At 47.8% G+C, this 58116-nt stretch overlaps 4 long non-coding RNA genes across 5 annotated transcripts; 2 read left to right on the top strand and 2 right to left on the bottom strand.

The window, feature by feature from the left end:
• Positions 1 to 1662: 1662 nt before the first annotated feature.
• On the top strand, positions 1663 to 41265 carry LOC144339567 (uncharacterized). The gene is made up of 3 exons (XR_013414738.1): positions 1663 to 1709; positions 12296 to 12330; positions 41195 to 41265. It is a non-coding gene; the product is annotated as an uncharacterized LOC144339567 (long non-coding RNA).
• On the bottom strand, positions 3529 to 11534 carry LOC144339566 (uncharacterized). Of its 2 annotated transcripts, none has more exons than XR_013414737.1 (2): positions 11323 to 11534; positions 3529 to 6099 (listed from the first exon to the last, which is right to left on the bottom strand). It is a non-coding gene; the product is annotated as an uncharacterized LOC144339566 (long non-coding RNA). The 2 variants fall into 2 exon arrangements; XR_013414736.1 differs by having other exon boundaries at positions 3529 to 6270; positions 11323 to 11445.
• Positions 15871 to 22852, bottom strand: LOC144339575 (uncharacterized). The gene is made up of 3 exons (XR_013414747.1): positions 22708 to 22852; positions 17285 to 19164; positions 15871 to 16617 (listed from the first exon to the last, which is right to left on the bottom strand). It is a non-coding gene; the product is annotated as an uncharacterized LOC144339575 (long non-coding RNA).
• A 10097-nt stretch (positions 41266 to 51362) lies between the features above and the next one.
• Positions 51363 to 56109, top strand: LOC144339572 (uncharacterized). Its single transcript, XR_013414743.1, has 2 exons — positions 51363 to 51823; positions 54477 to 56109. It is a non-coding gene; the product is annotated as an uncharacterized LOC144339572 (long non-coding RNA).
• The last annotated feature ends 2007 nt before the right edge of the window (positions 56110 to 58116 follow it).

The following is a 58116-nucleotide window of genomic DNA, read 5'->3' as shown; positions in this document are numbered from 1 at the left end:
TGGGGGACCCTCCACAGGCACAATTGCTGAACAAGGACCCCTCCCAAGGGTGTCAGCCCTAGGCCCTGAGCTCTGAAGAGGAGGAAGGCATTCCTGGGGCCATCTCCCCTTCTGGATACTGAGCTCTGCACAGAGAGAAACTCTTCCACATTCACTGCAGTGAAGTTCATACTTTAGAGACTGGGGCCTGCATTCCCCAGAATTTCCATGGCCACAGGTGGTGGCTGCACCATGCGACTGGTGTCTATGTTCCCTGGAATTTCCGTGGCCATAGATGGTGGCTGTACCATGTGACTGGGGTCTGCATTCCCTGGAATTTCCGTGACTGCAGGTGGTGGCTGCACCATGCGACTGGAGTCTGTGTTCCCCAGGATTTCTGAGACCACAGGTGGTAGCTGCACCATGCGACTGGAGTCTGTGTTCCCCAGGATTTCTGTGACCACAGGTGGTAGCTGTACCATGTGACTGAGGGTCTGCGTTCCCCTGAATTTCCGTGGCCATAGGTGGTGGCTGTACCATGGGAATGAGGGTCTCTGTTCTCTGGAATTTCCATGGCCATAGGTAGTGGCTGTACCATGCGACTGGGGTCTGCGTTCTCCAGAATTTCTGTGGCTGCAGGCTGTGGCTGCACCATGCGACTGGGGTATGCATTCCTCGGAATTTCCGTGGCCATATATGGTGGCTGTACCATGTGACTGAGGGTCTGCATTCCTTGGAATTTCCATGGCCATAGATAGTGGCTGTACCATGTGTCTGAGGGTCTGCGTTTTCTGGAATTTCTGTGGCTGCAGATAGTGGCTGTACCATGTGACTGAGGGTCTGCATTCCTGGAATTTCTGTGGTCGCACATGGTGGCTGTACCATACAACTGGGGTCTACATTCCCTGGAATTTCCTTGGCCACAGGCGGTAGCTGCACCATGCATCAGGTCCTCTGTCTCAGGAGTTGGTGCCATTGTCTCTGTTACTCCCTCGCCTGACACACAGAGGCAGTTCCTGACTTTATCACTCCCAGGAAACACACAGGCATCTGTTTTGGATCCTTGTTTTATTTCCCCATCACCTTTCTCATCAAAGGGAAATTCACATCCCTCTAAAGCTGAAAATGGTGTGGGGCCCCCTGGTGGTCTTTCCAAGGCATTATCAGCAGGTAAATTAGATCATGTGGGCCAGTGTACCTGAAATGAAAACAGAAAGGTAAGTCGTGTCACTAAGCTTTGGTGGGAGATTCAGGGTCTTTGTTAGTGGCAGAATCATCCAAAGTAAGTTGTTTGTTCACTGCAGATCTAGATGGTTGGCTGTGTCAGGATTAAATTAGCCAGTGTCGACAGAGTGTCGCTTAATCCCTCACGGAAGCGTGTCAAGTACATTGAAGAATAGCTGCCAAGTCTGCTATTGTCGGGAGAGAGGCAGGTACGTCTCTCGCTTAGCCCAGTGCTGCAGGAGGCCAGGCTCACGTCAGGCTGTGCGTGTGAGTGGGTTGGATTTTTAGCACTCTGGGACGGTAAAGCACAAACATCTATTTTTAACTTGTGGGTGACCTTCTTCTGTGCTGCTTGAGTCTCTGTGGGCCTTTCTGTTTCCTTCCTGAGGAGTCTGTGCCAGGGTCCCAAGCGTTCTCTGGGCTGCACCTCCGCGCCTGCCCAGTGAGGAGCCTCCTCCTGGTGGCTGTGGGACTGGGCTGGGCCCACACTGTCAGCATCGTCTGGGGTAAGCAAGCCCGTCCTTCCACACCTCAGTGTCCCCAGCTGTTGAACAGGGCTAATCAACTGACCGTCAGGATTAATGGGGATCAGATGCGCTCATCTCATAGCCCTGCTTGGTAAATAGCCACTTCCACTCTGTCCTCCAATGTGCTACTCTAGACTTTTTCTTTACCTCCATTTAGCCAGGTGATTCGAGGTGACAGTGACTATCAAGAGGGATGTACAGAGGAAACCAGTGGAAGAGAGCTCGAGGAGCAGACATGGGCGCAGGGAGCACAGTGCGGGGAGCACGGCTGCAGGGAGCATAGGCAAGGGGAGCACAGATAGGTGTAGGGAGCATGGGCGTGGAGAGGACGGGTGCGGGGAGAACGGGTGTGGGGAGCACGGGCGTGTGAAGCATGGGTGCGGGGAGCACGGGTGCTGGGAGCACAGGGCATGGAGAGCATGTGTGTACTTGCTCTGCTCTGACAGAGGCTGCCGAGCATGTACTCTGTGCTCAGATGGGTCAGAGCCTCAGTGCCTCTTTAAAAAAAAAAAAAAAAATCTTTTTTTAAAGATAGGACTTCTGTCTTCCTGGTGGCCCCTTTTAGTCGATACTCTTTTAAGCCTGCTTTTCCAGAGAAAAGCTAGGAAGGATGGCCTATATAGGTTCCAGTCTGGGCATATCTGGAAGAATGGGTCTTTTTTAGGTTTGAGTCTGGCGTACCTGGGGACATCTTTGAACCTCCACTCAGAGTCCCAGAACCACGTGTAGAGGCTCCCCAAATGTCTGCTGGGACTTTCCCCTCTGCTCGCGGATGATGAAGAGCAGAACCTCACCCTGCCACGACCTCTGGGGTCCTCCTTCCTGGAGGGTAGTGCTTTGGTGACCAGCATGTGTAGGAGTCTGAGCTGGCACCTTCGGGCTATGCTGTGCAGCGGGGGCTCATGCCATGGGGCATTCTTGTGTTCTGCACCGGGACTGGTGACGTTGGGCATCCTCGTGCACTGTGGACCACATGAGGTGCACATGAGCCAGACAGCTCCCGGAATTCGGAGCCTGGCTCTGTCTCAGGCCACCCACCTGTCTGTGGCATTTCTGAGGGATTGTGGGGACCGTATGAGTCTGTGTCCCCACCCTCACTGGCTGGACACCTGTGCCAGGCTGGAGCTTTATGTTTCACCATCCCCTGTTCCGAGTTGTGTGAATATTTATTTTCATTACCTACTCTCATGAGCTTTCCTTTTTTAAAAAAAAAAAATCGGAGACAGACTTTGAAGTCCCCTGGCCCCACCGTTCGTGGACCTAATGGTATTGCAGAAATTATGACTTCAATTATGTATAATAACTGGGGCTACTTTAAAAGTCATGTAAAGGAACAAGGTGGAGTAGCCATTTCAAGCTGTATATCATGCTGGATTCTTAAGTGAACATTATCAGGCTTTCAACACGTTTTCTCTTTTTATTTACTTTGGAGAATATAATGGATGCTCAGAAGCTGTTGGGATTTAGTAAGAGGAAGTTATCCTTAAGAAGCTATTTAAGCAAGGGGACAGTTGGAGTAAACGTAAATTATGAACACACACCTATTCCAAACCAGAGAAATAAAAGCATCAACTGTACTGGGGTTGAAACTTGGGTGCTAGTGTGTCTTTCCTGCCCACAGTGACTGTGGCAGTGCTGTGGGCAGGAAATTCTGGAAAGAAGACTTGGTGCCAGTGGTAATTTTTGTGACGATTCATTTGCTTTCAGCTCAAGTGACTATAGTCTTACTTGCAAATGGCTAGGTCTCCACCAATGGACCACAACACTGACAAAGGACACATGAGAAATGACCCTTGGATTTTTAACAATTATTATTTTTAATGGACACATTATAGTACATATCCATGGGATACAGTATGATATTTCAATACATGTTTTTCGTGTGTAATTAGCAACCCAGGGTAATTAGTATGTCCATCATCTCAAACATTTGTCATTTCTTAATGCTGGGAATATTTAAAATCCTCTCTTCTAGCTGCTTGAAAATATACAATAAATTGTAAACTATAGTCACCCTACAAGGCTATAGCACACTAACCCTTATTTTTACTATCTAGATGTAATTTTGTATCCATTAGACAACCTCTCCCTTTCTGCCTTCCCGCCGCCCTTTCCTGTCTCTAGAAGCCACTGTTCTACCTTCAGAGGGTAGAATATCGTTTTCCTCATAGAGATCTTTAACCTTCTTGGTTAGATTTCTCCATGCGTCTGTGGTGTTTCTTCCATCCGTGCGTCAGTGGCATTTCTTTCGTCCCTGCGTCTGTGGCACTTTTCCTCCCTCCATGCGTCTGTGGCGCTTTTCTTCCCTCCGTGCGTCTGTGGTGTTTCCTCCGTCCGTGCGTCTGTGGTGTTTTCTCCGTCTGTGGATCTGTGGCGTTTCCTCTGTGAGTCTGTGGCCTGTTTTCTCCGTCCACGCTGAAGGCCGTCACTTCTCTCTAGTCACCACTTACTGATCGCTCCCTGTTGGGGTCCGTGCCGGGGGTGGTGGAGAATGAAAGAACACACAAAAGACAAAGACACACAGAGAACATGGCGGCCGCGCTCAGAGCCTCCGCCTCACTTTATTTATACTCCATAAACCCCACGTCAGCAGAAAGAATGCAATGCAAAACAAACTTTCTTTTCCCAGATGTAACCTTCTACTCAGTTCTTTGTTTCTATGCTCTTCCTTATCTGCCCGCCTTCTTGGCGCCTACGGGAGTTCATTAAAAGTTCAATTGGAGATACTGTCCTTGAGCCCTATCTATTCTCAGCATACTGTTCTCAAAGGTCCCTGCATTTCCCCCCCTTTTTTTTTGTTTTGCCTCAATCCTAAAAAGGTAGCCCATATTTGTTCTTGTGTTTTCTTTTGTTTTTGGAGGCGACAGAGGGAGCATCGAATCACCAAAAGAAGTAGACCCAATCCAAGTGCCCAAAGCAATATACTTCCAGAGATTGTAGAAATCCATATCTTCATCTGGGTCCATGGGTTAAAGCAAGGCACTGACCCAGCTCCTGAAGGGTTACAGTTCCGGACAACACATGTAATTGTTGTCGAAATGCTTTGGAAATGTTCTGAGTGAGCTCTTGGATGTCCAAACTAATATTTTTATGGCCTACTAATAATTTTCGGATTACAGTCCAATTTTGAGAGATGTTAAAAGGCACAGGCGTTACACAAAATTGAGTGGAGTTCCAATCACATTGTAATGTCATCCGAGTACTGAGTACAGTGAGCTGATCTCCAAGCCATGTCAATGCTTGCTCCATGTTGTCCAATCTTTCAGCAAGTTGAGAATCAATGTTTCGTTGTTGAAGCCATAACCGGTGAGATTGTTTGTGCCATTGCTGCATAAATTCAGCATTTTGTATGCTTTGACGAAGAGCGAGTCCTGCTATGGCTGCAGTGGAGACGATGGCGACAAGGCTCATCACCGAGGCAATTATAAGTCCAAGGGCACGGAGGGTTCGCTGGAGAGAAGTCCAAATATAAGTCTCAAGAGGTGATGCCCCCCATGGTCGCGTAAGGTTAACAGGTAGCCAAATTTCCTTACGAGCCCTGAGGATATAAATATCCTCAGTAAAATTGTGCCACCAGGAATGATTGAGGCAAGACAAAAATGTACACGTATCTGTACAATTAACAATCCCCGTAAGATTATCCCATGTCAAATTTCCTGCTAATAATAGGTGGGGCTTACGGACACAAGCAATAATATATCAGGAGGTATTCCGATATAACTGAATATGAAAGGAGTTATTCGGGTTAGAAAGATTAAGGGGCATATTCCCCACAAAAGTGCTAATGGCATCGCCTGCAACTAACAACTTCCAAAAATAACTCTGTACTTCAGGCCTCCTTCACGCCATACCAAGGTTTCATTACTGTTAGCAGCAATACTTTTATTTACCTAGTGTCATTTCAAAGGTATGTGACTAAATTTTGTTTGAAAATCACCGTGCACACTTCAATCAGTTATTTGCATCCCGTTGTATTCTAATAAAATCCGGGGTTTAGTTCCCCGACATTATTGTCACTCCAGCACCTCAATATTAGGAGAAACCTCTAGAATAGGACAAAAAAGTAAAGAACTAGGAATAGTTTCATTACTATATACAGTATGATTATATTAAAAACTTCTAGTTACAATAATAACAGTATTAGCAGCCACATGACTATGATTATAACGAACAGCCCAAGCTTCATGCAATTTTCGGAGACAATGAGGACTATTTCCCATACATATTGGAAGTCCTTCCACTCCAAATTGGTATGTGCTGATTATAATTGCTGTTTCCCGTTCTATGTTGTCCTTGTCCATATGGGGGATGGCATCCAAGTAATGTTATTGGTGAAAACCTTAATTTCCGCCTCCTCTCAGGCGACTCCCTGATACAAGGGTGGAAAGGGAATATAAGTCCAATATTCATACAAAGCCTCACTAAGAGAAATAAGTCTCCCGCCGAGGCACATCTAACAAAGGAAGAAATGCATGCTGAATCCAGTTTTCTTTTCAACAGGGTTTCAATCATCTTGTAGGAAACCACTCAGGTCCACTCCCTGTAAGGACAAGAGCATAGCCCCGTCCCTGTTTTAGAACTTGCCCTTGAACATGCTTACCTTCTTCATTAGGATACCAAACCTTTAAACTGTGAGCAGGGACTATCACCGAGGGAGTTGAGGAAAGATGGGTTACGACAGCAGAGTCTTGCAATTGTCTCCATTGATTCAAAAAAATTAAGGTAAAAAGAACCTTCAAAATCTGGTTTCAAAATCTGGTTTCTGGGGGGCTCATTTCCCCCTTTTTGTTTTGTTTTAATAGTTAAGTTTTTAAAGTTAAATTTGTGCGCTCAATGATGGCTTGACCTTGACTGTTGCCCGGGATACTGGTGATATGTTGAATATTGTATTGCTGTAAGAAAACTTGTAATTTACGAGAGACATAGGCAGGGGCATTATTAGTTTTAAGTATGAGGAATGCCCATGATGGCGAAATAAGCTAAGAGATGAGTAATAACAGAAATGAGAAAAGGTATCAATGGTATGATGAACATACTTTAATCGTCTAAAAGAAGGGACACCTCGTGGATTAACCCCAGGATGGAAGGATGGAATGCTCAAAGGAGCACAGGAAGGACAAGCTCGAATAAGAGAACGAGCTTGTTTGTGAGTTAAATGAAACCATCGTTGAAGGCCAGAACTATTAGTGTGATGTAGAGTATATTTTTGTTCTGCAGCATGTAGGTGGCCGATTAAAAGCAAATCAATCTGAGTATTACCATGAACAAATGGTCCAGAAAGTTGAGAATGAGAACGAAGATGAGTGATGAATAAAGGAGCTCGACGTTGGCTCAAAGTAAAGGATAACAAAGAAAAGAATTTCTGAAGAGAAGAAGTAGTACAAAGAGGTAAAGTGGCCTGAGAAATATAAGAAGTAACATAAACGGCGTATTGAGAATCACTAACAATGTTACAACCAGTAGTAGGGAAATCAAGTAAGACCATGAGAATAGCAAACAATTCTCCCTATTGCACCGAGGGATAAGGATAAACTGTAACTCAAGATTGATGAAGCTTCTTGCCAAGAATCAGAAGTTGCAAGAAGATAAGTGATCTGACTATGAGTGAATTGAGAGATATTAAGGAAGGATCTCCTCCCCAAAGTTGTCGACAGTGATGCCGTCCTTTGATGATCAGTTCAGCTAAACGATCGATATAAGTAGCCAAGCGTTTAGATATTTTATTGGACAAAAAGATCCATTTTAGTGGTCGACTAGTTTGATGAATCATTCCTGTGGGAGAAGGTAAAGTATGAAATAAACAAAAGGAAGGGCCTTTTGAAGTTGCTCTTCAACAGGCTGGAGTTCCTGTAAAGCCAAAGGAGTTAAATGCCGTGAGTTGTCCAAGTGACTATCTCCTTCTAGAATAGAAAAAAGATGTTATAACTGATATGTTGGTATTCCTAAAACAGGACGCATCCAATTAATGTCTCCTAGAAGCTTTTGAAAATCATTTAATGTTTTTAAATGATCACGTCGAATTTGAATTTTTTGGGGTCGAATATTTTGTGCCCCCAAGGTATAACCTAAATATTGATAAGAAAATCCAGTTAAATTTTTTCTGTGGCAATATTAAGTGAGTTGAAAGAAAGCTGAGTTTGTAATGATACAAAAGCATCTTGCTGCTTTTCTCTGGTTTTAACTTTGTGGGATAAGGGCAGGATTAGGAAGACCAGGCTGTAAACTTTCCCTAGGTTTAATGTAAACATTTATAATTTTAAGACAAGACAAAGACAGGAATTCCATGCAGAAATACGTGGCATTATATTCCTCTCGGCCATTTGTTTTTTGACTTACTCTTTTAGAGTCCTAAGTATTTCTTTAAATAATAGTCACTGTTTCACCTAAATAGGAGTGGTGGCTATGAGTTTAAAGGATTGTAGCCCATTTTGAACATCTTATTTTTGGCAGCTGAGGAAATATGAGGAATGTTTAAAAAAGCAGCAAATTGTTGTGAAAGATCTTGTTCCCAAAAATTAATATTGATAGGAACAATATAAAAATTAAAAAAAACACTTGACCTTGTTGACCTTTAGGACCGACACAGGTTAAAGGTTCTACGTCTTGATAAATCACAGAAGCAGCACCCAAGCCAGTGAGTATAACTGAAACTTGTCTTTTTTCCCATTGTATAGGCCACTAATTTAAACAAATAATAGACATATTCACCCCCGTATCAATTAACTCTTTTAAAACTATCCCATTAATGTGCAATGAACATAAGGGCTTTTGATTAGAAACTAAAGTTTCCCAAAAAACAGTTTTTTCTGTGCTACGAAACCCTCTCTATTGAGAATACGTTCCCCTGCCTCTAGGCGTATAAATTGTGAAACTTGTACCAAAATAAAAATTTTATTAGTAATATCATGTCCTTTTGGCAAAGGGCCACACACTCTAATAACTAATTTATATACTCCTCTATTAGTAGACAAAGTATAAGGCTGAGTAATAGCTAAGTCAGCAGCGGCGCTCTGCTTAGTTGCCGCATAAAGCTGAGAAACTGGGGTAAGGTGTGGGATCCTTAAGGAGGACTTGAATTTATTCCTTAATGTTGTAGGCCATTGCTCACTGAATATTGTAGTAGACTTCTATTGTAATTGTTGGGGCCCCAAGCCTGTGGGCCCCGGCTCCCGTTTCCCAGGAGAGGAGACAGTAAATTTCCACTTTTATCAGTTTTGGAACGACATTTATTTGTCCAATGTCGACCTTTACCACAATATTTGTACACCTCTGAAGGCAGCTTTCTGCCTTGAGGGATAAAAGTGTTCAATTTTTATGACATTCTTTTTTTTGAAATGTCTAGGTTTACCACACTGCAAACAAACACCTTGTCTGTTATTTCCTTTTAAGGCTTTAGACAAAGCTCCAGCAAATAATTGAGCATCATAAATAGCCCCTCCAACACTAACACAAGTTTTAATATATTTATCTAAATTGGCCCCATTGGCCTTTAACGATTTTAACAATTTTTAACAGTCAGCATAAGCATTTTTAAAAGACAATGTTTATAACACAATTTTTGAAGCAAGGCCAGCACCCACAATTTTGAAGACAGCATCCTGAAGACGGGCTACGAAATCTGAATATAGTTCATTTGTGCCCTGTAAAATCTTCACAGAGGAAAGGGAACATTTTCCTGTTATCTCTACCTTATTTCAGGCCCTTAAAAACAAAGTCTTGATTTGAGTAAAGGCAACATCATCTAAACCAGCCTGAGCATTAAGAGTAGCATATTGGTCCGTGCCTGTGAGTTGTTCCTCATTGGGTCCAGAGAATGGTTACAGGTGGTAAAAACTCTGCTTAGAGCTCTCCAGTTAGGGGATATTATGCCTCTAAAATTGTGGACCTTGTGTGACTCTATCACTCAGACATTAGAGTTACTTGAGACTGATTCAGAGTGTGGTAATGTAGCCACAGGAGGAAAGGTATCTGAGGATTTGGAAAAAATAAAAATAAAATAAATCTGAAATGGAGCCCATTTGTGCCAGGATAACAGAGGATGGGGGGGTAGCAAAAGGGTTCTAGCCTATACATGTGCCTTGTTCATTTACCAGCTGTGCAATTGTAACCACTGAGAACGATCAAGAAAAGCCTTCCCCAAAGTCTTCCAGTCTATAGGAATTATCAAATTTTCTGATGAAAAATATCAAGAAGACCAAGAATAAAAGGAGATTGAGGTCCATAGTTAGAAATGGCAGCTTTCATTTCTTTTTAAAAATTTAATTTGTAAGGCATTAAATTGGACATTATTGCCACCATTTGAAAACTGAGCATTAGGAGCGAAAGAAGCACAAATAATTGGAAACAGATCCAGCTCCTTAAATTTTTTTTTTAATTAAAAGTATATATAATATATAATAATACTCATATCCCCAAATATAAAGAATCTCAACATATTAATAAGAAAAGGCAAATAACCCAACCAAAAGTAGCAGAACAAAGAAATGACAATAAACCTATATGTCTAACATCATTACTCACTAGGAAATATGTATATTAATACCAAATTGAGAATCATTACATACACAATACAATGGTTAAAATTTAAAAACACAGAAAATATCAAGAGGTAGTTAATGTATTAAGCAGCTCGAATATTCAACTTCTGTTTGGAGTGTAAATTGGTGGAACCTATGCACCCCTATAACATAACAATTTCCTAGCTGGGGTTATTAATACTATATTAATATTAATAGTTAATATTAATGTGTTTATTTATTGACTATTGAAATACTCATAATATTTTAACAAACAATAAGATATACATATACACTGGTTTTAACATATTAAACAGGTGTTTAGTATAAATTTAAAGTATGTCTGATGTGAACAGGGCTTCAACTTTGCCAAACAAAGGTAAAGATAAGGAAGCTGGGGGGTTGGAGGCACTGGAAAATCCTCTTTTAACAGGGCAGAAGGAAAAGAAACAGGGAAAGCTCGCAAAGGTGAATTAGAAGAATATATCTGTAATATTTGTTGAAGCATTTCCATAATACACTGCATGTCAGAATTTCCCTTAGAAGAAGGAAGAGCTGGCTTTTTCTCTTCTCCCCCTTTTGCTACCCCCCCATCCTCTGTTATCCTGGCACAAATGGGCTCCATTTCAGATTTATTTTATTTTTATTTTTTCCAAATCCTCAGATACCTTTCCTCCTGTGGCTACATTACCACACTCTGAATCAGTCTCAAGTAACTCTAATGTCTGAGTGATAGAGTCACACAAGGTCCACAATTTTAGAGGCATAATATCCCCTAACTGGAGAGCTCTAAGCAGAGTTTTTACCACCTGTAACCATTCTCTGCGATTCAGCTGCACTTTAGTCTGATACTGAAACCAGTAACAATGTTGTTCAACATGGGCAAACAATCACTTCAAAGTCTTTTTCTTTCACTTTTACTCCTATAGACAGCAACAGTCCTTGAAACAGCCGTAAATATTCTGAGGCCAGAGAGATGGAATTCCCCATAATGAAAGCTTAAGAAGGTTCCCCTTAACAATATCCGGGCCTTACCCGCCCCTAGGGGGTTCCCCTTCTTGTTCTCCCCTACTCACCCGTGCTGACCCTGCTCGCTGCGCCACTTGTTGGGGTCCGTGCCGGGGGTGGTGGAGAATGAAAGAACACACAAAAGACAAAGACACACAGAGAACATGGCGGCCGCGCTCAGAGCCTCTGCCTCACTTTATTTATACTCCATAAACCCCACGTCAGCAGAAAGAATGCAATGCAAAACAAACTTTCTTTTCCCAGATGTAACCTTCTACTCAGTTCTTTGTTTCTATGCTCTTCCTTATCTGCCCGCCTTCTTGGCACCTACGGGAGTTCATTAAAAGTTCAATTGGAGATACTGTCCTTGAGCCCTATCTATTCTCAGCATACTGTTTTCAAAGGCCCCTGCAGCTCCCTGTGTGCTGAGCCTGTGTCAGGCGTGTGGCGTGTGTCACCTGTGTGGCAGGGGTTTGCGTGACACACAGGGACACACGCTTGGGGAGCTGCAGTGATGGGGTCATAGCCACGCAGCTCAGCCCTCGGTCTGAGGGTCTTGGTGCCCACCCAGCTCTTCCCGAAGCAGCCTCAGGGCAGATCCCAGCTCTGCTTTCTCTCCTCGAGATACCTCATGAAGTAAACTAAGCAAATCGAAAGTAGGAAACAGTTGTGAAATGAGGCCTGGTTTCAGGTGTGTGTGGTCATTTCTCTTTACATGTTTACTTCACATACCCCAAATGATATACTTTCCAGCTGGTATAACAATTAATTACCAGCCATTACTGCTACAAAATTCCAGGAAGGATATTTGAGGAGGGCATAGTCTCAAAAACATGCTTAATTTTCACAGTTGTGATTTGCATGATAAAGCTGTCAGGACTGTGACCTTCTTTTGTTATCTTATTTTTATTTTTAGACCCTTGGGAGGAAGTTATTTAGTGATTACTTATAATTGTGAAAATAATGTAATGATTACAGAATCTCATTAGAATAAATATTATATTTTCTGTTCCTTATGTCAATGAAATCATCTTAATCCAGGCCGATGTTGGCAGGAATTGTCACGTTTAAAATGGGTAAGATATTTATGTGATGTGACGACCTCCCGTATTGTCTCTGGAACATATCAGAACTTTCATCTCAATTCTCACTTGTTGACACCCTACCCTGTTTTTTAATTATTCTTGTTTGCATCAGAATTTTGAATCCACGTACCTGAGATGATACTTACGTATGCATGTACGCATGCATGTGTGTGCATGTGTGTATGCGTGTGTATGTGCGTGTCCACGTGTCCATGTGCACGTGTATATGCATGTATGTGTGTGCATGTGTACGTGTGTATATGTATGTGTGTATATGAGTGTACGTGTATGTGCATATGCGTGTGTATGCATGTATGTGCGTATGTGTGCATGCATGTGCGCTCATGCACACACGTGTACATGTGCATGCACGTGTGCACGTGCATACACGTGTATGTGTGTATGTGTATGCACATATGTACACACGTGTGTACATGTATAGGTACGTGTATGCATGTGTATGCATCTGTGTGCACACAGATATACCTTTTCCTTTCATACAGGCTGTTTTGAGTATTGCTGTTAGGCAGTGACAATTTTCTGTTTCCTCAGTCAGAAAATGGGTAGCTCATCATTAATAAAGATGAGCATTCAACATCAGGAATAACTAAATACAAATGAAATTGTCATATTAAATAAATAAATTCCAAAACAAAGGCAATGTTCTGTACTATGTGTTCACATTGAACTTTCTTATAAAAATTGGTGTGAATGTTTCCCACTTATTGGAAATCACATGACTAGTTTAAGCCAAAACGTGGAATATTAATTAATTCTGTTTTCAGATCACTTTTGCATATTTATGATTGATCTGTTCTGCTGTTCTGGAAGCTCTGAAAACCACTCTGTCTTACTCTAGCTGATGCCACGGTTGTGAGAATTCAGGGAAACAAGGTATTTGCCAGTTTAAGTATTTTAGATCTCAAACTGCCTCTTTTCTGCATCATAAACCAGTCTTAAAGAAAGACATAGTGTGACTTGTAGTGGATTATGTCAGTTTTATTTTCTGTGGCTGAATCATCACTCTACATTGTGAATTAATGTTATTTTTCAGATCGTCTTCATAACACAGGGAGGTTCTCCAGTGTTGAGTGCAGGTTCAGTGAAAGTACTAACACTGTTACTACGGACTTAAACAGACTTGTTTTCTGAGGTGATAACCTTGGAGTCAGGCATTCAGTGTCCGCCCATCTCTTGGTTCCGAGTTCTCGGTCCCCTCCCGCTCTCCTCCCCCTGTACCCTTACTACTGTCTTACCTTCTTTTTGACTCCTAGGCCCTCGGAAGATGGTGTGTTGGGGGCAGGTGCCTGCTGTGAAACTTTGATAACTTTGGGAGAGAACTTTTTCTTTGGAGCAAGACCCCTCTCAATAAACTTTCAGTAGCCTGAGTATCATCTGTTGTGTGAACTATTTGTGGAAAATGTTCAGCATTTTTCCTTGGATTTTGACTGATCTTTCTCCACCTGCCAGTTTCTTCTCAGTTTGCTATGTCTGTACCCTCACCAACCCGTTCCAGCCCTGGTTACGTGTAAAGTATTTGAAGCAGAGCTCTGCAGATGAGAGAGTGTGTGTCACCCCCCGAGTTCCCTTCCTGGCCTCTGAGTGTCGGTTGTGTTTTGTTCCGAGGGACGACTCTGAGGCTCCTGGCCCCTGTTTTGGAGTACCCCACACTAAAGTGGGTGTAAAATGAAAAATGGGTTTATGCTGTATTATTATAATTCATAGAGTAGATGATAAAAATGCTTGAATCTGAACAGCAACTGAAAATGAGGACATGGTACCAGTTTGAATGTTGGACGACTTTCTTGAAAAAAGTTTTCATCAAATTTAGAAACTGTGCGTGTGCTGTTTTCTATTTCATACTTAGAATCTGTATAGTGTGTGTTGTATGAATGTGTTGTATGAGTGTGTTGTGTTGTATGTGAGTTGCATGGGTTGTATGTGTGTTGTATGTGCATATTGTGTTGAGTTGCACTTATTGTATGTTTGAGTGTTGTGTGTTGTATGAGTGTGTTATGCATGTATTTGTGAGTTGCATGCTTTGTATGTTGTATGAGTGTTGTGTGTTGTATGTGTGTATGTGTATGTCGTATATGAGTTGCATGTATTGTGTGTGATGTATGAGTGTTGTGTGTTGTATCAGTGTGTTGTACATGTGTTTATGTGTTGCATGTGTTGTGTGTTGTGAGTGAATTGTACATGTATTTGTGTTGAGTTGCGTGTGTTGTGTGTATGTTGTATGTGTTATATGTTGTATGAGTGTGTTGTACGTGCATGCTGTGTTGTGCGTGAGTTGCATGTGTTGTATGTGTTGTATGAGTGTATTGTATGTGTATGTTGTGTTGTGAGTTGCATGTATTGTGTGTACATTGTATGAGTGTTGTGTTGTACAAGTGTGTTGTACGTGCATGTTGTGTTGTACGTGAGTTGCATGTGTTGTACGTGAGCTGTATGAGTGTGTTGTATGTGTATGTTGTGAGTTGCATGTATTGTATGTATGTTGTATGAGTGTTGTGTGTGCATGTTGTGTTGTGAGTTACGTGTGTTGTGTGTTGTATGAGTGTTGTGTGTTGTATGAGTGTGTTGCATGTGCATGTTGTATGTGAGTTGTGTGTTGTGTGTGCTGTATGAGTGCATTGTTCATGCGTGTTGTGTTGTATGTAACTTACGTGTGCTGTATGTGTGTATGAGTGTGTTGTACGCACATGTTGTGTTGTGAGTTGCATGTATTGGTTATGTGTCGTATGAGTGTGTTATAAATGCACATTGTGTTGTGAGTTGCATGTATTGGGTATGTGTTGTATAGGTTGTGTGTGTTTGTGTGCAGTGTGTGTTGTCAGTGTTGTATAAGCACATTGTACATGCGTGTTGTGTTGTGTTGCATGTGAGTTGCATGTTGTCAGTGTGTGCCATGTGAGAGGCGTGGCATCCACATGACTGCTCCTCAGTGAGTCCTGCCTTGCAGCCCCTTCGAGCTTGTATCTTCCAGAGCAGCCTAGAAGCAGCAGCCTGTTTGCCTCTGCCCCTCCCCAGGAGACCTCAGCCAGGTCCTGTGCTCAGCCCCCCGCTGGGCAGTCTGCCTCTCTTGTCTCTCTCTCTTCTCTCTCGTCGTCCTCCTGCGCCTCCTCCTTCTTGGGACCTGCATCCTTCCTCTGTGCTTCCTGGCAAGCCACACCTGGGACGTTGGAGTTCAGGCTGTCCTCGAAACCGTTTGCTCCTCTCTGAAGAGCGCCCCCCTTGACTGGCCGTGAGCAGCTGGAGTGGATTGCAGGGAAGGGAGGTGGGTGTTCCTGTAGAGACGCCAGGGTCTTACCTGGGGAGAAGGGAGCCTGCACTGGGCAGGCCGCCCTCCTGAGGAAGGGGATGGGGTGGGAGGAGGCTCTCGTGGACAAGGGGCCCACCTCCTGCCCTCCTTCCCTCTATCCCAGTCTGTTGTGAGGGAGGGCGGGACCCTAGGTGATTTCTATGCAGATCTTCAATTATCCACGCTGTGAAACAAATACTTCTGTTTTTAAGATCAGAGGAAATCTCCTTTGTTTGTCTGTCTTTTATTTTATTTTACGTTATGTTTTTTTGAGAAGGAGTTGCCCAGGCTAGAGTGCGGTGGTGTGATCTTGGCTCACTGCAACCTCCACCTCCCAGGTTCAAGCAATTCTCCTGCTTCAGCCTCCTAGGTAGCTGGGATTACAGGTGCCCGCCACCACATCCGGGTAATTTTTGCATTTTTAGTAGAGATGGGGTTTCACCATGTTGACCAGGCTGGTCTCGAACTCGTGACCTCAAGTGATCCACCCGCCTTGGCCTTCCAAGGGGTTGGGATTACAGGCGTGAGCCACCGTGCCCGGTCTGTCTGCCTCTTAGTTAGAACCTGTGCATTTTATGTTTTACATTTCACTTTTCTGGGTCAGAACAGTAGTGTTTCTTTTTCGTAGTGTTGCTATGAATGTCCTTTACGATTAGGAGACTGGGTTGGCTGCCCACTGGAGAGTGGTATCACTGGGTCAAGGTCACCATCTGCCCCAGCAGCGTCCAGAGTGTTTAGAGTCTTTCCTGGACGTAGACACCCTTTTGTCTGACGTTCAGATAAAACCAATCACTGCATTCAGTTAATCAAAGAGGTCAGAGCTGGGAACCGTTAGTGCACATCCACCTCTCCCGAGGGTGTTCACGCCTCTTCCACGCGGGGCTAGGCTGCTGCTGAGCATGGTTCTGCTGGCTGTGGCTGTGGCCTCTTTCCTCAACCACAGCCATCGCAGGCCTGCCACAGTTTTTATTCTTCTAGAAGAGAATAGGCAACACAAGAGAAGCAAGGTATGTTAGATATGAAACCGTTAAAAATTATTTCCTCAAACATTGTATATATTTTTTGCTCACACCTAATTTGATAGCAATTTTAAAAAGATTAAAATGAAAAAAAAAATTCCCCTATATTAAGTCTTTGAAAGGCATCCAACTTAGTTTTCATACAATTATTCACTCTTTGGAGTCATACTTTATTGGTTTCAGTAATGTGTAACAAATGCACCAGCATAAACAGATTTAGGAGCAAACAGCAGCTTCGTAATTATAGTTCAGCTCGTGGGGCCCAGCTGTGGGGGTGCAGCCTGTGCCTGCCTGTGCACCAGTAGGTCTGGTCACCTTGAGCATCTGGGAGTGTCTGGGTAAGTGAGGTCTGGGCAAGGCAGCATCCACACACCTGCGTAGTTCTCACTTTGTCCACGTTATCCGACAATGCCACAAAATTATCAAGTAAGTGTTCTCCAAGCGCATATTCAGTTAGTGTTTGGAAAGTGCATAGGTACCTCATACAGCACCTTTAAGAGGAGCTAGGAGCCCAGGAATGAGAGCGGGTGTGAGGCCTGTACTCTCTTTGCATAGATAAAATATGCATGTGCATATCTGAGGCCAGAAAGTTAGATTGGGGCCAGAATGTGGAAGTCCTTACCTGTGGGATACTAGGGAACCACTGAGGGTTTCGGAGAGAATCGTGTCTCTGATGTGCAGCATGCCGTAGAGCCGGGGGGTGACAGGGCAGGCTCATGCAGGGCACTCGCCGTGGCTGGAGGAGGAGAGAAGGCAGCCAGTGAGCTGAGCAATTCGGTGCCTGGGTCAGGAGGGGAAGAGGGAGTACAGGAAGGCGGATGAAGCTGCGAGTCTGCACCCCGAGGTCGCCGTTGCGCTTTGCCGGAAATCAGGAGAAGCAAGTGTGGACCTGACTCAGAGATACTTAGAGACACCACTGCAAGCTGCAAGTTTGGAAATACAGGAGGAGGCTTGGGGAAAATCTGGAGCAGGGAGCATTTGGGAGCCTCTTAGGTAGAAGTGCAGGTCAAGTAGCCAGAGTGTGAGGCGTGCATGTCTGGAGAGAGGAGGCCAAAGGAAAGCCCACATTTGGAAATGGAGGAAGGGTTGGAAGACCCAGAGAAGGCCCTGCTTAGAGTCCAGAGAAGAGCTGGATGGCGCAGTTCACGAAAGCCCAGAGCCGAGAGTTTCCAGGAGAAAGTCCCAAGTGTTGCTGAAAACCAGGGGGCAGGACTCCAGTTGGAGCCTATGAGGGGAGCCTGGCGGCCCTGATCCCTGAGAGCAGCCAGAGCCTGGGTGTCATGGTGGAAGTGGGTGGGAAGTGAGTGCAGGAAGCAGGTGGAGATGGTCCTTCAAGGCCTGGTGCTTCACACAGGTAGCCAGCTGTGGACCGAGACACAACTGGAGAGGGGCCTGAACCCAGAGCATCTCCAGGTGGAGGAGGGAGCCAGGAAGGGCAAAGGTATCCGGAAGAAAGGTGGCAGGCATGGAGCCAGGTCCCCAGGGAGGCTGCAGTCTTCTTTCCCTGTTCATGGACTGGTTGTTGGTTATTTTGAGTTCTCAAAGTCGTCCACTCGGTGCGGTCCAGAGAAAGTTCCCAGGGTCTCAAGCCGGAGCAGGCCTTGTGCTTTTCCGAACACTGTGCGTGTTGACTCAGGGTTACCGTCAATGGCTAATTCTAGCGTGTCTTTTGTTGAAGTCTGCAGAAGAGCCTCAACCAGCACCGGCTTTTGAAGAACTCAGAAAACTTGTGTTCTTCTGATTCTGGGATTTTTGCCTGAAATGCCTCGTATATTTTTGGCTAGGTGTTGTTAGCACTTGTGTTACAGCATTTGGAGCTCTGTAGTTTTGTGATGTGCTAGCTGTGAGGATGTTTAAAATTAGATTCCTAGAAATCAGGTTATAGGAGCTCTCGGCCATGCTTCATGGGTTATGTTTTGACCCCTCATAGTGGACCCCGTTGCAGTGGCTATTCTTAGTATTTGTGGAACACCTGACTGGTGATGCTAGGAGAATGTGATTTGTTTTCTTTGTAAGTCTAAAGTCTAATGACCTTGTAGAGTCTTTATACCCATCTCTTATAAATCAGCTTTAATATACTTGAAAATGTCCTCATTGTGCCCTTGAAAAGCAGGCTCACATTTTAAAAGTCATCCTTTTAAAATCCTTTTCTGCAGCCTGTGCCCTTTGTCTGTTTTGTTACCTTCACTGCAACATCATGAAACAGGGACAAGGGCTAGAATCTGTTTCATACACAGAACTTGAAACAGGGACAAGGACTAGAATCTCTGTTTCATACACAGAGCTGAACTGTGCTGAGCGACCTGCTATGCTGACGTCTGTTTCTGTCATGAGAGGGAACCCAGGCCTCTTGACTTTTCCTTTTGTACATTTTCAAAAAGAATATTTTTTCCTCTCTTGGGTCCATTCCATTGTGGGATTCTCTCCTAAGGCTGTTTCTTTGCGTTCCATTTTGACAAGTATGATTTAGTTTCCGAGATGATGAAAGGGCAGTGAAAAGGCCTGGGAAAGAGAAAGCAGGAAGAGAAGGAATTATCTCATGATTTCAGTCAGAAGGAAGTCACTCAGACAGAAACGCTATTCCAAGTGGGTCAGATCCCAGGAAGTGGGATTGAATAAGTGACATGGTATCGCACAACTCTGTTTTACATTCTTGCTGTTGCCAGGGGTAACGAAAAGAACGAGTATATTCATTCCGAGGTCAAATATATATCTTTGCTGACTCTGACTATAATTAGCAGAATTCGTTCAGTTCAAGTTTGAGAATACCTTTACAGAAGAGGGTCTTCGTGCCCATGTGCCTATTTCTATTTATATGTTCACACGTATTGGAGTATAAATGTGTGTGTGCTGTGTGTGAGACCTCATTATTTGAAACAAGAAATGTGCAGTAGAGCTTATTAATTACGGGAAGGTACATTTGGGGGATAAACCACTTTGTTTAGAATTGAATAATGGGGTCTTTGAGGGATGTATATAAGTATGTGTGTTTGCATTTATGTGTATGAAAGTGTATATTGCATGTATATGTGTTGTGCATGTATGTGTGCCTTTGCGTGTAATGTACATGTGCATGCATGTGTATATGTGTGCATGTGTATTTGTGTTACATGTATGTGTGTGCATGTGTTACATGTTTAGGCACGACTGCACATATGTGCAAGTAGGCATGCATGGATGCTCATGTGTATATAGTTATACATGTATATTTGTGCATGTTATGTCTACGCATTTACATATGTATGTGTGTCAGAATGTGTACGTATATGCATGTGTGTTTGAGTGTTGTGTGTATGCTTGCGCGTGTGTGTTTGAGTGTTGTATGTTTGTGCATGTGTGTTTGAGTGTTGTGTGTATGTGTATGCATGTGTTATGTGGTGGTATTATGTGATTATGTGAATGTGTGTGCATGTGTGAATGTATGTATTGCATGTAGGTGTGCGTGTCCATGTGTATGGTGTGATATGTGTGTGTTATGTGTCTGTGCATGCATGCATGTGCACATTTGATTTGTGAATCCTCTCTGGGAGGGGCATGTTCCTGGAGACAGTGCATGGGATCCTCCGCTGTCCTCTCAGGGAGAGAGACATTATGAAAGTTCGAGCCATTAGGTAAACATGCCTGATGTTCTATAAAATATATATTTAAATATACCACTGGGGTTAAATATATGTTAAATGGGTGCAAAGCTGTTATATTGCATTAAAAGTCATGTTAGTACTTCCTGGTTAAAGGCTTTGTGAATGATTTCCTGTACATGGGACATAATACACCACACAGAATTACAGCGGGTCAATGGTATTTGCCAGGAGGTCTGGCTTATGATTGGTATTTCTAGTTGCAAACATGCAGGTTGAGCTTTGCTGGACTTAGAGGAGGGTCATTGACTCTGCCCACTGAATGATACCAGCGTCTCTGCTGCTTCCTTTTTCTGCCGGCTTCCCAGAGCTGGGACAGCTGCTCTCAGACGCATTGTACTTTTCTCTCCATAAAAATCTGCAGCATTTGTTAGCAGTCCAATAGCAGACCGAGTGGCAGGTCCAAGGGCAGGTCCAGCGTCAGGTCCAGCATCAGGTCCAGCGGTAGGTCCAGCATCAGGTCCAGGAAGAGGTCCAGCGGCAGGTCCAGGGGCAGGTCCTGGGGCAGGTCCAGCGGCAGGTTCAGCCAACTTTCCACATGGCCCATGTGAAAATGTACTCTCTCCCTTCCATTTTTTAAAGCAGTAGTTATTAGTAGAGCCTACTGCCATTTCTCCTTGAGCTCCTCACAGTGGATGGTAAGCATTTGCTTTATTAAAGCAAAGTTCCGTGCTCTTTGTGCTAAGTCTCCTCTGCCTTTCTGTGAGAGGCTAGAATTGGGATCGACCCTCAGCTGTGCCAGAGCCTTGGTACCTGTCTCAGTTCTGGAATCTACTCTGTGCTTGTTGCCTTCCATCCACCGACAGCCGTCTGTCTTCCTGTCACTCCTTCAACACGGAGTCCAGCAGAGTGCACACAGGTGAGCCTGTGTGAATGCTGGTTTTGTAGGATCTTATCGGGACCTTAGTCATCTTTTCACTAGGAAACCAGACACTGCAAAGGACTTAAAGAAAAGCCCAAAGAAGCCGTATCAGTAGAATCATAGAGACAGAATCCTACAACCATAGGAAACGGCATTGATTATCATGAAGTGTGCATTTATGTGAGGCATAGTAAAACATCACATTTCTTACTGGGTAAGAGCTTGGAAAAGAGATTATGAAAGTATAACTGACTCTACTCTTGTATCGTGGAACATGGTAAAATGATGCAAGGTATTGTATAGAATGGAACAAACAGAATATAATTATATAGAGTAGCGCAGAATACAACAAATAGCATAATGTTATATAGGGTAGCATAGAATAGAAGAAACAGTGTAACATTATGTAGTATAGTATACAATAGGAAAAATCGTATTACATGGTCTAGAATAGAACAAGTGGGATAGTATTGTAGAGTATTCAGTTGAACTAATGACGTAGTATTGCATAGCATAATACAATCTAGATTAGAACACACAGCATAGTATTAATATTACGTAGTGTGGTGTGGAATAGTAGAGTCGCATGGCACAGAACAGAGAGGATAGTGTTCTGTAGCACTGATGCAGGAGTTTTGCTCTTTAGCTCAGCTGGGTCCAGGTTCTTGTCTCATGACCAGGAAGAAACAGGCACGGGGACATCGAAGAGTGAGTGCAGTGGAACTCGTTAAGCTAAAAGTTAAGCTCTCAGCGAAAAGAGGGGTCCTGAGAGCAGATTGTTGGTCGCCCCCTTCCCAGTTGACTACAAGGGCTTTTATATAGAAGCTGATGGGGCTGGGGTCGCTGTCTAAGGAGCAAATATTCACCCCATTCCCTCGTGTGCATGCGGACCCTTAGTCTGCTGTGAGCATGTTTAGGCGAGCCCCCCGTGCAAGTCCCCCTATCTGCACAAAACATGGACTGGAGGCTCTCTGGGACCCTTCCCTTACTGTCTGCCTAAAGCAAGCTGGCTAACTCCTTTCTGTATAGAAGAAAATAGAATAGAATAGAACAGATAGTACAGTATTTTATAGTATGGAATGAAGCTGTAGTATTCTATCATAGAGAATGGAATAGTATAGAATAGAACAAACAGATGGTACTAGTGTAGTATAGAATAGTAGCCTCATGCAGCACGGAGCAGTGTTGTGCTCCCTATGTACAGAGTGTAACCACCAGGAGAGCGTTCTTCAGTGGGGCGTCACTGGCCCTTCATATTTCTTTGGTTCTGCAGAAATGTGGAGAGGGAGTTAAGAGAGGGGGAGGAGGTTGGCTTTCTTACTTTTAAGGCGCTCATTACTTCTTGGGGATCATTTGATGGTCCCCTTTGGTAGTATTCTGTGAAGCAGTCTCTGTACTCTGTGTAGGGTGAAATGTGGAGCAGTCTGTGGACTCTGTGTAGGGTGAAATGTGGAGCAGTGTGTGGACTCTGTGTAGGGTGAAACATGAAGCAGTTGAGAAAGGATGAAGTCAGAAGTAGCTCAGCAGAGATGCACCAACTCTTACCTGGGAGACTGTGGAGCAGTCTGTGGACTCTGTGTAGGGTGAAATGAGGTGTTTTATGTAAATAGTTGTCTCATGCCTGGCACATGGCAGAGCCTCCGTGGATCTTGCCGTCATGAACCCTCTGATAACTTCTCTACAGTGCCCTCCACACTACAAATACCACACATTGTGGGAAGTCCGGGCCTTTTCAAAGGCTGGGTTTCATTTTAACAAAATTGGAATGCCCTGCATATTTGGAATGGCCAGATCATCCTGCACTTTTGACTTCACCTGTCCAGCTAGGTACACCTCCCTGCATGCTGCCAAGGTTTACGGCGGAATTCCCTGACGCCACTACCCTCACTGCCTGCACCTGAATCTGCTGTGGGGTCATTTCCTTATTGGACTTGTCTGGGGACCTCCTGAGGGGTGGATGGGTCAGGGCTGTTTTATCTGGGGAAGGTGTTCATGGCATTCCTGTTTGCAGTCTGTGTCTCTGTTGGAAGAGATGCTTTTAGCACATCCGTTAATCCAGACGTGATTAGCAAGGAGTGTCTCTCCCAGGTAAGAGTTGGTGCATCTCTGCTGAGCTACTTCTGACTTCATCCTTTTTCAAGTCTGTTACAAAGAGAACTTTGGTTTCTCAAGGTTTAAGAATTAATGTCAAAGAGCAATTTAGTGTTCTTTTTGAGTCACCAGCCTTGCTGTGGATGATCCATGAGTCCTTGGTGGTTAGGGCCACAGCACAATCGGTGGGCCGTCTGTTCCCCACCCTGGTGGATACTTTCTCACCCAAAGAAATGTATTCTGTTAACATGTCTCAATTAGAATATTTTAGTAGGAGACAGAGTTATGGCTCTTGTTTTAATTTGTAATAGATGATTACTGTAGCAGGGTCAAGGTTGAGACTTGCAGTGTAGCTCATGGAAAACATTGATTAGAAACACCCAAAATATATCACCAGCTTTGTTGCTGCAGCTCCAAGGGACTAGGAATGCATATATATTTTTTCTTTTGTTATTATTTATTATTTTTATTTTTGAAACAGAGTCTTGCTCTGTCACCCAGGCTGGATTGCAGTGGTATAATTTCAGTTCACTGTAACCTCTGCTTCCAGGGTTCAAGAGAATCTTGTGTCTCAGCCTCCCAAGTAGCTGGGATTACATGTGCCTGCCACCATGCCCAGCTAATTTTTGTATTTTTAGTAGAGACAGGGGTCTCACCGTGTTGGCCAGGCTGGTCTTGAACTCCTGACCTCAAGTGATCTGCCAACCTTGGCCTCCCAAAGTGCTTACATTACACACATGAGCCACTGTGCCTGGCCGCCATGATCATTTTAAATGTGGCACTGAATATCTGCCTTTTTTTTTTTTTTTTTTTTAAGAAGTGCAAATGTTACCTCTCACACCTCTATTCTGTTGCTGGCCTGGGCTGGCCAGCAGGGTTCCCAGGCTCGAGGCCATGTCTGAAGTGTTGTTGGACAGTGTGGATCTGTGACCCCTTGGTCTTTGGGGACGTGGGGCACCCCGAGACACCCACAGTCTTGCGAGGGCTTACGGCTCTGTGTGTGGCTGCTATGAGGCAGCTTTCGGTGGGGAGGAAGGAGAGCAGAGCCCATCTGTCCTGGTGCGGAAAATGCCCAAGAAACTAAAGAAATGGTACAAAAAAACATTATCTGCCCTGGTGCCATTTCTGTTAAAAAAAAAAAAAAAAATTCACTCTGAATGTGGCTCTGTGCTTGAGGAGGATAGAAAATACTTGGAAAGGCGCAGAAAGTGTTCTTATGGGGTCAGCGCTGGGAAGTGGGATGGGAGGCTTGGGAGTGTGTGCAAAGGAGGACGTGGCGTATTTTATTCTAGTTTATTTGGTAGAGCAAGTGATGAAAGTGAAGCTTGAGTGATCAGAGCAGCTCGGCCTGGCCATGGGTAGATCCCAGCATGTCCTGCCTCCCGCCTCCAGCTGCAGCTGTTTCTCAGTCACAGATGAGACAGGTGGCCTGAGGCTGTGGGCCGAGGAGGGGCAGCTCGGTGTCCTGAGCACCTGACTGTCCAGGCTGCTCTTGGGCCAGCCTGAGGGAAGGGGCGGAGGAGAGCTGGGAGGGTGCACAGTGCGTCCTCCTCCCCCGCCCTGGGACTGAGGTAAGCCCAGGCTGCTGTCAGGATGGAGGAAGATGCCCTCAGGACGGAGGAAGAGGCCGATGGAGTTTGGTCAGCAGCCAGTGTTGTCTTTCCCACAGGGCTTACGCAGTGCGCCAACTCGCAGGAAAACACTCTGCTTTAGTTTTTAAATTTTGCTCATTCTCTTTATCGTGCTGGTCGTGATAAGATTTGGATATTGTTGGTAGGAATCAGTGTCAATTGCATACAGTTGACTCTTGTCCAACACAAGCTTGAGCTTTGCGGGTCAACTTATAGGTGGATTTTTTCAACCAAACTCAGGGAGAAAATACAGTGTTCTGCCACGTGAAACGCATGTTGGCGGGCTGATTCTTTGTACACGCAGAAAATACAGCGTTCCTGCCATGTGAAACGCGTGTCGGAGGGCCGACTCTTTGTACACGCAGGTTCGGCAGGTCCACCTGTGGGGCTTGAATGTGCCTGGATTTGGTGTCCATGGGGTCCTGGAACCGACTCCCTGAGTCCAGCGAGGCTGGCCCCGGGATCGACTCCTTGAGGACAGCGAGGCTGGCCCCGGGACCGGCTCCCTGAGGACAGCGAGGCTGTTTCTAGTAGCAGGTGGTTTATTTTGTGTTTTCCCCCTGGCTCCACACCCCGTTCTCAGAGACACGGCTGTCACAGGGGGACCAGCTGGGGCAGGGGAAGAGTGGAGGGCACCTGGTAGAAGTGGCCGTGGACTCTCTTAGGAACGATAACCGTGACACCTACCGTAGACGAAGATGTTGTTGGTCTGCACTCTTCTCGTGTTGGTCTGGGGCATACAGTGGCCGTGGGCTGGTGTGGTCCACAACCCCGGGCTCCGTGGTCCCTGACCCTGAAATCCCATCTGGTGCTGTGTCACGTTGGGCCAGCTGTCTCCTGAGGGGAAGGGAACAGGGAACAGCCCTCCCCGCATGGCCTCCCCAGCACCACCCACCCCCAGGACCTCCACTGTTGACCCTGCTGGGGGCTCCTCTCTCCTGGGGGGACCTTGTCCCAACAAGAGGACTCCATGGGCTGCAGGAGGTGTCGAGCTATTTTCTCTCCTGGAACTGGGTTGCTGGCAGCTCCCAGATGCAGGAGGAAAGGCTCAGAAGTGCCTTCATAATAAGGAGTTGTTGACGTGAACTTTGGACAGCAAACACTGCTTACATTTCCTTTTCCATTTTGATGCGTTAATGGTGTGCGGCAACACCGTGACACACGGGGATGCAGGTGATGGGTGACCCCCCCGCAAGGGGGCCATGCACCTGTTTGATAAGAAGGCATGCTTCTCTTACTGCAAATAAAAACTTTTAATGGTTTTCTGCCAGAAAGACCCTGTCCTTTATGTAGGATACATAGAGGATCATTTGGCAAGGGATTGGGGATTTGGGGTTAAACTAAAAACAAATTAATTTCATTTTGTAGCACTCTGAACCCATTTGAGTTAATTATTCATTGAGAATTTGAATAGCACACACTGTTCTGACTTCCATTTTCCCCCTAATGAACGGCATTTGCTGTAACATGACAAAACCCTTAGTCTTAGAATTACTGGGTAATGTGGAAAAAGTCAAAGTTGGTTCTCTGTTGTTTTGCTTTAAGGAAATTATATTACTTTGCAGCCACTTAGTTTTCTCCTTTCCAGTAAGAAAAATTGCTTTCTTACTACCTGAAGATTCGTGAAGGTCAAGGGGACACAGGCTGCAGTGCATTAAAAGCCACCATCAAATGTGGACGTGGACCGAGTTTTCCCCTGTTCTCTCCCACCATCAAATGTGGATGTGGACTCAGTTTCCCCCTGGTCTCGCCCATCATCAAATGTGGACTTTGACCCAGTTTCCCCGTGTTCTCGCCCATCATCAAACGTGGACGTGGACCCAGTTTCCCCCGTTCTCTCCCACCATCAAATGTGGACGTGGACCCAGCTTCCCCGTTCTTGCTAACCATCAAATGTGGACTTGGACACACTTTCCCTCTGTTCTTGCCCACCATCAAATGTGGGCACGGATTCAGTTTCCCTCTGTTCTTGCCCACCATCAAATATAGATGTGGACCTAGTTACCTTCTGTTCTCACCCACCATCAAATGTGGGTGTGGACCCAATTTCCTTCTGTTCTTGCCCACCATCAAATGTGGACATGGACTCAGTTTCCCTCTGTTCGTGCCTACCTTGCCACCATGGCTCATTTCACAATCACTCAGGAAAGGAAGAAACATTATTTTTAATAGGCATAAAGGCAGTTGTTTTTAACCTAAGGAACAGGACATAATTCCAGCAATGGAAATGACCAGCCGAGTGGGTCTGTGTGAGGTTTGGAAGAAAAAAAGTATTTTAAGTTCCCCTCTCTGTGTGTGCCCACCTCCCCCAGTTGAGAGTCACAGATTTAATTACTTTAATTTTGAGCTTAAAATAATTTGACAACCTAACAAAAACTACTACAGTCCTATAAAATTCTACTGTGTGTTTGGTTTTTCAGTTGCTTTTCTGAATATGGTAAATGAATGCATTATGAGTTGTTATTTTAGTAATTGCTGTAAAAATTAATGTATGTTATAACCAAGTGTTATAAAGTTAATTTAGCACCAAAGGAAAGCTAAAGCTGCATTGATTTCCCAGTGTAGTTGTGCATAACAACGGCTCCATGAGGCAGGCGCTGTGACCCTGCAGTCTGGTGGGAGCAGGTGCCACCTGGCTGGTGCGTTCGCTGCCCGTCCCCTCTTGCTGCCAGGCAGCTTTGCAGTTTCCAGGCTATGCGGGAGTTGAGGCCGGTGGTCAGTAAGAGACGGTGGGGAGTTGGGTGGTGCAGGTTGACGTGGGGTGGAAGGAGGCGTGGAGAGCCTGGGAAAGGCTGGACAGCAGCTCCGGTACCTGCACAGGGGAGCAGGGTGCAGCGGCACGGGACAGTGAGTAGCTCCTGGAAACAGCCCTTGGGGTTTCTATAGACGAGTCTGTCTTCAGCTCTGCATCCCTTTCCTGCTGAGTCCGGGTGGAGGGTGGAGGCGTCGAGCGCTTGTTTCTCCAGGTGAGGGCCCATCGGACACAGCCAGTGTTTCCTGGAGTCCCCTCACCTGGGAACGTGCCCCTGCTCTTTTCAGAACAAAAGAAATCTTAGTTAAACTTGACACATCACCTTTCCAGAAGGTGTTTAAGTCTGTATGCCTGTTAAGTCACCTAACTTTAAAGAGTAATGATACAATATGCTTCTTTTTAGGGGAGAAAACCTAGCTGATTTAAAAGATAAAATCAGAGGTTGGGGTCGCAGCATTGTGGAGGAGACTTGGTTTATGTCCTAGTGGGCAGCAGTGTTTCCTCAACTATGGTGTTTGCTCTATTATTACACTACAGAGGTGACACTTCAAACATAAGGAAATGGAAGTCAAAACAGCCCCCCCCCATTCAGAGATAAACGTTATCAACATATTCATGCACTTCCTTCTGCTGTTTTTGCTCTTCACTTTTTATTTTAAGGCCACGTTCGTAGGATGGATATATAATTGTTTATGGTGACTTTAAAAGCACCTTTCTTGCTAAAAGGAGTATTTTTTCAGTCTGGAAAATTTAGACAACATGTTTTGTTTAAAAATTAATTATAATACCACCGTGAAGTCATCAATGTTTTTATACATTTTCTTGGTCTCTTTATGGACTTAATAGATACAATTTAACAAATTGGAAATAACGTAATTTTATGCATAAAATGTTTCTTGGCATTAGAGATGGAGCAGAGAGGAGGCACAGGGCTTCCCGCTGGCTGAGGTCCTCCCAGGGTGTGACCAGCAGCCTCCCAAGTTTAGGGTCTGCACGGAGTAAGATTTCTAAATTGCCTTACACCACAACCCCTGCAGCCATGCATCCCTTTGATAAGGGGGTGTACTCTGATAGATTTTTCAAGACAAGAGTTTGCTGGATCTGAGGCTGTTTCAGCTGCTTCTGGAGATGGCAGCTCTGGGACGTTTGTGCCAGCTCTCCCTCAAGACCCCACGGATGCCACATCCTCATCTTTTGGAACCCAGTGTTGTAGAGGAGAAGTCTGAAGCCAGTTTGATTTTTGCTTCTTGGTAGGAAACTGATGTTTTCAGGCTTTTCCCCTTTATTTCCATAATGAAGATGATGTCCCACCTCATCCAGAGGTGTGTTTGTTACCTTGTCGGGAATGTCCAGCCCTTATGTGCCCCTTCAGGTCCTCGGTCCCTTTCTCAACTTCCTCGCAATCCTCCCCATCTCATCCATCTTCACTGTATGTAATTCTGTTATTTTTTTCATTTTTGTGCTCACTTTCCCATGCGACTTTTGTTCTTGTTTCACAGATGCCCGTGCCAAACTTTATGTCTGGGGCTCGAGGGTCGTGTTTTATTCTGTCTGCCTCTGCATGTACTTTTGAGAAGTGAGGTTGGAGGTTGCCCCCCAGGTGCTGTTTCAGCTGGACCTGCCCAGACTCTGTGAATTGGGGGCGTCGGGCAAAGCCCATGTGGCTCTATGGTGGCCCGTGTTGCTGAACCGTACATCTGAGGTTTGGGGGCCGTGTTTCATTCTGTCTGCCTCTGCATGTACTTTTGAGAAGTGAGGGTGGGGTTGCCCCCTGGGTGTTTCAGCTGCACCTGCCCAGACTCCCTGAAGTGGGAACGTCGGGCAGAACCCGTGTGGCTCTACGGTGGGCTCTGGTGCTGACAGAGCAAGAAGCCGCACTCCCAGGACGTGCTTGCAGCTGTGGGCAGGACTGGGATTGTGACAGGATCATTTCCTTCTCTAAAATACATCTCAACTGTTATCCAGAGGGTTGGCTGCAGGCTTTCAACAGCTTCACTCTTCTTAGTGACCAGGAGACAATTCACTAAACAGAGTTGCCGTCAGGGTTTAATTAGGAATTTCTGCGAGTGGCTGGTGGTACAGCTCCCTCTGCAAGCCTCCTGCAGCCTCCCCGTCCCCACTCTTGGGCCCAGCCACCTGCATTGGTCTGTGGAGGCTGCACATTCTCTGTTCTCCTAAGGGGCTCCTGGACTTCGGGACAGCCTTGGTAAGTTGATGTGTAACTCCCAGTCTCTTCTCTCTTTAAGTAAGTACGTTCATGGAATCCTGATCTTCGAAATTGTTTCATCTTTGTAAAACAGCCACAGTTTCCTAAGCCACCTTGTGTCTGAATGTGAATCACTTGTTATTTTTCACTGCAGAATGAACAGAACTGGAATCATAAGATTTAGAAGGTGATGAAGACAGAGGTTAGCGTATTCCATTTTCTCATCTTTTCCTTACACTTTTTCCTTAAATGCACCCCTCGTATGTCTGTGAAGTTCTTCCCAATTCTGTAACGTCACTCCATCCTCAAGTGGAACATTTGTGAACAGTAACAAGTATTGATGTCTACACCTCTGCAACCCAGCTGGAATTAATGCTTTTTATTTATGAATGGATGGTCATCAGATGGCCAGAGGGATTCCCTGTGAATTGCGGGGGTCCTCATGCCTGCTTGTGAGTGACATGCACATGGCGAGGGCTAGGGAATCTGAGTCTCTGTGATTCGAGTATTGACATCATTTACTCTTTGAGCTTTGCATGCTCCTGGGTGGCACAGCACAGCTGACATGGAGTGGGGCAAGGGCTTGTTCCACGAGTTTCTGTGTTTTTGTTGTTGTTGTTGTTGTTGTTATTTTTTTTGAGATGGAGTCTCTCTCTGTCACCCAGGCTGGAGTGCAGTGGCGCGATCCAGGCTCACTGAAAGCTCCGCCTCCCGTGTTCACACCATTCTCCTGCCCCAGCCTCCCGAGTAGCTGTGACTACAGGTGCCCGCACCACGCCCTGCTAAATTTTTTGTATTTTTAGTAGAGACGGGGTTTCAGTGTTAAGCAGGATGGTCTCGATCTCCTGACATTGTGATCCACCCGCCTTGGCCTCCAGAAGTGCTGGGATTGCAGGCGTGAGCCACCGTGCCTGGCTTGTTTTTGTTTTTTTGAGACGGAGTCTTGCTCTGTCGTCCAGATTGAAGTGCAGTGTCATGATCTAGGCTCACTGCAACCTCCACTCACTGCAACCTCCGCCTTTCAGTTCGAGCAATTCTCTTGCCTCAGCCCCCCTAGTAGCTGGGATTACAGGCATGTGCCACCATGCCTGGCTGATTTTTGTATTTTTAGTAGAGACAGGATTTTGCCATGTTGGTCGGCTGGTCTTAAACTGTTGGCCCCATGATCCGCCCGCCTTGGCCTCCCAAAGTGCTGAGATTACAGGCATGGGTCACTGCACCCGGCCCTGTGTTTGACTCTTAAATCTTCTTTTTCTTTTTAATATTTCTGTTTCTGGATGGCCACTCAGTGGATATGGAGGAAGAGTTCACAGATGTCCGTATTACATTTCTTACTTAAATTAGCCTCCCTTGAACACTGCTATAGGGTACAGATGAATGAAGGGCTGAAAGGGTGGTTGCGTCCCAGTAAGTGTGAGCGTGGAGCTGGTCTGTGAGACCCCGGTGCCAGTGAAGGCACCCGTGTGAGATGGCCTGGGATGGGGGTGTGCAGAGCTCTGACCATAGCACACACCCTTCAGCTTTGATGTTTCAGGCCATTGCTCTGGTCATCAGTGAGCAGAAGGTCTAACAGCAGTGATATTTATCACTAGCTGTGTTGGCCAGTGTGTTAGGAGGGTGAACCTGTTTGACTTAAGCTGTTTGACGGGTTTGCATTTAAATAGACAACTGGTGACCTGGTGCCTGGACGCTTGCTCTGTGACTTGCCCTACGTGGCTTCTCCCTCTGGTATGCATTAGATGAGATGGGCGTGTTTAGGGTGGTGTGGCCCTAGACTAGAAATGCAAACCCTGCCTCACCCCAGATCTGCCCCACCCCAGTGTGACTTTTGGAGGTGGAGGCCCAGCATCTCACCTGCCCTCCAGGTGGGCCTGAGGATGCTGAGGTTTCAGAACGCTGCTTTGCTGGCACTCCAGCAAGTCCTGCTTAAAGAGGCCAGGATCTGAAATGGCAGGTTACCAAATTGTATAGCAGAAAAATAGAAACGTTTCCTTAGAATGAGCGTAGGAAGAAAAATGATTTCCTTCACCATATCTGGAAAAGATTTCAAATTAGCAGGCACTATTTGGAATTATTAGTGGTCTCCTGTATTTCTTATCTTTTTTTTGTTTTTTGTTTTTTCTTTATTTTGATACAGGGTCTCACCCTGATGCCCAGGCTGGAGTGCAGTGGTGCAATCTTGGCTCCCTGCAACCTCCGCCTCCTGGACTCAGGTGATCGTCTCACCTCAGCCCCCTGAGTATCTGGGACTACAGGCACGATACCATACCTGGCTAATTTTTTTTTTTTTTTTTTTTTTTTTTTTTTGTAGAGACGAGTCTTGCTATGTTGCCCAGGGTGGTCTCAAATTCAAGCATTTGTCCTGCCTCAGTCTCCCAAAATGCTTCTGTACCCCTGACCCAACAAGGAAGGACAAGAGGCGTGAGCCACACTCCTGGCCTCCTGTCTTTCCTTGTTGGAGCAGGGATGTAGAAGCACTTGCCGCAGCTGACTTGAGTATATCTCGTTTTGCTTTGTTTTCGTCACGGGTAACCTGGCAGTGCTGTGCACCAGCGCTGCTGGCCAGCTGTTTTTTCAATGGACTGGCAGAAAATCAAACTGAGACCCGGGTTCCTTTCTCCCCGGGTACTGACCAGGTGGGAGAGGAAGGACGTTATCTGAGTATCAACTTCATGAGGGGTGGTGGGGAAACGTCAACTTTAAGGTGCCTGGGATCTAAGGCATGGAACCCAGAGTGCAGCGGAACATAGGGGATGTAGCCTTGGGAGCAGAGAGGTGCGGACCAGTGCCCTCGTTCCTGGCAGGTTCTGAGTGCAAGAAAAGGTTAGTGACCCAGCCGAAGTCACGGAGCAACCTGCCAAGACCTGCCTGGATGTGTGGCTGGCATCTGTGCTGGCCCCAAAACTGCCCATTTGGGGATTCCTTGCAGTTTCAGACCCATCTAGGGGTCCGGAGAGGGTCCCAACCATGACCTCAAAGAACGAGGTGTTGCCTTGAGATCCTCCAAGGTGAGGGTAGGAATTTTTTTTTTTTTTCAATTAGCAATAATTTGTTGTGAATGATCTTGGATCTATTTTCCACTTCTTTGTATAGGAAGAGAGACAGAATAAAAAGTCTCAATGTGCCAGATGCCGTGTAATGAAGTCGTGGGGTTAACATTGTTGATTATTATGTAACATCACGTTAAGTGGAACATATTCACACGTGTCCACAGCGTGTGCGTGTGCCCAGTCCGATGAGCACGTTGGGTTGGGGTCGCTGCTGGTTCATGCAGCCCCTCTGGGTGGTGCTTTCTCTTGACTTCCCAACAACTTTGCTGCTGCCTCTGTTGGAGTTCAGCCTTGACCAGCCTTGCTGCCACCAGGTTCTCGGGGCCTGTGCACCCTCTTCCCCGCGCGCACCCTCTACCCTGCGTGCACCTTCTTCCTGGGGTACACCCTCGTCTCCGCGAGCACCCTCGTCCTCCGTCCTGCCCACCCGGGGTCTGCTGTGTGTTTCTACTCAGCCCATGCCTGCCTCTTGCTGTGAGCTCAGTTTATTGAGGTGCGGTGAGAAACCAACAGAGGGGAGCAGTGTCCCAGCTTGTCAGGGCAGGAGGGAGCCTTGGGCATCTCTTCCCCAACTCTGGCGACCCACCCTTCACGATATAGTGCTGGGGAGAGAGGTGAGTTCTAAAGGTAAGACGGCCATGATTTCCTGAGTCTTAATTACCTCACACTGGGTCATCTGCCATGTCGCCTCATCGAAGGGCACCTCTAGAGACAAAGCAAAGCCTCTGGTGGCCGTGGGCGGGGTGGCCACGCCTGTCTGTGGGTTCTGTAGAACCTACCTAAAGCCCCTCCAGCCGTGGGGATGTTCAGGCACTTGCCGCCTGTAGGAAGTGTGCGTTAGCCGCGTGGTAGGTGCGGACGCCTGGAGGGACAGGCACAGGCCCACAGGCGTGGTGAGTGTGGGAGATTTAGCCACGTGGGGACGTGTGGAGGGATAAGCACAGGACCACAGGCGTGGCGGGTGTAGGAGAAAGTGCACAGAGTGCCCAGCAGATAGCGTGTGGTCAGCGGAAGCCGTGAACACAGGCCGGGCTCGGGAGAAACATTTGGAAATACACTTTAAGCAACATCAATCGATAATGCTGCGATTTGTTTTCCTCCCGTGGTCCAAAACACGTTCTAGAGATGCCGCTGCTTTGTGTGTACCTGAGACAAGGGTCTAAATGTATTAGGGCCTTGATGTAATCTGTAAGACAGGTACAAAATGCCTATTTCAACGAGGCACTGAACAAGAAAGCGTGCTCTAATCAGTGCAATGAGAATGCTTCATTGTCATAAGCAAAGTAAAATGCCTCCAAGGCGAGCTTGCCATGTGTTTAATGACCTTGGACACGAGCCTCCTAAACCTGCCAGAAAGTGCTTCCAGCGTGGCTTCATGCAGTGGTTTCATGCAGTGGCTTCAGTGGAGAATGTGCATATGTGGCTGATACTGAGAGCTGCGCAGCACCCTCCTGACCTGACGCATCCCGATGTGTGGGCCATGAGCCGGGCATCCTGACCTGACAGGTCCGCATGTGTGGACCATGAGCCGAGTAGCACCCTCTTGACCTGACGGGTCTCCTTGTGCCCATTGTGGGACCTCCGTCAGTCAAACAAGTGACACTTGTGAAACTGAATGCTGGGAGGAGGGTCCAGGATTGCACGCAGGCTCCGTGTCTCGTCCTTCTGAGGCCTTCTGGGAAGCCAGGAGGGCAGTGGGGTCTTTTGCGTGTTTCCTCCTGGTGGCTGTGAATTTGTACCAATGGCTTTTTGCAAAAGGGCCCGGAGGCGGAATCAGACCCTGTCTTAGAAAGGATGACGTCTTCATGGGCACCTCTTTCCACCACTCTAGTGCTCCTGTGATTTTTCAATATGTGCACCCTGCAGACTTCAGCCTGTTGGTGTCTTGGGGGAATAGATACCAGGATTGTTCCAATGTCTGCAAACCTGAAACAGGAATTTCTCTGCATTAAGTTGGTCACCAAAATGGGAGGTAAGGGGAGAGGGAAAGGAACTTCTTGGCCTCATCAGCCCTTTTCTTGAAACTCACAGTCAAACTTTGTCAAATTCTAGATGATGGTGCTTTAGTCGATGCATTTATGTATGTTATGTCTTGTTTTCTGAGTATGGTGCTTCGAGAATTTAAATATTAAGGTGAAATTGCCATGCACGGTTAAATTGGCACCATAATTTGACTCTCTGTAAAGCCTTTTGGTTTTCTGTTAGAGTGACTTACCATTTTTTGAGTTAACTGAAACAAACTCTGCTGTCAGCACGAAGGAACCACTGTATAGTTAGGACATCCAATTAAATAGAATTCTCCTAAATAGAGCGTGCTCTTTTCATAAATTTTAAAAATTCATCTATTCATCAAACACATATTGAGTACTTATCACCCTGGTTGCTAGTCACAGTTCATATATATTTTTAAGGAATTACTTCCCCCTAGCTCTGAAATAACATTGTATTTAGAATTTAGCCCAGAGGTGATTAAGCATGAACTTTCTCAGCAGTCTTGTTTTCATTTTTACTTGATAACATGTTCTCAGACTCGGTGCCCAGCTGACGTTACTGTGCATTGTCCCAGGCACACACCTGGCCGGCGCTGTGTCTCTGGGGCTTTAGAGCAGGAAGGAAGGGCTGCCAGGTGTCTGGCCCTTCCATGTTTCCCTGGGGGAAGGATTAGGCCTTGGGCAGGAGTCTTGGCTTGTCTTACTGGATTAGCTGGTGTCGTTCAGTCAGCTCTGCCTTGGTGTTAAGCTCTGGACTGACTCTGACCTCTGAATGGCAGAGGAGAGGATGGCGTTTTAGAATCAGTCATGCAGACCGGGGCACCCAGCAGGTCTCGGATAAAAAGTGGTGGCAATTGATCACTTCCCTTTTTGGGAGAACTGTGTGGATTGACTCAGACCTCTTTCTTTTGATTTTATCTTGAGACTTTGCAGAAGCAAAAATGCCTTTAAAAAAAATTAAATGATGGGCTTTTGTAATGTTTGTGTCTCCCCAAGATTCACAAGTTGGAATCCTCACCCGCGAGGAGATAGTGCTAGGAGGGGGAGCTTTGGGCGGTGAGGAGGTCGTGAGGGTCTCATAAATGGGATTTGTGCCCTCAAAAAAGGGACTACAGAGAGCTCCCTCGCTCCTTCCATGGTGTGCGGACCCAGTGAGAAGCGCCGTCTATGAACCAGGAAGCCCTCACCAGGCAAACCTGTCAGGCCTTGACTATGGACTTCCCAGCCTGAGACTGAGACTGAGAACTGTGAGAAATGAACTTGTGTCATTTGCCAGCCCCTGCCCAGCCTGTGGTGTGTTGTTAGAGCAGCCTGGGTGAACGAAGGCAGGTCGTGAATTTTCTGTCATGCTTTCTGGCTTCAGATACTTGCTAGGGAGATGTCACCATCTTACCCAGGTGGAAGTGTCTGGAATCAGACGTTCCGTTATGATTTGACCTTGTTCTTGCCCCACGCCTGTGCCTTTCGCACCTCCAGGTGTCTCGGCTGCCCGCGGCCCCTCCAAATGTTTCTGATTCGGGGTGTGGTGCTGGTCGCGGCCGTGCCGTCAGTGACCAGGAGTAGGAGCTCGCGCCCCTCGTGAAGCAGCAGCCTCACCCGGAAGCTGCCGAGAAGCATTTGACAGAAGGTGATCGCGCCTCGAGACTGAAACTTCCTGTTTACAGGGAATGGAGGTGCATAGTAGGGAATTTAATGATGGCCCTAGAAACAGATGCCTCTGGGGTAGGGGATATTCTGCAGGACAATGCAATGATCTTCTCGAAAAGTGAAGATCACAGATAAAAGGGGTGCGAGGCTGTCCCTGACTAAGACGGGGAAGGAGAGTCACTCAGCACAGTGTGTGGCCCGGATAGAAAAGACGTTTTCGGAACGATTGTGCTACCTGAACATAACCTGGACAACGATGCTCTGAAATCATTCTTGTCTGCCGATGATGGTACTCCGGCTGCAGAGGGGCCTTTATTCCTAGGGAACGTGTGCCTGAGGACTCGGTGAGGCAGCAGGAGCCTCTCACCTTCAAGTGGCTCCAGAGAAGAAACAAATCTGTCTCTCTGTCTGATCTACAGAGAGAGTGAGAAAGCAAATCTAACGAAATGTTAGCAGTTGTTGGAGCTCCACGTGGAGAAAACTTGACCACTCGTTGTACTGTTCTTCCACTTTTTAAATATGTTTGAACATTTTCATAATGAAAATGTGGGAAAGTAAAAATAAATCTGGAAATTAGAACGGAAGTGAGCCCAGCCAAGTGCTCTTGGGTTCAGCCGGGAAGAGCCAACGGTCCGTTGGTGTTCTCTCGACTCGTCGTGGGGATTTCCTCCTCCTGGGTTCACCACCTAGTTTTCCTTGTGATAGTTATTTTATACATAGCTATGAGCATAGGTGATACTGAAAACACACGTTTAGTGTGGTTTGTCATTAAGAATTTGGAGAACTGGCTAAATAAACCACTTGTACAGAGTTGAGATGAGCACTACCTGCCTCAGCGTCTGTGGTAACAGCTTCATTTGGGTGCAGAGCTTGGCAGAGGTTTGAGTGACTCTGTCTCGATGGTCCTCTGTCAGAGGACAAGGTTAAGCATCACCACCGAGGGCCCTGTTGAGCCTCTGGGCTGGAAGTAACCTCCCCCTGGCTGGTGAGGCAGCCTCTGAGGGCCTTTCCTGACAAAGCCCTTCACTGAGCTGCAGTTTGGCCATCTCTGCCCTCACCTCCCCGACTGCAGGGCCTCGAGGTCTCACCACCTCCAGCCTGAGCACCCAGTGCCCAGGGGCAATTTCCCACCTTCCCTGGGGGCTCAGGATTCTGGCTCCCGGGGCAGTGCCCGCAGCTGGGCCCCTCCTCCTGAGCTGGGGGTAAGGCTGGCCACGGCCTCCTGCTATGTCCCACTGGCCACTTCACCGCAGCTGCAGCCCTCACTGGGTGGCCCCTCCTGCTTCTGTTGGATGAGGAGATGCAGGCCTTCACCGAGGCTTCCTGGCCTCGCCCCTGCTGGCCCCAAGGCTGTGCCGCTTCCCCCTTCCCAGCCCCTGGTCTCTGTACAGTGTCTGTCAGGATGTCTGTCCATCTGTCCTTGACATTCTGTCCAGAAGCAGCCACTGTCATCTTAGTTTGTGAGGGGCGAGCAGAGCCCAGGTGCGGTCGATGTGGAGATGCTCATGCACTTCAGTGTGCAGGGAAGTGAGTTCCTTCATATCTACAGCCTCTGCACAGCCAGCTGGGAGCTCACCCCATTCACAGGTGGATGTGCCTTGTTTTTTGGCCCAATCACCTGCATTAACTCAGAAGAATCACAGTTCCCTGCTTTTCTGTCTTTCGTGACCGTCCACCTCCCTCCTCTGCCTGGGGCTGAATGGTGGGGTCTGTCGTGGGTTCGTGGGACCCTCTGTTCTTGTGCGGCCACCAGGAACTGTTATCCGGGCTGATTCCACAGGAGGAGTTTGGGGTGAGCTCCTGAGCGAGGGTTGGGAAGACTGACGTCTGTGTAAACCTTGCTTATTCATGGTTATTCCTCTCAGTCTTCTTAAATTGTGAAAAATTGGGGACCATTTTGAAATATGGATTTAGGTATGGATTGGTGAGGAGAGAACGTTGATCTAATTGGGTTTACGTTGTGTGTGATAATTTTACACTATCCTTGGGAAAAACTGAAGATGTTGACAGGGTCATGAGAATCGTTTCTTTCTTTCTTTCTTTCTTTCTTTTCTTTTTTTTTCTTTTTTTTTTTTTTGAGATGGAGTCTCACTCTTGTTGCCCAGGCTGGAGTGCAATGGTGCAATCTCGGCTCACTGCAAACTCTGCCTCCTGGGTTCAAACAATTCTCCTGCCTCAGTCCCCCAGTAGCTGAGATTATAGGCGCTCACCACCACGTCCAGCTAATTTTTTGTATTTTTGGCAGAGATGGGGTTTTGCTCTTAAGGGCATTGTTCATTAAGTATTAATTGGTGGCCTGCCGTTGAACTAATGTTAGTGTAGTGCTGACATCATCAGCCATGGCAGAAACTTACTTGGCATCCCTGGAAAAGAGGGCAGGGAAGCATAGTGCCCTGACACCACCTCATTCTCCAGTGCTACTTCCAACTCTGAGCTGATGGTCATTATGAGTGGATCTGCCCTGGACAATTAGTTTAGTGCAGCTGCCTTGGACAGTCAGGTTAAAAGTAACAAACCGTCACAAAACTCAGCTAATAAAATGTGAGGAGAGACATGGGGCACCAGGAAGGGGTGAGGCCTGTCTCCCTGTGTGCCATCTGTGTGGAGCCTCAGTACCTAGGGGACAGCGTTTACACAGAGCCCCAGGTTTTTATTAGCATTTCCCTGAATAAAATGTCACTTGTGAGCTGCGGACTGGGAGGCTTTTTCTGATTATTAGGTTTCGTAATGTGGGATCATCAGTAGGCAAGGTGGGCCTGAGGGCCATAGGATCTGGAGACTGTCCAGGGCTGCTTTCTGGGGATGACAGGCTTGTCCCTTCAGCAGTCAAGACACCAAAGAGAGTCTTTCTGAGAACAAAAGAGAGAAGCTTTTAAGGAAAAAAGCAGTTTCTCTCTCTGTTTGGGAGTTGAGTGCATTTTCCTATATTTACTCGGAGATGTTCCTTGGTTCCCACCATGTGCCATCGCCCCGCTATGGGGTAGGGTCACCCCACCGCGTACCTAACCCAGGAAAACTCCTTTGCAGTTATTTCAGAGGCTGTGTGCATTTCTCTTGCCTCAACGGGTAGAGTGAGTTTTTCTTCCTACTGTTTTTAGTCAGTTTTCTTAATCTAGCCTGTTACTGGGATAAGTTCCAGAGACGAGCAGTTTTAAAAACAATCTGTACGTTGCGTAGAGAGCAGTCCACCTGTAACCAGTTTGTTCCTGGAGGTACCGCAGTGGCCTTGGTTACGCGAGGGCCCCGTGGCTCAGGATGGGCCGAGGAAGGAGTGCGTGAGCAGTGGGCACTGGCCGGAGGCAGGGGAGGCGTGGCCACCTGTGGCTCGAACTCCCCCCATCCACTCTACCGCACCGCTGGGACGTGAACATTCTCGCCCTGGACGTTTTGTCTGAATGTTCAGTGCCCAGGCTCTTGGGTACACAGACGGCCCCGGGTTTTATTTCAAAAGGGTGTCGCGAACAGTGAAGTAACCCACGTGCCTAAGCTTTGATTGACATGAAGGAATGTAGAGGCTGCTGAAATCCTGGTCATTTTAGAACAAAGTATTTTATTAACAGTTTTCTAAAAGAAGGAAATCATTAAAAAATTGATCCCTGTTGAGGTAGAAGGATCTCGTCCTCATGCTCCTCAGTTCCTTCCAGAATCAGCTTCCAGTTCAGCTGCAGAACAGGTTCTGGTGGTGGCTGGAGCAGCCCAGGCAGGTGCCGTCAGGTCTAAGTTCACACTGGTGCCCGTGTGGTCTCCAGTTACGGTGCGGGCCGTGGGGTCTGAGTTCACACCATTGCCCATGTGGTCTCCAGTTACGGTGCTGGCCATGGAGTCTGAGTTCACACTGGTGCCTGCGTGGTCTTCAGTTACAGCGCTGGCCATTTGTGCCTTTCTGGGAAGTTAGAAGGAGGATCATTTCATCACGTCTCTGTCCTCCCACACCTGATCTATGCTGGGCCACCGTGAATTCTTCCTTTTAACTGTTTCTCTCATCACGGGCAACACTGGTGTTCTGTGGTCAATGTTTGCCATTTCTGAAAACGGATTCTGTGTTTCTTTATATAATCACCTGGTCTCTTTTACGAATTTCGCTTTTCTTTAAGAAAATCATCGTGCTTTTATCTCTTCAATCTCAACTCTGTTCCCTGACACAGGCTCTTACCAGCTCGAAAATTAAAAGTAATCTTTGATTATACTTAATACTTTCTAAAGTTTTCAAAAGTTTATCAGCATGTGGGTTACTGAACATTGACTGTTTATTTAATGGAAAATTAGATTCTAAGTAGAGTATTAGAGTGAAAATGATCTTTTGATTTTATTAAAATATTCAGGTAAAAATATTAAAATGCCTTCGCCAAACTTCATGCCTGTGTAGCGTGAAAACATTAAGCTGCTCTCTGCTCCCGGGAATGCATGAGTAGAGTATGTGTTTGAAAGCGTCATTCCAGTCTTAAGTTTTAGGTATTCTTAAAGGGGTTGGCTGGAGAAGTGACATTTAGCATTGAGTGAACGTTTGACAAAGATTTGTCTCGATATAAAAATAGTTAAAAACAATCTTTAGTGTTTCCTGTCAGGGTTCACCCATTAAAGAATGGTCTTGTAAAAAACTCATCGAGAGTGTCGGCGCCCAGAGGTGCTACCTTGCCCACAGTTGTGTCATCTGCTGTCACCAGGCGACACGCCCAGCGTTTAGCTGCACGTCAGATGTGGCCACGGGGCCACAGGACATCCCTGCGGACGGATGTTCTTATGCAGATTAATGAGGATGGAGACCGCTGCAGAACTGTAAGCCCCCCAGGGGCTGACGGAAGCCTGGGAATACCCGAGACACCAGAGTCGCTGCTGCCCTGGGTGGAAGGAAACCTGCCCTGGAAGATGGGAAATGCAATAAGGAGAAAGTACCAAGGTACATGATGCTGTGAAAACGGAGATGTTTTAATTAAATTAACAATTAAAATCATTTTAATTATGTGAATTATTTGAATTCATGTTAGTTCTTTTTAGGAAATTAATACTTAAAGCAAGTTTGTTTTCTGAATTGTTTGATTTAATTGAGTCAGCACAAGAGTTAGCATTGATATCTGACCCTCTTCCAGGGTTGGGGCAGAGGAGATGGGGGCAGAGGAGACAGGCCTCCCACCCGCTGTCCCCTGGAGCTCAGCCAGAATTTCCCATTGAGGAGCCCTCAGCTCCCTGAGAGCCAGGAGCTCTTGCGGAGAAGCCGCTGTCGGCATGCCACCCGCTTTGATGGCCCTGCTCTGCCATCCCCGCGCTCCAAGGGCCGGACCCTGCCGCTGCCTGTGCCAGACGGGTCTCAGGGAGGTGCCAGCCAGGGGTTATGCATGGCGGGGCCTGGGCATCGCTGTCCGGATTCCGTGGCTGCCGGTTTCATTCTCTCGCTGTTTGTCCCCCTAGCAAGACTCATGAGGTTCCTTGAGGACAAGACCCCCTCCTGCCACCTGGTCTGTTTCCTGAACGTTCTCTGCACCAGTACAGCCCCGGGATGCAGCCCTCGGGAATCAGGGTGTCGGCCATAGTAGGGCGGGTCGCTCTGCTGGGCACCATGATGGATGTTAACCGCTGTGCTTCACTTTGGGGACGTGTTTAAGTACAAAAGTAATTTTAAAATTTCACCATTATTTCAAGACAGCTAAGAGCCTATTAGCACAGAATCCCTGGTCTGAATGAAATCAAACGGTTCTTATTAATTATTCATGATGCCACGAATATGTAGCCTTATTTTTTATAATTGCCAGTCTGTATAATTAACCTTTCATTTGGTTAAAGTACTTAACACTAAGTAGAGCTGTAATTTCAACTGTTTATAAAGCATATGGAAGAATGTTTAAATGTTTAATTAGAACCACTTTTTTTAGTTTCATAGAGAATTTTTTTTCTTGTCAACGAGGGTATTTAATTATTTAAACCAAAAGAGAAAAACAGACCAGAAAAGAAAAACAACTAGTAAAGCTCGGAACTGCGAAGGTGGCATCATTCCGTTAGTCTCGGATTTTGCTTCCTGGCTTTGTGACGTGGTCAGAGTCCTTGTCTTTGATTTCCTAACACAAGTTGTTAAAGTTGGAAGTGAGTGTGAAATTGAGTTAGTCTAGCTTTATTCTTTCACGGATGAGAAGTGAATTATCTTCAGCAAGGTGGGTGCAGGCGTGGTCCCCGGGGGTCACTGTGGTGAACAGGCCGCCCTTGTGGGGAGCCAAGTTCGTCATCACTGGGACAGAGCCCAGGACACTTCCCCGGCTGGCCAGCCTCTTCCTAGAACCTCACACATTGCAAAGGATGGAGTCCAGATCTATACCGTGAAGAAACGAGGGTGGTTACAGAAAGCACCACGATCTCAGCTGAGTGGCTCTGAGCACCCCAACGTTGGGGCACCTCAGCATCCTGTGTGGCTCAGGCTGTGCCCAGCAGGGAGGCCGGCCCGATCGAGCTGCGGTCTCCACCCTGAGAGTGAGGGCTCCTTCCCCCAGCGCGAGTTAAAGCACCGTGTGTCCACTTGTGCAGTGGCTGGTCCCAGTGGCCCTGGAGGGCTGAAACCCTGGGTCCCGCCACTGGTCCGGGGCATCCGTTTCCCCTTCCTGCAGTTCCTGTGTCTGTGTGTCCAGGGGGCTCCGATCCCTGTCTTAGGACCATGGCTGAGGAGTCAAGTTCACCCGCTTTGGAGCTGGCCCGGATCTTGGTTCTGTGGATCCTCGCTGTGTGGCTCTGGAGCAGTTCTGTCCTCAGGAGATGGATCCTCACAGCCGCCTCTTGGGGCCATGAGGAGAATTAATAGGACGACCCCCGGGTAGCTGCTCAAAGCCCTGTGCGGGGCCAGCCCTGTGTCTCCACCAGTTCCTTTGCTCTGTGCTCCCCCCCACTGTCACATCGCCAGCCTTTATTTCCTTTTCCTTAGACCCAGACAGCGAATGCTCCGCTGGTCTTGGCAGCCCCTTCTCTAGTCTATCCTCAAATCACTTCCTGACGGACAGCCATGACTAGCCATCGGCGTGACCAAAACCCCACAAAATAGAACCCAACTTTCCTATTAAGCTGTACAGAGCTGTCCCAGCCCCACTTCCCACAGGCTGGCCTCATTCACCATGGGATCCGTGGTTCTCACCTGGGGCTGGGGGTGCCCCTGGCATCTGGTGGGGAGTGTCAGGGATGTCCCTCCAGGCCCAGTACAGTCCCCCAGCCAGAGGCCGGCAGACAGCAGCACCCAACCTGATGTCCCTGTGGTTCCCCGAGGCTGGCTGTGCTTTGCTGCCTCTACATGCTCTCAGACGTGTGCCCTCTCTCCACCTTCACTGGTTAGCAGTGTTCCATCCATTAGAGCTCAAAGCACTGCCTCCCGGCAATGCAGCCCCTTCTCCTGGCCTGCCGTCTGCCTGTGCCCCACGGTCTGTACCGTGTCCTCACGGACCGATCAGAGCGAGGCTCCCAGGGATGGAAAGGTTCCTGCTTGTGTCTGCTTGTGTCTCTGTCCCGCCTTCTCTGGACCCGGCACCGTGGCCTTTGCCGACAGAGGTCTTGGGTTGATTGTCAGCGAAGCAGACAATCTATATGGCTCTAAATGGCTGTGAACATGCTTGATTGGGTTATTTTAAAAATAGTTGTATATGTAAACATTTGAGTGTGACACAGGTGGATTTTTGGGCTAATGGTCTTGTTCTTCAGGGAGTAACCACAGGCCCATCCACAAGGACCATTTCCAGCTGATTTATGGAACGCTGTTCTACCTGGTTAATTTTCAACATTATCTCAGCCTGAGAGGTAGGTCAGCATGTGACGAAGTTCACTGGTTTGAATCCTAATCTGCTCCTTAGGAGCTGCACCTTCCATGCCTTCGTTTCTTCCTTGGTTAGGTAGGGAAGATATGAGCTACCTCAGAGTTGTGAGTGAGGCCTGCATCGAGTGACCACATTAAAGTGACAAGGACTGCACCCGGAGTGTTGATATTTAAAGACCTTTAAACATCGCGATGCCGCATTTTGGTACCCAGGTAAAACAGCAAAGTTCTTTCAGATGCAGACACAGACCCTCGGTGAGGTGGGGGGCTGATGGCAGGAGGTGGACCACCGACCCTGTAACGAGGGCGTGGTCTGTTCGAGGCTGAACGAAGTGCACATCATTGCATGTACCACGGAAGTCCCTCTCGTGAAGTCCTGGAAGGGTCCATGTGGCTGAGCCGTGTGGTCTGTCCATGACGTCTGGCAGGAGCAGAGCTTTCGGGTGCAGCCTTGCTGTTGTGCGCACAGCCCTCAACGGTCTCAAAAGTCTGAGGCTTAAAGCAGGCTTGGGGTTTCCTTACACCTCCTGGACATCTAATTTGCCTGGCAAACATGTTTTTCTTGGGTGTAAAGGTGAAGGAGTGGGTGATTCTGGTGAAAGTGTACTAATTACTGCACTTCTGGGTCAGTGGCGCTTGGTTGAAGACACTATCTGCCCTGGATGGACATCTCTGGGATGCTGAGAACCGGTGGCTGGATGTCGCGGGGTTGCCAAGAAGATGCCAATTTTTTCCTTTTTCCTGAGTAACAACACCCTACTTTGTTTAGGGAAGCAGCACACCCAGCTGAAAATCCAATTCTCTTGTACGGCGGAGCGGCTGGTGACACAGGTCCAGATGCTGGGATGTTGATGGGGGGTCCTGTAGTGGGAGGTGTCAGGAGGCTTTCCTGACCCACAGCAGCCCTGGGCCCTTGTCCGGCCTTCTTGCCCGGGGCATGACACCTGGAGGGAAAGCAGCTTCGGGGGCCCGAGGGCCAGAAGGCAGAGTCCTGGCGTGTGAGGCAGGCCTGGGCCAGGCTCCTCGGAGGATGTCACAGACCTGCTGCCCATGCAGGGACCACCCACCTCTGAGCCCCACGCAGATTTTCCTCCATAGCCGAGTGAAATCCTGGTACAGCGAGTGAGGCAGTCAGAGGCACCTTTTGTGGAAGGAGGACAAAGCTGGAGAGAAAGAGGTTTTCCTAAAGGCACAAGGCGCTGATTCTGCGTTAGGGATAATTCCTAGGAGTGTGGTTGCTGGTGGGTGGAAAACTAGCCAGAGAATAAGTGGGAGTGGCACTTGCTGGTATTTAACTGATTCGTTCACGAATGGTCCGAACAGTTCCAGTGAAAAGAACATTTCGGACACAGAAGTTTTCATCCTGCCTGACAATGAGCATGACCGTGGGCTGTTCCATCCTTCCTGGGAGACAGTGAGAGGGTCTCAGGCCCTTCCGGCCCTGTGCTGTGCCCCATCCCAGGGTGTGTGCCCCATCCCGAATAGGCTGGAATGCCTCTGGGTGCAGCTGAGCCTCTTGAAAAGGGAAGAGACATGTGATGTGCTCTGGCTGAACAGGAAAACGAGGGAGGACAGGGAGAGGGGCCTGGAGGTGAGGAGGATGGTGAGCAACACTGGGGACAGAGGAAGTAGGGTAACACCAGGGACAGGGGGACGGAGGGTAAGGCCGGGGACAGGGGCATGGAGGGTAACGCCGGGGACAGGAGATGGAGGGTAACACCACTTCTCCAGGTGCCTTTGGGGGATGCTGCCGCCTCTCGCACCCCAGAGTGAAGTCAACAGGATTCTGTTCCGAGGAGCCCCAGAGCCTGGCAGCTGGGATTGTCGCAGTATGAACCACTGTTCACTAGCTCTGCACCCTGGGACAGGCTCCCTGGTGTTTCCACCCTGGTTTCCCATCTGGACAGTGGGACCCTGAGTGTGCCCGTCCCAGCTGCGCCCAGAGCCCTGGACTCCAGCGTGTCGTCGGCACTCATTAGCGTTTCTTTTGTTGTGGTCCGTGGACGAAGTGGCTCTCTCTTTGTGTGTTCACAGCCCTCCTGCTCACTTTACCTTCTGGGAACACTTTTTACATAGCTTCGTATGTGGGGAGGACTCGAGTGATTAATGGAATGTTTCATCAGGTGCAGTTCTTCTGTTTCCCAGTTTTGACACAACATTTGGTGAAATTTCCAGGGACTCCTGTGGTCAGCCTCACGGTTTCACTCTGTCACTTTCTAATGCAGTATTCTTTGGGAGTCTCTTCAATTAAGCGCCATCATTTAAAAATAAGTTTTATAATATGCAGTTTCAGGTTAATTCTTTACCTTTGTGTCTCAGGCAGTACTACCTACCTGTGAGTAGTCACAAAGGTTCACGCAGTTTTCTCTAGCTGTCCCTAGCTCGTAGCTCAGCAGGTCCCTTCAGATGAGTCAGCCAGCTGTGTACCTGCATGTTCAGGATACTTGTCAGGGGCCTTCCTCAGAGCAAGACCGACGCTCACCTCATCCTTGGGACTTTGGAGCCCGCCCTGGAGAGACTCCAGCCACGTCCAAAGGGGCCGTCCGGGTCCCACAGGCTGGTGGGAGTGACTTCTGAGCCACTCCAGACCACACTTTGTGTTCCTACACCCCACAAAGCGACTTAAAGTGCCATGTTCTGGTGCTGTGTGCCTCACCAGTGTGCCACACAAGCCTGCACGGGGATCTGAGCGGGCGCTGCCTTCCTCAGGCTATGCTGGAGTTTTGGGGCAACTGGAGCACTCCTGGCTGTGATTCTCGCCACTGTCTGGGCTTCCCTAGAGGGTCTCACCTGCAGCGTGAGGACCACATCGGCAGCCACTGAGGAGCCGCCAGGTGCAGCGTTGGTCCCACTCAGTCCTTCTCGACTTTGGTGAGAGAGTAGACAGCAAAACTTCAGCTGGGAGCCCCAGGCCTTCTCTGCTTGGGGCCCTGGGACTGACATAGCACAGATCCTGCCATCCATGTGCTGGGGGCCCCGCCGTGCGGCTCCCTCCTCTGGTCAGGGGCTGCACCCTTGGGCTGTGCAGCTCCTGGTTCTCACACTCAGGGGCCCAGGGAGGGTGGTGGATGAAGAGAGAAGGAGAAGGGTGGCAGTTTGAGCCCAATTGTGTTGGCTTCATCTTCCGCCTCTTGTCCCTAAGTACATTGGCAAAGTTTTCCAGGTGAAAACTCAGAAGAGATTTTTAATGACTGGAATCTGTGAATTCCATGGAAGCCAAGTCTGTCCACCTCTTTCACCCACCTCATTTCTCCCCGTTGGGGCTGATTTTGGCAGCGTTCATAGGGGCAGGGACGGAAGGGGTGGGGGCCAGCCGTCGGCCCTGTGTCCCTCCCTTCCTCCCCTCAGCGCCACAGCATTTCGGTGTCATCCCCTTCCGTGCACGCGTCCTCATGAAAACCAAGTGCGGCTGGAGGGAGATGCCTGCGCCCACTCCCGTGACCTTCCCGGCTGGCCTGGCTGCAGTGGCCTCTCGGCAGGCATCTTTCTGGTGCTGCCTCCGTGCCCCTCCCATCACCTGATGCTCGTGTTCCTGAATCTTCACGCGTGTGCTCTGTGCAGCCACCTCACGGGCTCCCTGGGAACGGAGACAGTGTCTCACACTGGTCAGAATGCTCTTCTCTGTCCACTGAATAGTCCAACACAGAATCATTCCTCTGTGATTATTTGTGCTTTGTTATGTAGAACTAGAATAAAGAAAAAGTGAATTTAGACATTACAGCCATCAGGTTGAAGCTTAGTAATTGCATTAGGGAATTAAATGGAAGCATTTGAGCTTCTCGAGTTCTAATTCCACATCTTCGTATCCCCATCACCCCATACCCAGTGTCTAACAGAGCTCTTGGTCTAGGAGTTTCTTGATAAATGCTTACTGAATTGAACTGGACTGAGCTTAACATTCCCACCCAGAGATAGAAGCCAGTCCCTGAATAAATTGCATTTAGAATATGAGTTTGATGTTACTGTGGTAAGGGGTATCCTACACGTCATAATTCCTAGTCAATATCGGGTATTTAGTCAAATAGACTCAAGTATAGAGAAGCATAGGCCCATCTGGCAAAAGGGCAAGGCACGCTGCTTTAGGTCCAGGTCCCCAATATCAACTATGAAAATAAAACGTCAACTCCAATGACAGCCCTGTCCTCAGCTGGTCACTGTTTATGCTAACAATTATAAACAGCTTGAACTTGCTGTCCTGAGAGGCAACACACCCTCCATTCTCTCTGCAGTGTAGCTGCCTTGGTGGATGGAACATGCCCCTCCTCCCTCCCTCTCCCTATCCCTCCCTCCCCCCTCCTCTCTCCCTCCCTCTCCCCTCCTCTCTCCCTCCTTCCCCTCTCCTTCTTCCTATCTTCTCTCACCTTTCTCCCCCCACCTTCTCTCCTGGACAAGGGGCAGAAGAGAGGAGATCTCCGGAATCTTCTGCTTCATCCAAGCAGCTTGGGGGCAGCATCAACAGCTGCAATTTGGCTGCCCCAGCAGGTGCCTCAGGGCAGCCTTTCTAATGGGAATCCTGGAATCATGTCTTTCCTTAATGTGTCCTAAAGGCTGGAGGACATGAAGTGAAACAATGCTCCATGCTCAGTCCTGTGATTTTGTGTAATTATTGGACTTACTTTGAAATTTAACTAAATGATACCCAAGGTAGAGCATGAAAAAAAAGAAAAAACAGGCTATGGTGTTTGAAAAACAAACAAAACCGTTTGGTTTGTTGGTTTGTTCTTAGACCTTCACAGGCTCCTAGGTCACACGTTTCAGTTTCTTAGCAAGTGGCATTCTCTGCAGAAGCTGTGTCAGTCTCTGTTTGATGATGTCAGCCACAGCAGAAAGAAGCACTCCGTAGGCCCCGTGCTCAGCACCTTGGCGTGAGCTCCTGCCATCTTCTGTTCATGCTCATCACAGCTCTGTGCAGTGGGCATCCTCTGATCCCTGTGGGAGGATGGAGGATGGAGGCGGAAGGGTGAGTGATGGCAGGATCACATGAGGGGTCTCTACCGAGGTAGGGAGCGGAACCGGCCCAGGACCTTAGTGCCCATCGCATCCTTCTTCCTCCTCCTCTGCCTCTCTGTGACTGTTTGACTCAGGCTGCAGGGACAGACATGAGTATGTGCAGAGCCTGTGTGCACCCCTGGGAATGTGTGCTCATATTGGCAGGGAGGGATGTGAGTGTGTACAGAGCGTGTGTGCACACCTTGGCGGTGTATGCCGGCGTTGGCAGGGACAGATGTGAGCGCGTATGGAATGTGTGTGCACACCTTGGGGATGTGTGCTGGCATTGGCAGGGACAGATGTGTACAGAGCGTGTGTGCACACCTCGGGGTGTATGCTGTTGTTGGCATGGACAGACGTGAGCGTGTACAGAGCGTGTGTGCACACCTGGGGGTGTGTGCTTATGATGTTTTGTAACCGGCAAATACGTGGCCTGTTGCATCGGGCGGCCCTGCGCCCATGTTGAGCCCGTCATTGGCCCTCGGGTTGGGGTCTCCATCTGCCCAGACAGCACTCGAGTGGCTTGAGGTTTCAGATTCTTCCTCTACGGATACTTGGGCTTCCTCAGGACCAAACATCAGAACCAGCCAACTGCAAACTACAAGAACGTTCAAATGCATCTTCAGTAGGAAAAACAAAAGCAATTGGAAAAATTTTCCAACGTGACCCCGTGGTTAAGCCGTTAGATACTCCAGCCAACAGATTGAGTCACTTTAAAATTCACACCAATTAAAATGGTTGTGAGAGTTGCAGAGCTTTACCGCTAAACCTTGAAATAATTGAAGCATTCTGCTCCACTTGCTTACAAACTAGAGTTGGGGATACCTTTCAGTCCAAAGTAGCAACCTTCTAAATCCAGCTTAGATGCGAGGCTCCCACTGACACAGGAAGAGACAGTGGCCCTTGATTATTCTCCTGTGTTCAGATACTGTGTCATTTCTTTTTTTTTTTTTTTTTTTTTGTATCCTGATCATCACTTCTGCTTTTCCAATTCAAACTAAAGGGAGTTTAGTTCTGTTTTGGAGAAGCTGTGGTTAGTAGTTTCTTTTCATGGTTTGCTTAATCTCTTAAGTCTGGTGCTTACATTACCCAAATAGACTTTTCTTTAGTACGACAGTGCCATAACCCAGGGCTTCTCCCTCCATATCTGCTCCCCAGGAGGCTCCCTAGGAATGGGCGCTGGAGATCCAGCCCCCCTCCATGTGCCATTTTCTTTGAGTCCAAGGTAGGTTTGGCTCAGAGAAGAAAAGAGGCCTCCGGGTTAGGTGCCTCTGACTGCTTGCTTGTGAAATGTTTAATGATAAGGCGACTTCCAAACTAATTTACACATTGATAGTTGTAGCTTGAAGTATCACCGCAGTCATAAGAACAAGAAACACTCCCATAAAGTAGATAAGCAGAAAAAAGCCATAGAAGTTTAATAAAGCGCAAATAAAATGGTGTTGTAAGAATGTACAGTGGGAAATGCTCTCAGTCCAGCCAGATCCAGCTGTGGCGTCAGTCCAGCTGTGTGTCCTCCTGTAAAAACATTCAGCCACATGTGGCCCTGATCGCAATCACTACTCTGAATTGTGATCCAGAATGTTCTTGGGGGCCGATGCTGGGACTGTTCCAGCAGTTCAATCTGATTGGGCGTCACGGTGGTGATGTGCTTAGCGCGGCCAGCTGGGCTGAGTGGTGGCCACCCGTGCACTCGCCACGTGCAGCCGTTATTCTGGTGATGGGGTTGCATGCGCCCCGGCTTGTCCACCTGGGCTATTAAAGTACTGGGAACCCAACCGCGGGCGGTGCCTCCCGACATGGGAGCTGTCTTTTTTATCCAGGGCCCTGTGGCGCTGCAGAACCCTGCTGCCAGTCTGAGCTCACAAGGAGGTACCGGAGGGCTCTGCTGGGGCATGGAGGTCCCTGAGCAGGTGGTCACTTATTGCTTGTGGAGTGGTCCATGGCCTGTGAGCTTATTCTCGGGGTTTGTGTGGGCGAGGTTAACCAGTTCACAGCTGGGCACTTACCCCTTACACAGGTGACACTAGTTAAAGTGGAATCTATATTAGCTCACACGGGAGTGTGTGAGGAGCTGGGAGGGTGGGGAGGCTTGGCCTTAGCACTAGATTCCCGGGCTCCTGACATTTCTGCGTCTTCCAGTTGAGGGGCCGTCAGAGCCGCTGTGGGTCCTGAAGACAGTGGGTGCCATATGGACCAGGGGATGCAGAAGCCTCTAGAGGCTGCGGGAGGCAAGGAGACGGTCGCTTCCCCAGAGCCAGCCCTGCCGCCACTTCGACGTTAGATGGTGGGACCTGTTTTGGACTCCAGCTTCCAGAAATGTGAGAAAAAAAGTCAGAGTTTAGGGCGCTAAATTTGGGGTGATTTAGTGGAGAAATAGAAAACTAGCCCACAAATGTGCACGCATTGAAATGTGCTCTGTCCAGGTGTTCACAGTGGTGTGAGGGAGATGGCATCAGGGTTCTGGGAACTGTGCAGTTTTACTGAAGGAAGGGGGCTCGCCACGCCTTTCCTCATATAACTGAAGGTATGTATGCCTGCCACACTGCCCAGGAGACAGGGACTAGAATTCTGACTTTATTTCTTATGGGAACCAAGCCACAGTCAGAACACGGTGAGGGCAGAGACGAGCTTCCTACAGCCTGAACTGGGAAGAGGAATCGCAAGTAGTTTGTGTTTTTCTACACAGACCTGTCCTTTTCAGGTTTTGTTAAGTTTTGGAAAAAGGGAGAAGCCAGGCACACCTCGGCGAGGGACAGTGTTTCTGGAGGTGGTGCGGCTTCAGCCTGAAAATGGCCGTGTGGTTGGGAGGCTCAGAAACTGCCCTCCAAGGGCACTCATCTATTCCTTATTGCAGTAATACCTCGTTTACAGAAATCCACAGAAATTACAGTGCGGGAGGCTTCTGGTCTGGATGGGTTTGTGTGGACCGAGGTCACGGGGTGTTGTCCCAAGTGCTAATCCTGATCTGGCAGAGGCTCTGTTCCCAAATAATTATTCCACAGTTTCAGAGCCTATATCTGAGTGATAGTCTTTTAACTTTGTTGCATAAAAGTAAACAAAGTATGTCTTGAGGGTCTAAAAATCCATGTGGTAATCATGGCTGTAAACTCATACATGGGGCTTTGGGATGGAGTGAAAACCACCGTCACCTGGCGTGGACGCTGCGTGGTATTTTTAGCATGGTGGCCTGCTCGTGCCTTAAACTCTATCTGCAGTGTGAGCAACAGCTGTGCATTTGAGAAATGTGGACAGGTCAGCTTGCTCCTCCAGGGGCCTGCAGGCATCCGGGTGAGGGGCCTGGGATGAGGCCACATCAGTGGGAAGGAGCTTGGTTGTGTCAGCAGATATGTCTGCCTCTACAGGCCGGCAAGCCAGCCAGAACCCAGTTTTCCTTTGGTCATCTAATGCCAGAAGAAACCTGTTTCTTAGAGATTCTCATAGTTTATATTAATTGAACCATTTGACCGTACCTAAAATGTTATAAATGCATGAGGCTTTACAACTTGGCAGATGTGTAACTCACATGTCATTGTATCAAACTGTTGAAGATATTTGTTTCACTTGAAGGTTTTTAGCATTTTATGTGCAAAGCAAATGCCAGTAGCATTTTGCAGGAGTATTTTGGAATTTTAAACACAGTGGGATAGTGCTGGGTCTCTAGGATACTGGTGAGGTGGACGTGACCTCAAGCTCTTGTAGCTTGCAAGCAGGATTGCTAAATTGTCACAACTGCAGTGCTGGAAAGTCAAAGTGGATTTCTGTAAATGAGGTGTTAGTGCAATAAGGAACAGATGAGTGCCCTTGGAGGGCAGTTTCTGAGCCTCCCAGACACCCCAGGAGGAAGCAGGGGACAGGGGCAGTTACCCACCAGAACCTAGACGGTGGAGCTGGGTTTGCTGGTGGCCCTGCTTGGCAGCTCATTACGTGCAATAAGAAACAGGTGAGTGCCCTTGAGAGCGGTTTCTCGGCCCCCTTCAGAACCGCAAGTGGAAGACGCTCCAAGGTGGGGGGTGGGGGTTCGGTTATCCACAGGAGCCTGGATGGTGGAGCTGGGTTTGCTGGTGGTCCTGCGTGGCAGGTCATTACATGCAATAAGGAACAGGTGACTGCCCTTGAGGGCGGTTTCTCGGCCTGCTTCGGAACTGCAAGTGGAAGACGCCCCAAAGTGAGGGGGGGCTGGTGGTCGGTTATCCAGTGGAGCCGGATTTGCTGGTGGCCGCTGCGTGGCAGGTCACTGCGTGGAGCGATGGGAGGTGAGTGGAGTGGGAATAGAGGATGCACCCTCCACAGCTACTGTTGGGAGTTGGCTCTGGTAGCAGAAGGGGCATAGATAGAGGGATTCCCATCAGGGGCAACACGACTGGGGTCCCACGTGTGGTGGATGCCGAGGTGTGGTTATATGTAATCTCAGTCTGCACAGCCGTCCTGGTGAGTGGGTTCAGTTACCTTCCCATCTCACATTTGAGAAATCTCGGGGGCTCACATCACAGCTAGGTGGGTTGGAACTAATGTCTCAGGCAGGATGTTGGCCCCAGAGCCCAGATCTTACCCGCCCCCGCTCTTTTCAGTCCACCAAGCTTGTAAAGACGGTTGTGTGGTGGTGGGTGGCGGCTGAGAAACCAACACAGTAGAAGGCGGGGAGGAACTAAACCAGGCAGGAGACACAGGCAGTGCTTGGGAGGTCTGCACGGGGTGTGGGTGTGGGAGACACCTCTGGGCCTGTGAACCCCGTTCTGTGCTCCTGGCTTGCCCAACCTTGGCCCTCAGCCACATGCTGCGTGCTTTAGGTGAAATCTCAGTCCCTCGTGTGGTTCGGGCACCTTTTCTCCCTGGCTTTGCCTCTCTTTAAATCACGGAGTCTCAGTGGGGATGGCAGGGTGGTTGGTGGTCCATGGAATTTGCCCTCCACCTCCTCATCCTTGTCCTGTCCTGTCTGGCCTGTTACCTGAATCTGTGTCTCTTCAGAGCCTGCAAATGAGTGGAGGCCACAGCAGCCTCTCGCTGACCGACCTCTCAAACTCTCTTATTCATCAGAATAGTGTTAAATGCTGATTCCTAGGCACCCCCATTAGACTCTACGCCTGCCTAGCATGGGTACTTTGGGGAAGGTACAGAGGGTTGCTGGGCTGTTCCAGGGGGTAATTTGCATTGTTGAATGTCTATTGTGTTCCTTCTAGCACTCTACTTTCCACGCACACGTGGCATTAAACCTGGAAGACCCCTGGGTGCTGTGCTGGTGAGGAAGCCCCGGCTGGACGAGGGGCTGCTGGGGCTCGGACTTGATTCCCGGGCTGGGGGCTGGGGGCTGCGGGCTTATTCTCTTCAGTGGGTCTGCTGATGGGATGCCCTGAGAAGTCCTGCTGTGCACTCAGGGGAAGGTGCAGAGACAGGCTCAGAAAAGACAGACCATGGATTTAAAAATTCCTACTGGAAAATCTTTTATGAGCAAAGTAATTTGCATCTAACTGAAGACAATCATTGCTTGAATAATTGGTTTGTTTACAAAGTTGGTCCTATGAACAGATTAAAGTTTTCTTTCATGCCTTATCTATAATGTGAATAGGAGCTATTACCGCAATTTAAATTAGCTTTAAATTTCGTATCAGATTGCAGTCCAGATTACAAACGGCTGCTTGATAATCTAATTGATAAAATGGAGGAATTTAGTGCTTGGAACTCAGAGTGAAGGGAACAGAATTGCTTTGGTTTCTCAAGAGCGTGTTGACTGAGTGGTGACCTGGGGTGAAGAGAAGTGGCTAGAGTCATTACACTGGAGGAGATGATCTGCCCCCGCATTTCTCAGCTGTCTTCTGGACGAAACAAAAGGGTGATAAATGGAAAAAATTCAGCTCTGAGATCGTCTATGCCCTGAGCTTCTCATCCGGTCATTAATGGGCTGTAGCTGTGAAGCCTCCATACAGGCACAAAGGAATTAGGCTAGAGTAAGGCGGCCGGCGACCTCTGGCATCTGGACCGTGTGTCATTTCCTAAAGCCCTTTTGGGTGAAATGACAGTCGCAATGTCGTTGTCCGGAGGAGTGTAATCTCACGTATGAGATGCAGATTTTAAACACCAAAGTCAGGAAGCTTGGTGGGAGTGGCTGTCTTCCAAGTGGTTTTCTGTGCTGCCATGGAGGAGGCGTGGATGTGTCATCTGTAGGTGAGATCCACTGGTGAAGGGGATAAGCAAACCATGGAGGTGGGGGGGTGTGAAGCTGCATCTCTTCTGGCATCCCAAGGAAATACATTTTGTAAAACTTGTGAATTTGACCCTGACCCCAACCCTGAGTGTTGAAGTCTGGTGCAGTGTCTTGAGCCCTCTTCTGCATTGAGAGTGAGTGACTGTAAATGACCGATTCCTCAGTGGTGAAAGTTCAAATGTAGCTTCCCTGAGGAAGCCAGACCTCGGTCACCCGTATCTCCATTGTAAACACTGCGGCCCCTACGCGGGTGGCTGCAAGTTTCCAGGCCTTCCTTGGAGAAGCAGCCGTGAGGTGCTTGATGATTTGATAATATCAGCCACCTTCTGTCTTCTGTCTAATCACGGTACAAATGATTCTCCTACAAGGAAATGGATCTGGTTTCTTCCCGATCATTGGAAGAAGCAGCCCGCCTAGGGACTCCACCGTCCTCTGCACTTTCACAGCGAAGCCTGTGTCTGTCTCCAAGGAGTGTCATGTGTGTCGTGGGAATTGCCTCCTTAATTCTTCCTGCTTTTGAGGGCTCCGGTAGCTCTGCCTGTTTCACCCGGGATGAGCAGCAGGTGGTCTCTGGCTACTGTGGGACTAGGGCTTGGGGGTGCATCATCACATCCGGTGGCCTGTCCAGGTGGGCATCATTGTCTTTTGCCTGTTGCCTGAGGCAGCTGTGATGCCATGGGGGTCATGCTTGTCAGGGCCAACCCAGTTCTTCCCGTGTACACCTCTCCTGCTGGAGTGCCTTTCCTTATGATGACTTGTTGAATTAGCGTGGAGAATGCAGAGAGGCTCTGGGCCTCTCTCTCCCATTCTTACTCCCTGGAGCTGTGATGCCCGACAAGGGAGCCCATAGCCCAGAGGCTCCTTTAAATTTAATTAGAATAAAGATTTGATTACATAGCTAAACACATTTGAAAAGAACTTCATAGATTAAATTCCAGATTCCACCCTTCAGGCCCAGTGGCCACGTTTCGCGGCTCAGCAGCTGTAGGTGGCTGTTATCTTTCTGTGTTGGCTAAGCAGATTGGGGCATTTCCAGTTCAGCAGGCAACTCTCTTGCATGGCTCTGCCTGTGGTGAGGACACCTAGGCTGGAGAGCCTCGTGGGGATCCCTTAGGCCTCTGGCTGCAGCCAGGCTGCACGGTTCCTGTGCCTCGGGTCCTCTGCAGGCCCAGATGGATCCCACCACAGAGCCAGCACTGCTAGACTTGGGTACTGTGTGCAGACAGCAGAGGGTCACGTCCGGGCCTTGCAGGGGCTGTGGTGACTGGCCTCCTTGGCCAGACTCCTGTCTCTGAGTCTTCAGGGGAAAGGCATCCACCATCCACACCGTGCACCAGAGGAAAACTGCAGGCTTCTCTGGATGGTGAATTGAGATCATGCAGAGTTACTAGGTTTGGGCTCCTGACCAGCGTGGAACCTGATACCTTTAGGTGGAACCTGACATGCCTCCATGTGTACATGGCAAAGAGAATGCAGCATTGTCAGCTTGAATCCAGATGTGCTCCCGTTTTGAGGTGAAAGGTTCTGAGAGTATTGGCCATTGGTGATTGTGCTGCCGTGGAGGACTTTGAATGCAGGCACTGGTTTGTGATAACCTTGATTTCCTGGTCCTGTATGTGGGCATCTCTGAATATCCCGGACTGGAGGAAGGCAGGGCAGATGGGAGGGTGACAAGAGGTGTCAGGTGTTTCCAGCTTTGGGGACTGATGCCATCAGATGGCCGAGATCAGGATGGTGGTGGCCAGGGACCAAAGCAGGGGTGCGTGGAAATGCCATGTTCCTCGGAGCATGGGGAGGACCTCTTGAACTCTATTCCTGGGCAACAGTTCTTCCATTCTCAGGAATCTGTGCCATTGTAATTGAGTAGCAAATTCCGTAGTTGCTCTAATTACTTACTGTTAAGTCCCCATGCCAATTACCATAAATTAGCAACAGTGATAACAGTTTGCCTGGTCAAACCTTACCAAGAAAAACCAGTGGACCTAGTTTTAGTTGCCTCCAGTTCCCTCCAAATCAGATTCCTTAGCGGCTTGTGTCCCCACACTTGCTGCAGTTCCTCCTGGGCCTGGCAGGCACATTCCAGACATTCACATCTCAGCTCAGATGCAGGCGTGCACATTATTTATAGAAAATCGCACTGCGCTGTCATCGGCTTGAGCTGACGTTCTCTAGGTGGGAGGCGGAGGTTCAAAAGTTCTAATGGGATGAAATTAGATATACGAATTTTAAAAATTCACGTGTCATGAACTCTGTTCAGTGATTTTCTCTGAAATGAGAGACTATTTGCAGATGAGGCAGTCAGCCTGCAGCTCTCCTTAGATCTGTCCTAGACCTCGATGCCGTCCTTCGGCCTCTTCCTGGGTGTGGGGTGCTCTGCTTGAAGCAAAACCAAAGGAAAGAACGTCGTCTGCCTCACTACTGCAGCCAGCTCAACGCGCACACCCACTGGGAGGGGGGTTTGATCACTTAACATTTTAAATGCATTTAACATTAAACCAGCAAGTCAGCCAGTGCTTTCTGTACGAAGCTGCCTGGCTCATGGGAACCTGACACTTGACTTTTAGGAAGAGAGTACTTGCTTCTGTGGAGTGTCAATATTTGTCTCATTTCTTGAGACT

This window comes from Macaca mulatta, chromosome 3, assembly GCF_049350105.2.
Source record: "Macaca mulatta isolate MMU2019108-1 chromosome 3, T2T-MMU8v2.0, whole genome shotgun sequence".
Lineage (NCBI taxonomy): Eukaryota > Metazoa > Chordata > Mammalia > Primates > Cercopithecidae > Macaca > Macaca mulatta.
This window is presented reverse-complemented; position numbering and strand designations above follow the sequence as displayed.